The sequence below is a fragment of the Gopherus flavomarginatus genome, chromosome 17 (genome assembly GCF_025201925.1).
Source record: "Gopherus flavomarginatus isolate rGopFla2 chromosome 17, rGopFla2.mat.asm, whole genome shotgun sequence".
NCBI classification, from domain to species: Eukaryota; Metazoa; Chordata; order Testudines; family Testudinidae; genus Gopherus; species Gopherus flavomarginatus.
This window is the reverse complement of record NC_066633.1, coordinates 23,112,074-23,173,021: the sequence shown is the minus strand read 5'-3', so window position 1 is coordinate 23,173,021 and position 60,948 is coordinate 23,112,074. Positions and strand designations below refer to the sequence as shown.

The 60,948-nt window shown below is 54.6% G+C and overlaps 3 protein-coding genes across 4 annotated transcripts; all 3 read left to right on the top strand.

Annotated features, from left to right (window-relative positions):
* Positions 1-3,861: 3,861 nt before the first annotated feature.
* C8G (complement C8 gamma chain) lies at positions 3,862-22,402 on the top strand. Its single transcript, XM_050927101.1, has 8 exons — positions 3,862-3,999; positions 6,440-6,579; positions 10,864-10,934; positions 12,865-12,966; positions 16,319-16,420; positions 17,351-17,389; positions 21,871-21,965; positions 22,292-22,402. Exons 1-8 carry the CDS (start codon positions 3,862-3,864, stop codon positions 22,400-22,402), a joined length of 798 nt encoding a protein of 265 aa, XP_050783058.1.
* A 7,107-nt stretch (positions 22,403-29,509) lies between these two features.
* Positions 29,510-37,608, top strand: PTGDS (prostaglandin D2 synthase). Its single transcript, XM_050926445.1, has 7 exons — positions 29,510-29,708; positions 30,256-30,395; positions 32,207-32,283; positions 33,586-33,699; positions 34,144-34,245; positions 36,632-36,657; positions 37,424-37,608. Exons 1-6 carry the CDS (start codon positions 29,610-29,612, stop codon positions 36,655-36,657), a joined length of 558 nt encoding a protein of 185 aa, XP_050782402.1. The 5' UTR covers positions 29,510-29,609; the 3' UTR covers positions 37,424-37,608.
* A 10,618-nt stretch (positions 37,609-48,226) lies between these two features.
* Positions 48,227-59,500, top strand: LCN15 (lipocalin 15). Of its 2 annotated transcripts, none has more exons than XM_050926443.1 (7): positions 48,227-48,441; positions 52,126-52,265; positions 53,892-53,962; positions 55,263-55,377; positions 56,629-56,726; positions 56,940-56,961; positions 59,291-59,500. In XM_050926443.1, the coding sequence occupies exons 1-7, from the start codon at positions 48,316-48,318 to the stop codon at positions 59,295-59,297; spliced, it is 579 nt and encodes a 192-aa protein (XP_050782400.1). In that variant the 5' UTR covers positions 48,227-48,315; the 3' UTR covers positions 59,298-59,500. The 2 variants fall into 2 exon arrangements, with proteins under 2 accessions (XP_050782400.1, XP_050782399.1); XM_050926442.1 differs by having other exon boundaries at positions 48,236-48,441; positions 59,294-59,500.
* Positions 59,501-60,948: the final 1,448 nt, after the last annotated feature.

Genomic DNA, 60,948 nt, shown 5'->3' with positions numbered 1-60,948 from the left:
CACATAACAAAATTAATTGCACACGTGGACATAACAAATGAGAGGGAACACTGCTCTGCAGTTAAGAGGCCCCTTCTTTGAATATCTTCTGAAGGATGATGCTCTTTGCTGGCTGAATTATACCTCTCTTTTTCTGACAACCAAAGGACAAACTCTGATACTAATTAGAGCACAAAAGTAGCTGATCTCTGTAAACTACGGTCACCTGGCTTTTGATAATATTCTGAGGCTTTTGTTTTGGCTATTTCAGTCTGAAGGATTGGAGATGCATTATACAAAACCACCCGTTCATTTGAAAGCTCTTCATCAGGCTCACTTCCCAGAAGAAAATCCACAAAACATTTGGATGACTTAAATTCCTGCTTCAGATTACCAGCAGTTTGGATAGCATCTGTTAATGTTATTATGCTGCATAGACCAACTGCAGACTTGCCTTGTCCATGCTGTGCATGGAATGAAATTGCAGAACCATAGTGTTTTTCTACTCGTGCCTGTAATTTGCTACTGGAAAGGTTTGCAGTGTCTACATTGGAGGGAATATGGCTTTATACCTTTGTGCAGGTTGAACAGGAGAAGAGCCTTCTTGTTGTACATAAGATCATTGTCTGCCTCTTCAACCAGGTGATAAAATGCAGTGTCTTAAGGTGACTGTAGTGTTGCTGTGCAGATAGCTGGTTTTACTTTAAGATTCGTTTTACTCCAGTAGGAAGAAAGGCAGGTGAGTGATACACTGCATCCTTAGCAATCAAGTGTCATCATCTCTGCTTTGATGTGCTGCCTCCCTGAGATCGGTTGCTTCCTCCAAGGTTTCTATGTCATGAATTACATGTTCACAGACTGAGTGCTAAACAAGATCTATACATTAGTTATCAAAATGGCCATTTTTGTTCTGTGAGCACTTCGATTGAAGCCCAGGATGAAGCTGTGTGTTGTCATCTCTAACACTGATACTGACCTGTGCATAAGTGTCGCTGAATTAAAAAGCTAGTTTCTAGAATAGTTCAACAGCTAGAACTGCAAGCATAGGCCGTTACAAATTAAAACCTTCTACCAGGCAGAATAGATGCTACATTGTACCTACAAAAGCTTAGAAATGGAGAAACGTTTCATTAGGATTTCACGTACATTTATATCTCCCCATTATGCAGCACAGAGAATGGGCATGTGATCTGCTGCCTGGTGCCCAGCCTTCATTGTGAGATTGATCTGGTCAGTAAATGTAAATGTTTACTGAAAAAGTCAAAACCTGTTATAATCAGTTGTGAGATACTTTGCCAATTCAGAATACGTAACATGAAAACGTTTCATGGTAGCATAGTGTAAAATGTTGATAGTTGCTGTTTTTGCTGCCTTCTAAACAGATTGATCATTTCTGAAAAAAAAAACCCACATCCCTGCCCACGCAAAGCAATACAAATCTTTTAATACATTTTTGTCTGGTAGCTTTGACCAAAACTCACCACATTAAGGTGCAGAAATTACCTTAAGCAGTAAAAGCTGTAATCAAAGTCCTGTTGCAGCATTTCTGGAACTGCGCAAAACAATGACGCTTTCTCATTCGGACGTTGTTTCAACTCACTTACAGGCTTATGCCAGACTTGGCAATACCACATCGTGCTTCACCTCAACGTCCATAAAATGAGCTTTCTAATGATGTCTGGTGTGGTTGTGGGCAGGGTGGGTACATTAAACTCAAAAAATATGACCCTTTGTGGAGAATTGCCACACTTTTTATAAGATTAAAAAAACAGACCGTAAATGCTTTTTGTGCCCGAGATGATCAGTCAAAGCCCTAGCGAGAGAGAGCCTGAGCCCACAGATTGTTTATATATTCAGCCACATTTTTCTTCTTTCTCCACCGCGCGACAACTCTCTGTGTGGACAAGACTTTTAAGCAGGGGAGCTTTGCAGAGGCCAAAGAAAACAGAGCCTAAACAAAGGCTTGGGAGGTCATTTCTCATCAAGCAGACCAGGCCTGTTTGGCACTAGTGTTCTGCTCTACCCTGCCCCAAGAGATCTGGGGTCAATCTGTAGCTCAACCCAGCTCCCACTTCCTGGACCCACAAGAGCAGGAGATGCCATGTGGCCACTTCCTTCTTGTTAACTTCTAGGACTCACTCCAACAGGATATACTTATAGGTGCTGCAACTAGGGGTGTGTGGGTTGCAGCAGCACCCTCCTGGCTCGAAGTGGTTTTCATCATATCATAGAATCATAGAAGTGGAAGGGACCTTGAGAGGGACCCTTGCACTCAAGGCAGGACTAAGTATTATCTAAACCATCCCTGACAGGTGTTTGTCCAACCTGCTCTTAAAAATCTCCAATGATGGAGATTCCACAACCTCCCTAGGCAATTTATTCCAGTGTTTAACCACCCTGACAGTTAGGAAGTTTTTCCTAATGTCCAACCTAAACCACCCTTGCTGCAATTTAATCTAGTTTGGTTCAGTGGCTCTCAGCATGCGCACACACTCTCTCTCTCTCTCTCTGTTCCAGCGCCCCAGATATGCTTGAGCAAATAGCTGAAGCTGAAAATGTTTTAAAAAACAAGTTTGACCTTGTTGGAGAAAAACAGAGTTTTTACTTTTAGGTTGGGTGAAGCAAGTTAGATACTCTTTATTTTTAGCAATTGACTGGAGGGAGAGAGCTAAACAGGTTTTTTTACAGGTAAACAATCACAGCAGCATTTATACCTTGTTACATACAGTAATGAGCAACAGCTGCATTTTGTTCATACATAGGTTATTTTGATATATATATTTTTTTCCTTTATTTAGACTATAGTTTACATTTTATACTTATTTAACTCAAGGTTGCAACAACTTTTTACACAGTTCTTTTCTACTTGCCTTACACAATTTTTGCTTTTACAAATTTTGCGTTATTAGGGTTACGGCGAGCCTGACTTTTGCTTACTGTTTGCACTGACATTTTAAAAGTTTCGGTTAGTTTTTGCTTTACTTTTACAACCTGAAGAGGAACAAATTCTCACTCACACTGGTGCCTGCACTGAAGCCCATGGAGTTATGCTGAATTTATACGGGTATGTTGAAGAGCAGAATTTAAACTGTAATGTGAAAAAAATCTAACAGTGGTACATTTCAGGGTTAGCAGTCCTCATGCTTCCTGGCATAAAGCTGATCAGACATCAGGAAGTAATATAGGAAAATACCAGGAAGGTGGAGCAAAATTTGCTTTACTGAAGTCAAGGCTAGAAGGATCCCAGTCAGCAAAGTCCCATTAACTTCAGTGCTTAAGTTAAGCACGTGCTTAAGTGCTGACTCGGGTTGGATTGAGGCATGTGCTGAAGTGCTTTGCTGAGCCTGGGCCTTAGGCTCACTGGAATTAAGCCCAGTTTGTGGCTTGGCCAGGTGAGCCCCTTTCCGTCACTTGTCGTTTGCAGGAGGTCAGTGCCAGCTCTTCCTGGCCGTCTTGCAGGGGGCAGCAGGAATTTGTCGCTCCACACGCAGCGTGGCTCTCCCTGCCCAGCTCACCCTCAGCGCATGAGTTAATTCAGGTTCTGGCTATTGCACAGGGTGGTGCACTACGGGATGTTACCTTTGGCATGCTGGGCTGGGGAGAGAGAGCCCTGAGACACGTGACCAAGGGCTGGGAGGGCTGCCTGGATGTTCAGGGACTCCTGGACTGCACAGCTGTTCCCCTGTGGGAGGCATAGTGTGGCGGGGAGCTTTGGTAACACAGCCCCCTCTATGTAAACAGCCTAGAGATTTGCTTCTGGTCACTTCCAATAAGAGAAGCAGAGTGGCTTAATAAGCAACCAGCCCAGCCCTCCCCTCCCCCAGGGCCCCACCAACCACAGCCAGGTTCACCAAGGGGCTTAGATGGTCCTGGGGAAAGACCATGGCGCCTGCCGCACCCACCCTGCTCCTCGTGCTCCTTCTTGCTTCACTTGCTCCTGGGCAGAGACAAAGGAGGCCCCCAGCCCTGGAGAGTCTCTTTGAGAAGATCAAGATACAGGAGAACTTTGACCTCCAGCAGGTGAGGGAGGGACTGGGGAACGCTGGGCATCCTGGGCGCTGGCACAGCTCCCCAGGGGGTCCTCTGTGCTAGAGCTGCTGACCTGCTCCATAACTTTCCAGGCAGGCATCTAGGTTTGCCCAGCCCCAAGAGCCGGCTTGGGTGATGGCTGCTACCTCAGCCAATATCCCAGGATTGAACCAGGGACCTCCAGAGTGAAAAGCACGAGCTGCTACTGCACATGTTAAAGATGCCGGGCTGCTTAGAGGGGCTGAAATCTCCCCTGTGGCTGTGGCCTGCCGGGGCTACCTCAGCAGGGTGTCAGCGAAGGGTCCCAAGGCTCCTGGGAGCTGAGTGTTGCTGAACACTCAGTGGTCTGGAGTCTCACTCCAGTTTCCCCCAGTAGCCTCAGCAAAGATGCTAAGTACTCGGGGTACCATGGGGCGGCGCTGGGGGGGGGCTGAGGTTGGTTAGGAGGGGAGCTCACTCTGCTGCTGCTTGTGGTATGCCCATGCCCCGAGAACCCCAGCCGGGTGCCCAGGCTCCAGCACGGCATTTCTCAGTCTGGCAGCTGAGTGCACGGACCCCTGAGGCCAGACAGAGAAAGGATTGCTGGTGGTGTCTCTGCAGCTTGAGGTCTTCAAACCATTTTTGAGGATTTCAATAACTCGGTCCTGGGATAGGGGTTGTTATAAAATTGGATGGGTGGGGTTCTGTGGCCTGCCTTGTGCAGGAGGTCAGACTAGATGATCAGATTGGTCCCTTCTGACCTATGAGTCTATGGGTCTATGAGTCTATGAGGATGTGAGCAGCTCTTTCCCCTGCCTCAGCTTCTGGCTCTCAGCAGGTAACCTGAGGCAGTCCCTGGGGAGCTCCTGTGTGATTGCTGAGGTGCCTAGAAAGCTACTGCTGGGAGATGCTATAGAAACACGGGGCCAGATCCCACCTCCCTGCACAAAGCCCCAGGGAAAGGGCTTTGTGCTGCAGAGCTGGGGTGGCAAAAGGGAATCCAAGTCCTCACAAGCTGCCCTGTGGCCACTGTGATGCCCTTATGCCCGGGGCTGGCCCACCAGCCCAAGCAGTAGGCGCCAATCCTCTGGCCACACTATGTGCCTACTTCTGGGGGCATCCTGTGCCAACAAATTCAAAATTCTGCACACAATATTTTAAAATTCTGCACATTTTATTTGTCAAGATAACACTACATAATCACGCCAGTTTAAATTATTTTGGAAATTTATTTCAACATACCTGTCAGCAAGTATGTCTGTAAAGTGTTACAGACACACACAAAAATTCCCCAGGAGTAGAGTTAAAGAAACGCTTATGACAACCCAGTTCCTGTTTCTCTGCCCCTCCCCCGCAGAGCCCAGCCATGTCCCCCCTCCCCCGGCCAATACACCCGAACTCCTTTTCCCCCAGAGCCCAGCTGCGGGGCACCCACGAGCCAAATACCCATGCCCTCTGCACAATGGAGCCTTGTCTCAGGGAGGGTATCAGGTGCTACTGTTATGTATGTGTCACAATATCAGATCTGTGCATTTAATTTCTATTTTGAGAAATAGGAAAGATGTAGCTGAAATCTCACAAAATGTTACTTTTCTGCTCAGAATCTGGTCAGTGCTGTAATTTAAAAAATCAAACAAAAACTGCAGCATTTCAAAGAACAGGCTTAGAAATTACAGTTCAGTGTCTGGCGGCATGGCTATGTGTTTTGATGCCAGAAGTGTCACTCCATGAGCACATTGGGGAGTGGGAGGTCAAAAACCAAAATTTGGGGGCCTGTGAAGTAGCCAGGAACAAAACTATAAATACTGTTTGCAAATGTCACCAGAAGAATGCTGCATTTTTGCTTAGCTGTAACCAGCACCTAATCCAGTGCTCCTTGTGTAATTCATTTGGCAGTCAGGGAAGCAGGCACTTGTTAAGCCCATGGGGACAGCACATGCGCCAAAACCATGGTGCCCTAAAACTGCTCCTTGCAGGGCGAGCTCCAGGGGTTTTGCCGCCCCAAGCAGCCAAAAAAAATAATAAAACGCTGTGATCCCGATCTGCGGCAATTCAGCGGGAGGTCCTTTGCTCCAAGTAGGAGTGAGGGACCCTCCGCCGAATTGCCGCTGAATACCTGGACATGCTGCCCCTCTCCAGAGTGGCTGCCCCAAGCACCTGCTTGCCAAGCTGGTACCTGGAGCCAGCCCTGGCTCCTTGTGTCTGTGTGTGGAGCCGAGCGGTGAGCCTGTATCTCAGGGTCTTGCCCCCAGTGGATAGTCACCGATAAGCCCTTTTGCCACTATCAGCCATGGGAAGGAGGGATTCCACCAGCTCAGATGCTGCAGCTTCTGCCTTTGGCTCCTCAGAGGCTTCGCTTCGAGACCCAGCAGCAGCACCCAGAGTTTTGTCCTTGCTGTGGGAGGGATGGGGCGAAGGTGACTGCATTGTGCCACCCCCGCTCCTTTTGTAGTTCTCAGGGAAGTGGTTCCTGGTTGGTGTGGCCTCCAAATGTGACTACCTAAGAGAATATAATCACCAGTTGGAAGCAACAGCCATGGCGGTGTCTGCCTCGGAAGGGAAGTCGCTGGCCATCAGTACCTTCCGGAAACTGTAAGTGGCCCACTAAGGAGCCCGGGTGTTGGGCCAGGAGCTCGGGTGTTGGGATCAGATTCCCTGGCCTCCCATGCTGTGTGTTTGCTGAGTCCGGGCAACAGCTCTGAGCCCAGCCTGTAGGACTTGCTTTATGACCCCTTGGGGCTCAACTCCTGCAGCCCTTTCTCTTATGCTCACCCCAGCGGAGCAGGCCTGACTCCCCGTGTGAGAGCACCAACAGCTCAATGGTGCTGATGCCTGTCTGTGTGAGGTGCCCTGCTACCCCAGTGCTCCAGTCTGGGGGCCCCAAGGCAGGTCCTGCAAACAGCTTCTGCCTGGCTCTGCCCAGAAGATATTCCAGCCCAACGCGTAGGGTTTGGCCAGCCCTTGCAGTTCCCCAGCACGCAGCTCCTCATTCAAGGAAAAGAGGAACAACCTGGAAGGAAGGGCGGTGTGGTTGGGAAGTGTGGCCCTGATTCAGCACAGCAGTTAAGCACATGCTTGGCTTTAAGCACAAGGACTCAGCCCGGTTTTACAAAGCACATGCTTGAGTTCCGTGGGCTCAGGCACACATAGCTAAGCACTGGGCTGGTTCGGGGCCCGCAGCGGCAAAGCCCTCCATTAAGGCTCATGGCAAGACGTGGGGTCACTGCTGAGCTGGTAATGCAGAGAGTGCGTTGCAGCTCGGGAGCGCTGGTCCAATGTGTTACCTGCTGCCTACCCTACTAAAGAAAGATTCCCCCACACCGCACTCCCCAGGCTGCTTTGGGGTGATTAGAAATGGAGAGGAGAATCTCAGTCACTTCCCAGCCCCTTTGCCTGCAGAGAGAACCTGGAATATGGAGCGAGAAAAAAACTATCCCTGGTAAAGAGGGGACATTGCAGCTTGGAGGCCTAACGAAGCTGCCCATGTGCACACACACACACACACACGCATTCACACTAACACACACGTGTGCACAGGCACACACATTGAAAAGCTCAGGCTCAAAGGAATTACCTCACTACCCTTCTCCTAAAGCCTCAGTCTGTTCCCATGTGTAGTGTGGTGATGCTGCAGGCAAGTATCTATCCCCTTCAGGCATATACCTGAAGTACAGTCCCACTGTGACGGCATTCCCGGGTGCAGCCTGGGACTGTGGGTCCTCTGCACCCCCTGAGCTCTCTCCAGCCTGGGCTGTCTCTCACAATGCCTTGCTAGTGACCAGCAGCAAACCCCTCCAGGCACTGTGATCACTCAGCACAACTGCAGGTGGAGCCCCACACCCACCTAGATTGCACGAATGTTCCCCGAGCCACTTACAAATCACACAGAGAAAGACACCAGCCAAATCCCCCCAGCTCCCAGCACTGTACCCCAGCAATGTACCACCTTGCACTGCTCGAGATGAGCAGTGCAGATTTATTAATTGGTTCCCCACTTCATCAATGGAAAGTGGATATACACCAGGCTTTGTAAAATTGAGCTGATTTGCCACATACTTCGTACAAACTCACTGGTGAAGATTAACAGTTAAACAAATGTATTGACTATAAAAGATAGATTTTAAGTGATACTAAGCGATAGGCAAAAAGTCAGAGTTAGTTACCCAAAGAAATAAATTACAACCAAGCAGCCTAAACTCTCAACCCTATTAGGCTGGGCAGTAACTCGATTAAGCAGTTTTCTCACCCCACTGGATACTGCAGTCCTTAGTATGCAGATTTGTCCCTTAAATCTGGGCCAGTTTCCTCTGTTGCAGTCTTCAGTCTTCTTCTCAGTGTCTTTGTTGCATGCAGCATAGGTGGGGGCAGGAGAAAGGCCAATCCTGGGCCCCCTGTGTCTGTTTTATACACTCAGACCATGCGCTTGGAGAACACAAGTCCAGGCATGTCTGGGAGGCATTGCTGAGTCTCCAGGCAAGGTTGAGCAATTCCCTGGTGGGGCCTCATGCAGGTGAGTCATTGAATTGTAGCTCCCTTGCTGGACAATGGCTGGTGATGGTTGTTTCACACCCCGTCCGGGTGTTAGTTACTTTCCTTGCTGTTGCCTCTGGGGAGCTAATATCTGGCTGATTCCCCAACTTACAGCATGTTTTAGTGACAACCACACAACACAATTCTCATAACTTCACATGCATTAATGATACACATCTGTGATAGAGAAATGACTTTCAGCAGATCATAACCCTTCCCCTGATCCCTTACAAGGCCTGCTTTATATGTAAGATCACGATTATCTCTAGATGAGGAATACGGCGGGTGACAGGGTGCTCCCCCAAGGTACAGAATGTCATCCCCACCCACAGGCCTGGCAGGTTCTCTCGTCTGCAGGGGGAGGGGGAGGATTGCTCACTATTTCCTGTCCACGTTCCCGTTCATAGTGTCCCCAAACGGGCGTTTCTCTGACCTTTCCCTTTTCTTTGCATGAGCGCACAGAGTGCTGCCTCTGGGCACTTTCTGGCTCACCTTCGCTTCGGAGCTGGCGAGTCAGCCAGAGGTCAGGCAGCTGCCTGGCTTTGCATTTGATCACTTCTAGCCCTGCCATGTTTGAAGTAATGTGATAAAAACAATTGCTAAAATCCTGGGCCCACTGATGTCAATGAGAAAACTCTGCCCAAAAGCCGATGATCCCTAGTGACCCTGGCCTCAGTGGGAGTTTAGCTTGGAACTCACTGCCATGTAGCTGTGGGATATTAATTCAGAGCCAGCTAGTGTATGACTCACTAGGCCCTGAAACAGGATTGATTCCCTTCTCCTAAACTGTCACCAGACACCTAGCCCAGCCCCCTTCCCCACCCCATAAGGCAAGGGCGGGCAAAGTTTTTGGACTGAGGGCCCCATCGGGTTTTGGAAATTGTATGGAAGGCCGGTTGGGGAGGGGGGCGTGGCCCGGCCCCACCCCCTATCTGCCCCCCCCTTCTCACCCCCTGAAGGCCCACCCCCAGGACTCCTGTGCCATCCAACTCCCACCCCCTGTTCCCTGATGGCCCCGTGGGACCTCTGCCCCATCCACTACCTCCCCCACTCCCTGTCCTCTGACTGCCCCTGGAACCCCCGCCCCTGACTGCCCCCCGTCACCCCATCCAATCCCCGCCTCCTTCCTGACTGCCCCTTTGGGCCCCTGCTCCCCACTTTCAATCCGCCTGCTCCCCACCCTCTGACAACCCCAACCCCTATCCACACTCCTGCCCCCTGACCACCACCCCAAACTTCCCTGCCCTCTATCCAACCCTCCCCAATCCCTGACCCTTTACTGCGCTGCCTGGAGCACCAGTGGCTGGTGGTGCTACAGCCGTGCTGCCGTGCAGCACAAGGCACCAGGTCAGGCCAGGCTCTGCAGCTGCATTGCCCCAGGAGCTTGCATCCCCGCTGCCCAGAGCATTGCGCCGGTGGCGGGGCGAGCTGAGGTTGCAGGGAAGGGGCCTGGGCGAGCCTCCAGGGCCAGGAGCTCAGGCTCTGGATGTGGCCTGCGGGCCATAGTTTGCCCACCTCTGCCATAAGAAGCGTCCGATGGCTGCTTCAGAAACCCACATTTCTTGGAATGTTCAGTTTAAACGAAGGCGGCCCGCAGCGTGTGGGTGACACTGACAGGTAACGCCACCTCCCTGCTATCTAGCACTTGTTATCCATGGAGCTCAAAGCACTTTCAAGAAGATCGGTTCATTATCCCCATTGTACAGACGGGGAAGCTGAGGCACAGAGCAGGGATGTGAGTTGCCCGGAGTCACGCAACAGGCCAGCAGCAGACCCCAGCCCAGTGCTCTACCCACTCTACACTGCTGCCTCCATAGCCTTGGAGGCCCTTTCCCAAGGTGGGGGAGGCTGATCAGCCTCTGTGTACGGATCAGGCAGGTGCTCACTTCGGGTGAGTTTCAGGTCTCTGATATTCGATACCTGGGATTGGGGGAACTAACTTAGAGGCCAGTGTGGCCAGATTTCAGAAGAACTCAGGGCCAGAGTTTTCAAGTGCTCAGCCCCTAGCAGCTCCCAGTGTGACACAGAGAGCTCGGCACTCAGGTGAACCTGGCCCTGTGTAACTGACCCAAACTCCCACAGCGCTGAGTATTAGAAGACAAACTGTGTCCCCTGCATTGATCTCTCTCTGTAACACGTTCTGAATGTGTAAAAATAACACTTGCAAATGAGTAATACATAAACCAAGGTAATAAAGAGCACAGCAGCATGGTGCAGCCGCGACAGCGGAACGCATCACATCTGACACCTTTCCCCTTTGATAGGTCCTCACCAAGCGGTGGCTTTTCTCTGGCTAGCTCAGAGGAACCTAACACATATGCTGTCTTTCTCCCTTCACGTGCACAGGGATGGAGTATGCTGGGAGATTAAGCAGCAGTACCACTCCACCAAAGCCCAGGGGCGATTCCTCCTGAAAAGTGAGTGAGGGGCTGGGGTTGGAAAAGGTTAATGTTGGGTGGGTTTGGCGTGTTCCTAGGCAGGACTTTGAAACAACCAAGCTAGCGACAAGGCATGTGCTGGCCAGGGCCGGGTCTAGGTTTTTTGCCACCCCAAGCAAAAAAAATTTTGGCTGCGCCCCACCCTAGCCCTGGGCTCAACACACCTCCCCCCACCAGTGCCTTCCCCCACCCACACCCCCTGCCACCCCAGCCCTGGGCTCCTCCCTCGCCTCCAGCCAGTCTGGCGCTAGCAGGGTTGGGGTAAGCAGCAGGGCTCCCGGGCTGCGCCTCACCCCATGGTCCCTCCAGCCAGGGCTCCTGCCTCAAGGACTGGCTGGGACCCGGGAGGGCAGAGCCAGGGGACTGCCCCGGCAGGGGGCTGAGGAGCCAGGGCAGGGTAGCTCCAGAGGGAGAGGAGCCCCAGAGAGCGGGAGCAGGCCCCACACGGCAGTGCCCCACCCTCTATGGCCCCACTGCTGCTGCTGCTTCTGGCCGCCCTGCCGCAGTCCCTGGGCAGCTCAGTCCGCTTCACCCAGCCCCGCCTGCGGGGCTGGGGGGGCAGCCGCCCTGCAGCACCTGCAGGTGGCTCCGTGTGCCTGCGGGGTGGCCCCCAGTCGAGTGTCCCCCTCTCAGAGCCTGCCCGGCCCAGCCACAAGGTGCAGGCGCTGCTCCCTTGTGGCGCGAACCGCAGCGGCCCCAGGGCACCCCCTGCGCATGACGCGCTGCTGCTGCCAGGGCTGGCTCTAGGCTTTTGCCACTGAGAGAAAAAAAAAGATGGCCAGAGAGCCGCCCCTGGAAATGTGCCGCCCCTGGTAATGTGCCGCCCCTGGAAATGTGCCGCCTCAAGCACGCGCTTGGTTTGCTGGTGCTGAGAGCCGGCCCTGGTGCTGGCTGAGCTCCCAGATCTGCCCATTATTAGTGTGGCAGGAAATATAGAGGCTGGCCAGCATGGTGCAATTCTGCTTCGCCAAGCTGCTGTTTGTCCTTCTATTGATGTTTGCTCCTGTAGGGACTCCAGATGGAGATCAGGGCATGGCTTGTGGATGGAGAGGCCAAGTCATTCTGTTTCCTATGTTAATTCTCTGGCCCCCAACAGGATAGTATGTGAACATCTCACAATCTGTAATGGAAGAGACAAGGAGGTCGCTTGTATTAGAACCTAAGAATGGCCACACTGGGTCAGACCAGGGGTCCATCTATCCCATCTTTGGACAATGGCCAATTCCAGGAGCTTCAGAGGAAATGAACAGAACCATCATGGAGTGATCCATCCCCTGTCATCCACTCCCAGTTTCTGGCAGTCAGAGGCTTAGGGACAGCCACAGCATGGAGTTGACTAATAGCCACTGATGGCCATGTCCTCCATCCACTGATGGGCCTATCCAGAGAAGCTTTAGAGCTCCACAGCACTCTTCTTGTGAAGCTCGCAAGCTTGTCCCTTCCACCACCAGATGTTTGTTCAATAAATCACCTCCCCGACCTTATCTCTCTCATACACTGGGACCAACACGGCTACAACAACTCTGCAACATTCCTTCATGTATTTCTCCTCAAACACTCCTGGGAGGCAGGGCAGGGCTATTACTCCATTGTACAGATGGGGAACTGAGGCACAGACAGGCTAAGGACCAGAGTTTTAAAGTACTTGGGCCCCTAACTCGTATTGCACAAGGGCACTCAGAAAGCACAGGGTGGAGCGCGGACCCAACACCCGGTCTCCTGAGTCCTAGGCACATGCCCTAACCACTGAACCACCTCTTCTCTCCTTGGCCAGCCTTCATTGTCTAGCTACTGTCACTGCAGTTAGTACAGAGCCTAGCACAATGGGGCCCTGGCTCCTGATCCCTGCCCGGGGTCCCTACACATGAGACCAGTCCATAATTTGCTCTCCCGTGACTTTGGCTCCTAGGCCGTGGCAGCAACGTGGATGTGGTGGTGGGGGAGACAGATTACAGCAGCTACGCCATCCTGTACTACCAGAAGCTCCGGAAGATCTCCATCAAGCTCTTTGGTGGGTGTGCAGGCTCCTGGCCGCTACCCTGGGGAATTGCCTCCCCATGGCTAGGCACTGAGGCACAGTGGGGCAGGCCGTCAGACTGGGGGGAATGTTTGGACCCAGGAGGCACTAGTGGCCCTCATGGGGTTGGGCCCAGACAAGCGCCCCAAGTTTTGTTTGCTTACAGGTTAGATTGTGGTAACTTTGCTCAGCGCCCCAGCTTGTGTCCTAGGGCATTTCCTCCAGGCTGCTCCCTCCCAGCTCACGTCTATAGCCAGGGGGTCCAGAACCAGCACTGTTTGTGCTCCGGCTGCTTCCCACACATAGGGGTGGCACTGTGCCGGAGGGGTAGGGCTCTGCTCTGGGTAGGTGAGGGCAGTGGGGCTTTGGGGCTGACTCTATTTCACATGGCAGCAACACTTCCTGGAGGCTGCAAATGTCTTGGTTTAAGGCGAGGCTCAAGTGTGTGGTAGGAATCACACTTGCTCATGGGAAGGCTGAATTTGGTCTGGTGGCTCCAGACACTGGATGGACAATCACCAGACTCGGACTAGAGCTGGGCTTGAAATGCTTTTCCTGCCCCACAAACATGTCTGAAATGTTGGAAAATGGCCCCATCCAGCACAGAGAGAAAAAAAATCGAAACCTCGAAAATTTTCACAAACTAAACATCAGAAAAAAGTGTCGACTGGGTCAATCAACATGTTGAGTATTGGCCTGCTAAGCCCAGGGTTGTGAGTTCAAGCCTTGAGGGGGCCAGTTAGGGATCTGGAGCAAAAATCTGCCTGGGGATTGGTCCTGCTTTGAGCAGGGGGTTGGACAAGATGACCTCCTGAGGTCCCTTCCAACCCTGATATTCTATGATTTAAATTTTAACTATTTAAAATTGGGGAGGGGGGTAGTATAATTAGCTTACGTCTCTAAATGTAGAGTCACTTTGAAACAGAGAAACTGGAAGGTTTTCTTTAGAAAATAGCAAAATGAAACATTTCAACAATTTAAAAACTTTTCTTTTGGAGAGGAAAATTTTGTTAAAACTGCCCCTTTCCCTGGGAACGTTTTGGTTTCAACAAATAGGCATTTCTGACAACAGGGGCAGCTCTAGGTATTTTGCCGCCCCTGTCATAAACAGATAGCTAAGGGTTAATGTCTCTTTCACCTAAAGCACCTGACCAGAGGACCAATCAGGAAACCGATTTTTTTTTCAACTCTGGGTGGAGGGAAGTTTGTGTCTGAGTCTTTTGTCTGTCTGCCTGCTTTCTCTGAGCTCTGGAGAAGTAGTTTCTGCTTTCTACTCTTCTGTTTCTAAGTGTAAGGACAAAGAGATCAAATAGTAAGTTATATGGTTTCTTTTCTTTGGTATTTGCATGAATATAAGTGCTGAAGTGCTTTGATTTGTATTCTTTTTAAATAAGGCTGTTTATTCAATATTCTTTTAAGCAGTTGACCCTGTATTTTGTTACCTTAATACAGAGAGACCATTTGTATGTATTTTTTCTTTTTTTTTTTGTTGTTTTTCCATGTCTCGGTGGTGGGCCGCCTCTTCTTCTTCTAGTTTTCTTTTGTGTGCTGCCTCTTTGGCTGCCTGTTCTCTTTGGTAGGCTGCCAGTTTGATGCTTTCTTCCTTTTCTTTCAGCTCCATCTCTTTTTGTTTTATTTCTAGTTCCTGTTTGTGTTTTTCCATCTCTCGCCTGTGTTCAGCTTCTTTGATTTGTTCTTCGGCCTCAATTTTTGCCTTAGAAGTCATGGTTCCTGTTTTCTTGTGTTGGGGTGCCCTCCGGTGTTTATTTTCAGAACTGCAGGTTCTCTGTTGCCTCTTGAAGTCTGCCTAGCAACAGTGCCTTTAGCTAATCTTCAATGTTAAGTAAACCTGAAAAACCACTTTATTTGCATGTATATAGTGCTGGTAATGACTCTCAATGGGAGAGCTATTGCATGACAAAAGACCTGTAACAGCTCCTTAATGGCTTCTTGCTTAATATGCAAGCCACAAACTGCCAGAGAGAGCAGAAAAAAAAATTCTCTCTGGTTTCTTTTTAAAAACAAACTCTCTCTGCTAAAAAGTCCCTAGCAGAGAAAAGAAAAATATAATATTCCTACTGGCTTCTGGATTCTATCTCACCACTGCACACCATGTCAAACCTTAGTCCCAGATTTGGACCTTAGCGTCCAAAATATGGGGGTTAGCATTGAAAACCTCCAAGCTTAGTTACCAGCTTGGACCTGGTACTTGCTGCCACCACTCAAAAAATTAGAGTGTTTTGGGGCACTCTGGTCCCCCTGAAAAACCTTCCCTGGGGACCCCAAGACCCAAATCCCTTGAGTCTCACAACAAAGGGAAATAATCCTTTTTCCCTTCCCCTCCCTCCAGGTGCTCCTGGAGAGATACACAGACACAAGCTCTGTGAATCCAAACAGAGTGACTCCCCCTCTCCGTTCCCAGTCCTGGAAACAAAAGCACTTTCCTCTTCACCCAGAGGGAATGCAAAATCAGGCTAGCAAATCCAACACACACACATCTCCCCCTGATTTCTTCCTCCCACCAATTCCCTGGTGAGTACAGACTCAATTTCCCTGAAATTTCCCAGAAAAGAAAACTCCAACAGGTCTTAAAAGAAAGCTTTATATAAAAAAGAAAGAAAAAATACATACAAATGGTCTCTCTGTATTAAGGTGACAAAATACAGGGTCAATTGCTTAAAAGAATATTGAATAAACAGCCTTATTTAAAAAGAATACAAATCAAAGAACTTCAGCACTTATATTCATGCAAATACCAAAGAAAAGAAACCATATAACTTACTATTTGATCTCTTTGTCCTTACACTTAGAAACAGAAAAGTAGAAAGCAGAAACTACTTCTCCAGAGCTCAGAGAAAGCAGGCAGACAGACAAAAGACTCAGACACAAACTTCCCTCCACCCAGAGTTAAAAAAAAAATCGGTTTCCTGATTGGTCCTCTGGTCAGGTGCTTTAGGTAAAAGAAACATTAACCCTTAGCTATCTGTTTATGACAGCCCCAAGCACGGCAGGCAGGCTGCCTTCGGTGGCTTGCCTGCGGGAGGTCCCCTGTCCTGCGGATTCAGTGACAGCCTGCAGGAGGTCTGCCAAAGCCGCGGGACCAGTGAACCCTCTGCAGGCAAGCCGCCGAAGGCAGCCTGCCTGCCACCCTCGCGACGACTGGCAGAGTGCCCCCCATCGCTTGCTGCCCCAAGCACGCGGTTGGCGTGCTGGTGCCTGGAGCTGCCCCTGTCTGACAAGAAATATTCCATGGAATGGGTCCTGACCAACTCTCCACAGTCACTGGTGTCCTGGGGCCGAACACAGTGCCTGCCATTGGATTCTCTTTATTTCACCCCTCCCAAAGGACGCAGTGTCAGGGTCAGTGATGCCATCGTGGGTAAATTCGAGCAGCGCATCACAGAGATGAACATGAGCGAGGACTTCACCTACTACTTCCCCACGTATGGTGAGTCCTGGCTGTCCCGCTGCTCAGTGCAAAGGGGGGGGTGGGTTATCTTCCTCTGCACCCTGGGACACAGGCAATGCTCCCTCTAATTTTTATATCCATGTGTGGAATTAATTTTGTGATGTGCACTGTTATGGAGGTGATGTGTGGCAGGGGTGGGGCCCAGGGGTTCGGAGTGTGGGAGGGGGCTCAGGGATGGGGAGAGGGTTGGGGTGTGGGGGGCGGGTTGAGGACTCTGGCTGGGGGTATGGGCTCTGGGGTGGGGCCAGGGATGAGGGGTTTGAGCTGTGGGATGCCCTGGGACTGCAACGGGGAGAGAAGGTAGAGTGTCTCTCCCTGCCACGGCAGATCGAGGGACATGATCATTCCTCTCTATTCGGCATTGGTGAGGCCACATCTGGAGTATTGCGCACAGTTTTGGGCCCCACACTATAGAAAGGATGTGGACAAACTGGAGAGAGTCCAGCAGAGGGCAACAAAAATGATTAGGGGGCTGGAGCACATGACTTATGAGGAGAGGCTGAGGGAACTAGTATTGTTTAGTCTGCAGAAAAGAAGAATGAGGGGGGATTTGATAGCTGCTTTCAACTACCTGAAAGGGGGTTCCAAAGAGGATGGCTCTAGACTGTTCTCAGTGGTAGCAGATGACAGAACAAGGAGTAATGGTCTCAAGTTGCAGTGGGGGAAGTTTAGGTTGGATATTCGGAAAAACGTTTTCACTAGGAGGGTGGTAAAACATTGGAATGGGTTACCTAGTGAGGTGGTGGAATCTCCTTTCTTAGAGGTTTTTAAAGTCAGGCTTGACAAAGCCCTGGCTGGGATGATTTAGTTGGGGATTGGTCCTGCTTTGAGCCGAGGGTTGGACTAGATGGCCTCCTGAGGTCCCTTCCAACCCTGATCTTCTATGATTCTATGTGCCCTTTGTTGCAGGGTTCTGTGAGTCCGCAGATCAATTTCATCTGCTCGATGGTGAGTTGCAGCCCCCAAGGCCCATTGCTGCTCTACTCGCCCCAGCCAGCAGGGCAAGTGCCCCCCATGCTCCCCATCAGCCTGCAAAGCCTAGTGGGTGGGATGGTATTGTGCAGCCCCAGCTCAGCAGGGAGAGAGGGTGGGGAGAGGGAAGGAAATGGAAAAGTCTCCTTTTCATCATCTAATGCCAGCCTCAGGCAGCTCCCCCATGGACCACAAACTGCTGTCTGAGTGGACTCCCTGGGGTGAGAGGATGGGGTCAGATATGGGGGCTCTCAAGGGATGTGGGAACAGGGGCAGTTGTGATAGAGGCTCCCTGAGGCCTAGAGGGCAGGGTCAGATTGGAATGGGCTCCCTGGGGTGGGGGGATGGGAATAGATGAGGGGCTGTCAGGGGTATGGGGGGCAGGGTCAGATGGGGGTGTGATGGGATCTCTAGGGTGTAGCCTGGGACTGTGAGACTGCTTTGCCCCCTTAACTTTCTCCGGCCCAGGCTGTCTCTCACAATGCTTTGCTAGTGACAAGCAGCAAACCCCTCCAGGCGCTGTTATCACTCAACACAACTGCATGTGTCGCCACACACCCAGCTCTATTGCATGAATGCTCCCACAGCCACTCATGAATCACACAGAGAAAGGCACCAGAGCCAAATACCCGCAGCTCCCAGCCTTGTGCCTTGAGAATGTACTGTCTTGCACTGGTCAAGACAAACAGTGCAATTTTATTAATTGGTTCACCATTTCATCAATGGTAAGTGGCTATACACAGCCTTTGTAAACCTGAGCAAACACGCTTACCAAATACTTCAGGCAAACTCACTGGTAAAGATAAACAGTTAAACAAATTTATTGACTACAAAAGATAGATTTTAAGTGATTATAAGTGATAGGCAAAAAGTCAGAGTTAGTTACCAAAGTAAAATAAAATATAAGCACACAGTCTAAACTCTCAACCCTGTTAGACTGGGCAACATCTAGATTAAGCAGTTTTTCTCACTCCACTGGATATTGCTGTCCTTAATGTACAGGTTTGTCCTTTAAACCTGGGCCAGTCTCCTCTGTTGGAGTCTACAGTCTTTGGAGTGTCCTTGTTGCTTGCAGCATAAGTTGGGGGCAGGAGAAAGACCCAGCAGTGGGCCCCTGTGTTCTGTTTTCTACCCTTAGTCCATGTGTTTGGAGAACACAAGTCCAGGCATGTCTGGTGGGCATTGCTGAGTCACAAGGTGAAGCAATATACCTGTGAGTGAGTCATTGAATTGAGTCTGCTGGACAATGGTGATGTCTTTTTAGCACCCACCCAGGCGTTGGTTACCTCTTCCCTTGTCATTGTCTCTGCAGATCTAGTATCTGGGAGCTTTTCAACCCCAAAGCAAGTTTTAGTGAAAACCATACAACACAATTCATATCATTTCATATGCATTGATTATATACATATTTAAATAGAACAATGGCTTTCAGCTGCTATCTTACATGGCCTGCTTTATATGCAAGATCACAATTATATAGAAATGAGGAATACGGGGGTTACAGGACTCTCCCCCAAGCAGGGCCATCCTTAGGTATACGCAGCATACACGGCTACATAGGGCATCTGAAAATCTGGGGCACCGTTCCCCTCGCTGGCTGCCACTGGAATCCTCTTGTCTCCAGCCCTCCCCCGCGCTGGGCTGGCGGGTTTCTCCCCACCCCCAACCCCACCCCTCCCTCCCTCTCTCCTCAGCCAGCTCTGGTGCTCCATCCCCAGGGAGCCCAGAGCAGCCCAGCTGGTCACTGGCAGCTCCCTGGCCCGGCCCACCTCCACCCAGAGCAGAGTCCCTCCCTGGACCCTGCCTGCCTGAGCTGCTGGGTCTCCAGCGGGGCCCGGGCCAGGGCCAGGACAGGAGGAGTCAGCGGGGGAGCTGGGCCGAGCGGGGTGTGTGTGTGTGTGTGACAAAGTGACAGTGCGCTCACTGTCTCTCACACTTCCCTAACACACCCACACACGCACGCACACACTGTCTCTCTCACACACAGGCTGGCTCTCATCCCACCCACATTCATTCTGCCTCTCACGAGTCACAGTTCCCCAGGACAGATTGTCACACAGACACGCAAACTCACACTCCCCAACACACACACTGTCACATACACACACTCTGTCACGTACGCACATGTGCACACACACTTGTATTATTGTTGTTGTTATTACTGCTTGGTACTTCCTGTCACAATGCTCGTGGTGAGCCAGGAGTGGCGAGGGGCTGCAGGAAGGCCATGGGCTCTGGCAAGATGCAGCCCCCATGTGACAGCGCAAAGCCGGTCTTGGGCCACTGCTGCCTCCATGTGTGTCAGCAGTGGGAGGGTTCTGGGGGTCTGCGGGCAGGGGTGGTGGCTGTGGCCCCTCGACACATTGGGGTCAGCGGTGCCGGCTGGGGACTGCCTTCAGTGGAGCACTAGTTTAACAATACTGGATAGGGCCCCATAAATCCTAAGGGTGGCTCTACCCCCAAGGTATAGAATGTCATGGGGGGCTCTCTGGGGCATAAGGGACAGGGTCAGATGGGGTGGGGCTCCTTGGGGTGTGAGGGATGGGATCAGATGAGGGGACTCCCTGGGGCATGGGGGACAGGGTCAGATGGGGTGGGGCTCCTTGGGGTATGGGGTCAGATGGACTGGGGGCTCTCTGGAGCATAGGGGACAGGGTCAGAAGGGGTGGGGCTCCTTGGGGTATGGGGTCAGATGGGCTGGGGGCTCTCTGGGGCATGGGGGACAGGGTCACATGGGCTGGGGGCTCCCTGGGGGGGGAAAACAGGGTCTGTTCCAGGGAAGTGGCCCAATACCTCTCTCGTTAATGTTTCGGGATAAGGAGGTGTCCCTCCAGTCCCAATCATTGGCTCTGAAGGACGTCCCTTATCTCATCAGAGGAAAGCTGACTGACTGGCAGCGGGTGGCGGCTGCGGCCCTTGGCAGGGCCCAGGTGGTGCCCCTCCCCTCAGCCCCTCTCTATCTGCTTTTCAGAAACGAAGATTTAGGTGAAGAGGGAAATGCCAGAGACCCCGGGAGCCAACCAGCCACATCTGCAGCCATGCTGGGTGCAGGAGCCTGGCCACCGGCGCTGCCAGTGAACTCTGTGGCCCAGTTATTCAGCCAGGGCTGGGGAGCTCCAGGTGGATACTGGGCCAAGGGAGTGATGAAAGGGTGGGACTAGGGTCTCCTCTGTAGCCCTAACCCTAGCGTTTGTTCATCCCCAGCCCTTGCTCCCCCTCACTCCCCAGGCTCATGTCACTTCCACATGATATCACCACACAAAGGTGGATTTGGGTTTTGTGGGGCCCTGCACCAGAGCAGTGGGGCCTGCTCCCCCCCTCTCCTCCTGCAGTCCCCCCCAATCCTCTCCGTGCTTCTGCCAGGGAGCGGGATTGGGGAGCAGGGGCTTCCTCTGCCTGCCTGGTGCTCCTGCCAGGAAGTGGGCTTGGGGAGCAGGGGCTTTCTCCCACTTCCCGGCAGGAGCGCCGAGTGGGCAGAGTGGATCAGGGCACGGAGGCTAATCCATCACTGCCACCGTGCCCTCCTGCGGGATTCTCAGCCCAGCTGCCCCTCACTGCTACTGCCCTGCTCCCCTGACCTGATTCGGCGCTCGACCCCATGAGGAAGCCCTGCTCTCCTGACACTGACGTGCAGCACGGCCGTGCAACCGTTCACTTCCGCCTCCTGTGCGCTGCCCCTTTCAATTGCTCAGGGCCTGGTTGTGCCAGGCTCAGTGCTGACTGGCATGGAGCAGATGCCCAGCTCACTCTGTCTCTCTGGAATCCACAATAAACGCTGGCCAGGCTGGAGAGGCCCCTGTGCTCCTTGCAGATGGGAAAAGGATACAAGTGTGCCAGGAGGGTTGGAGATGGGATTCCCCCCTAGGGCCCCATACGGTTCCAGCAGGAGCGTTGCGCCAGTCAGTGCTATGGGACAGGAGGCATGAGCAAGTCTGCAGTCCTTCAACAACCTGGTTTGCTGGAGATGCCTCCATTGCCCCCTGCCTCATTGGCTATGTGGGTCTGAGCCCCAGCCCTGACCCCTTATCACGGCTTCAGTCCCTGGTCCCTGAACATGGTTGATCTGTGGCAGCCTGCACTTCCCCTGCAATGCCTTGAACAGCTCATCTGGGGAGGAGCGGGAATTCGGGGACACACGTCCATTCAGCCAGAGTCCCACGTGGGGTTAAATGCCAAGGGGCTGAAGCTGAAAGAAGAAACCCCATCAGGGCCCCACCCAGCCACTCAGTTGGGCCCCTGCACAGACCCCTCTACCACTCTGACCCCTGCTGCCACTTAGACCAGAGCATCTGCAGAGACCCCAGACATGTAACCGGTACCCTGTACCCACGGCTGCAGTGCTGGCCCCCTGCACCGTGCTGCCAGCCAGGTGCAGCCCCTTGCACTGGGGGTGCTAGCCATGTGCAGGCCCCTCCTCATGGTGCTGGCCACATGCAGTCCCCTCTCCCTGTGTGCAGACCCCACCGTGGTGCTGGCCATGTGCAGCCCCCTCCCCTGCAGTATCACAGTCCCCTTCTCCATGGCTCCAGCCATAGGCAGCCCTTCCGCCACTGTACTGGATCCACAGAGGTGCCAGTCCCATAGGGGATCTCCTGGAGACATGCAGCCAGTTGTTCTGTGCACCTCACCCTCCACAGAGACACCAGCCACCTGCAGGCCAAGCCGAGAAAACCCAGCATTGTGCGTGGAGGCACAGCCCTAGTCAGCATGACGGTGCCACTCTCATCCTGTCCCCCATGCACACAACCTGGCACCATCCCAGTGTCCCTTGTCGCCAGCCGTATGTTACAGCTCACCCAGTGCTGGATTCCAGCCCCAGATGCTCGCCCACATACCTGCACACTGTGCCCTTCCAGCCCAGCCCTTTCTCCTCCCCAGAGAGACAGCAGGATCATGCGACTGTGCTACTTTGACTCCAAGTCCCAGAATTCCAGTGGCTTTCCGAAGGTATCCCACAATACGCCACGAGAAGAATCCCAGAGTGCATAGCGCCCATCATTGGAACAATGCACCCTGCGACACCTGCCCAGAATGCTGTGCGCCGATGCAGGGGGAGATGGGTCAAGGCTGGCTGCATTGGATTAGTTATTCTGCAAAAGTCCATATGATGACCTACAAAACCTCCCCACATGGACAAGCCACAGCTCAGTAAGCCCGGGAGCACGCACTGAACAGAACCCAAACCTCCCACGCACTGGTCCCATTTACTGTGTCACGGGACCCAGCTATGACATGGCAGCACAGCAACATGGCGACACATGCTCCAGTCCTGCAGGGGAGACGCGACCAAAGCACGTTGGAACCGTGTTCCCCAATTGAGCTATTCTTATTTACTGATTTGTACTAGCACCCCTATGTGCCAGGGGCTTCCCAAACACCTGAGGCTGGCCATGCGCTGCAATCTAATGACCATCTGCGGGGGACGGGGGAGAGTGAGAGGACACACCAGTATGCGTCACTCCCTACAGAGCTGGGTCTGTAAGAGGGACTGAAAGGTGGACAGAGATAGAGAACTTGGGCTTGAGGAATATGGTTAAAAACCTGCTTAGCAAGGCTAAGCCATGTTCGATGTGTGCAGTGTTGGGAGCTTACCCCGTGCAGCCTGGGCTGGGATGTGTCCAGGCCATGCAGAGCGGGGACTGGCAGGAATGTTCAGGGGGAAGAGAAGCCCCTGCATGAGCCTCGTGCTTTTGCTGAGTGGACACAGGGATTGAAAGGACCCTGCTGGGAGGCTGGGGTTTTGCAATCTTGTCTGAAATTCCTAACACATGTTGTTTATCAGGGGAGCTTACGTAAGGCAACCCCACTAACCCTTCCACTGTGTTCGCTGCTCATTGTTCCTGCTGCCCATGTGCCATGCAGTCATAATTCAGCTGGCAGCTGGCAGTATCTCCTGGGCATCCCACTGCTCCAGCCCTGGCAGAGCAAAATGCCTGGGACCAGTGTCCTGCTGGGAGCCACTGTCCCGCAGCAGCAGAAAGATCACTGCCAGGCAGAGGTACCTATGTCTTGTCGACACCCTTTGGAGAGTCAAGGTGCTAGCCCTGGTGTCCTGTCCCATACCCCACAAATCTGCCCCCCCTGCAGTTTCAGATAGTTACAGCTTGCTTCGCTTTCTGTCCTAAATGTACATCATGTTTCTGTGCCCTGTTAAACAGCTGCCATGCTCCTCCCCAGAGGTGGCTGTAGTTCAGTGATTCTAGTACAGGTACTTTGGACTCCTTCGTGATGAAAGGTGCTGTAGAAATGAATGTCAGTCTCATTATTTAACACCCCGCCTCACCTGAAGCCAGGCCCTTGTTCCCAGGTGACCTACCTAGTTCACTCACCTAGACTCTGGATAGTCAACATCTGATGCCAAACCAACAAGCCTTCAACAACTGGACTGAAACCTCCTGAGAGCTCTGAGGGGCTCAGCCTACTGGGGACTCACATGCTGGGACAGCCCCGTGGGGAGCTCAGCCTCGAACCTCATTTCTCCTGCCCCTCGCCCACAGACCCCTGCTGCTTAAACTAATAGAAATCCTCTTTTATTAGCAGCACTAATTTCAGGTCCCTTAGCCTACCTGTCAGCCCGGCCAGTGAAAAGCAACAGTACATCTGAGCCACACGCACATGAAGCCAATACACGGTGCTGCAACGGAGCAGAGATTTCAGTCCAGTTGCTGATTTCACATCTTCTGAAGCCAATGACATTTCACAGGGGTAAATGACACCAGAAACTGGCCTGCAAGCGCAAGGTCTGGAGTAGGTGAGACAGTTTCCAGACACCATCTGTACTCAGAGTCAGCACTGCTGGGATCCTGTCCTGGGTCTGCCCCAGACCTCTTGGGTGACCTGGGGCAAGTCCTATCCCCTCTCTGCATCTCCAGTCCCCACCAGTGAGCTGGGGATAACAATCCCGCCCTTTGTCTTGTCTGTTTAGTCAGTAAATGTTTCAGGGCAGGGCCTGTCTCTCACTCTGTTCACGTACAGCCCCGATTCCAGGGGGGCCTCTGACACAGCGGCAATGGGTGCGAATGGGGCTTTGAGGGTGAAGTCAGGAATGTGTATGGGCCAGACACTATGGGGAGGGAGGCCACGGGAATAGATGGGGCTGGCTTGTGACCCCATCTCTATGGACAGGGGCTTTTACAGTCCAGTGGTATACTGGGTGGGGAAAGGCTGCGACCCTAGCCCTGCTCTGCCCCCACCCCCAAGGACTCTCCCGCCCTGCCTGGCTTCAGTGCTGTTTTAATAAAGGGTAATGCCTCCCCCGCACAGCAGCTCTTTCTGCAGGAGAAACCAGCTGCAGCTGGACATGGGGAATGTGTGCAGGGAGCCTGGGGCAGAAAAAGCAGCTGTTATGAAAGCAGACACCTTACGTAAAATTCCCCTGGCAGGGAAGGAGCTGTGGGGAGAGGCTGGGCTTGGGAGCTGGGAGCATGTTGGTGAGGGAGCCCCAGCCAGGACAAAGCAGGACTCTACAAGGGTCCCTTTGTCCTGGCTGATGCACTAATATTCAGGAAAATCTCTGTGTTAAAAACATGTTGCACATTCACAGCCCTTCCCCTGCAAGGATCTCAAAGCACTTCACAAATACAAATGTATTAACCCCTACATTTCCCTGGCAGGACCTGTGTGCTACAGATGGGGAAACTGAGGCACCACCCTTGCTGAAGGTCACAGAGTCAGCTAGCAGCAAAACTGGGATTAGAATCCAGGAGCCCTGACTCCCAGCACTGTGCGTTAGCCTCAGGGCTGCTCCACAGCACCTCTTACCCTAGCAAAAGGCCAGGGGCTTTATTATCCACATGTGCAAAGGTGAAAGCTGGCCATAGAGAGGTGGCTTGACTAAGTGAGGGGCACCTCGCCAACCCAGGAACAGAAGCCAGGCCTCAGGACTGCTGGGCTGAAGCCCTGCTCACTGGAGCACACTGCCCCTCCATTTGGGCTCATCATCTCTCTCCAGTTTAACAATGAGGTGGGCAAACCCAGACACCCTCCCTCCTGCAGGGAGCAGGCCTGGGGGTGGGGATTCTCTTTGGGAGGCTTCCACTCACTGCCCTGATCTTCCCGGGTTTCTGTCCCTTTCCCTCCAGGCCTCATGTTGTGGCTGTCTTCACTCAGCACTCCCCCGAGTGACACTGTACCAAACCCAGCTGGTGCCCAGAGCAGGACTGTACTGGGAATGGGAGGAGTGAGCCTAGAGAGGCTGGGCAGGGTTTCCAGATCTTACAGATAAATAATCCCAATGTAGAAGTGATTAGCGTGTGGCTGGTTTACAGGGTGACCTCCAGAGATAAGGGCAGGCAATGGGCTGCGAGCTATAAGGTGTGTCATTCTACAGTGCTGCCCTTGAGATGGAAATATTTGACTGCGGCAGCGTTCCTTATGCAAACATCCAGAAACTTCCTGGATGTATACAGCTCTGGGGATACAAGCCAAGACCACGCCCCTTCTCTAGCGGCTGCACAATAGACTGATGATAACTCATTGCCTGAATTAGTGCTTTTGTTTCTAGGGATACAATTTAGTGAAGACAGGGAATTTGCACCAAAGCCCAGATCCTTTTCCTCTGCCATGCAAGCTCAGACTGGCCAGAGCCTGTGTAAAGAGCAGGGCAGCTCAGCTGATAAACAGGACAAAGAAGTTTATAGATGAGGAGACACTGACAACCCTGGGATTGTTAGAATTCAGTGCAGACAACTGAGAATTGTCCTCACTCAAATCCTTTAACTAGCAAAGGGTTCTTCAGTTATGGCACCTCGTCTGTTGGAGGTCACTGGACAGGAGGCCAGAGTTAGGGGGATATACATTAATCATTAAATCTTCCCATGCAGGAGGCATTGTTTGACAGAGATTGGTGACTAGGTGGAGCACAGTTCTGCCAAAATCATGAGTCAGGCCCCCAAAATCATGAGAGTGGCTTAATCATGAGATTTTTAAAATCTATCACCACTGGGTTCTCTTCTTTCCTCTTCTGCTTCCTGAGCCTTTTGGCAGTGGTGGGTGGGGGTAGGTGTCACATTTTCAAGCTTTTCTCCACAACCACAAGAGCAAGAAACTGCCATGTTGGTTTTTTTTAACTGAAAGCTGAGATTCTCACCGAGTCCCAGAACTCCAGAAGCTGGGGCTTTAGGAAAATCCCAAATAGCACAAGAGCTCAGGCTGGACTGACAGAGCCAAGCATTGCTGCTTTTAGTGAACATGAGAGGTTTCTGTAGAAATGAACAAGTTTAGGTTGAAATTCACCCCAGTGCACAATGCTACATGTCCCCTGAAAGCCCCGTGTGAAGGCAATTAGGAGGTAGAGGGGCAGGCTTGGTTTAGGCGCTCTGTACCAGGGACTTTGGGCAGTTTCCTTTGGGCTTTGGCTTTGTTGCCACTAGTCACAAGGGGAGGGCACACTGTGCGAATCATGCGTTTCTCTCGTGGCTTGGTTGTGTGTGTTTGTACAACGGGGCCAGTTCATCGCCCTGCAGCACACAGCAAGGTTAGAAGGCCAGAGGAAAAAAAAAAAGATGCCAACACACTGAACCATGCTGTAGGACTTGAGGTACAAATAGTTCAGAAGGTAACAGCAAAGGCCTTTGGCCAACGAAGCATATAGGGAAAGGCACAGAAAAGAGTGCTAAGAAACATAAAAAACTTAGCTGTAAAGGTACCTCCCAGATAATTCATGGAAAGGGAAATACCCTTGGGCTCCATGTCTGGAAGAGGAAATGGCTCGGGTCTGTTGTAGGAGGCATGAGAAGCTTCCTGCATTCGGTAGGTTTGTGGGAGTGGGAATAAGACCTGTAGGGCTCTGGCTCCACTGAAGTTAATGTGAGTTTGGCCAGGATTTCACCTCTAGAATTTATTCTGCTGTTCCTGCAAAAGACACGGACACAGAAAACTCTTTGTCCCCAAGAACCGCGGTGAGATGTACGATACAAAATCTGCCCTCTTTACCCCACAAAACAGCTGAGAGAGATGGCTAAGCAAGCCTCGGAGGCTCTGTCACTGCAGTTAAAAACGTGCCAGCTGACTCGGGCTCACGGGGCTGTTCATTGTGATGTAGACTTTGGGCTCCGGCTGGAGCCCAGGCTCTAGAACGCTGTGAGGTGGGAGGGTCCCAGAACTCAGGCAGGACCCACATTGCAATGAAACAGCCCAGCAGCCCAAGTCAGCTGGCCCAGGCCAGCCCTGGGTTTTTAATTGCAGTGCAGACTCACCCTTTGGAAGTATCTCAGAAATGCGTGCAGAAACCAGGCTCGTTACTGCATTTCAGTGGGGGCCCCTAAGAGCTCTGTGGATGAGCCAGAGATGGTGCATGTTAGAGTTACAGGCAGGATGGAGAGCTGGTCCTCACTTTGCTGATAGTCGGCTTGGGATCTAGGGCAGCCCATGGAATCATGCAGACGGGGAATAAGAACAGCTTTAGGAGCTGGTTGGGATCAAGGCTGAAGAGCTCAAATCAAACCTGGCTGGGCCAGATTTCAATGGAGCTGCAACGAGTATGGGTTGTGCAGGTCATGCTTAGATATGACACTCCTCACAGTATTGCTGTGCATCACATCAGTGGTGGCCACAAACTTGCTCTTCTGGATTGTGGGAAGGATCTTTGACAGCAGAAACACCAACCCCCCATTTATTTCAAGAGACACTTTCAAGTGTTGCTAATTAACTTAATCCTGCAAAAGTCTGAGCACGTGAGCCACTCCAATGACTTCAGGGGGCTGGCCAAATGCTGTACTGCTTTGCTGGGCCAGCAAGCCCTAGCAGGCTATTCCTGCCGGGGGGCCAGATACAGAACACATCTACGAATATGGTCAGAGGGAGCACTCAACTGAGAGAACAGGTGGCCTAGATCATGGGAAGGGAATGCCAGGCCTAGCTTTCTGCCATGAATTTGTGCTGTACGTTGCTCTGGGACTGCCATGAGTTTGTTTTCTCTGCTTCTTGAAATGCACCAGAGTCTACCTGACTGCCAGCTTTTAGTGACATGGCTATGTCACTACAGCCGTGCCGCTAAAAGTCGTGCAGTGTAGCCGCTGCTTATCGGCTATCCTGCCGACAAAAACCGTCCACCCCCAAAGAGTGGTGTTTGCACTGTTGGCAGGAGAGCGCGTCTGCCGACAATGCGCGGTTCACACTGGCACTTGCCATGGCAAAACTATTGACTTTCAGGGGAGGGGGCTAACGCCTCTGAAAGACAAAAGTTTTGTTGTTCAGTTGCCATTGTAGACATAGCCTGAGTTGCAACCCTGTGGCTGGTAGACAGGAGACTGTCACACAGAATTTAGAAGACTTTTGTGGGGCTTGGATTCATCGCATGATTCAGCTTTAAAGAGCCCTTGGACCTGAGACATGCAGCATGTCAGTGGAGAGGCACACACTCTGTGCTCTCTCTCTACTGGGCGCTTTGTTTTTCTCCTGTCTTGCTTTTCTTCATGTGCCAGTATATTTATGTTTGTATCTGTAATTTTCACTCCATGCATCTGAAGAAGTGGGGTTTTTACCCATGAAAGCTTATGCCCAATAAATCCGTTAGTCTTTAACGTGCCACCAGACTCCTCGTTGTTTTTGTGGATACAGACTAACATGGCCACCCCTCTGATACTTGTCTTGCTTTTGTTGTTTTCCTGAGTCTATGGCCAAACCATTCAGAAGGTGAGTAGACAGGTTGCTCTGTGCATGTGGGGAAAGGTGGAAAACCCTTTGCCTGGGTCAGGCTGGAACCATCTGCTCCCTCAGCCCCACTCTCCCTAAGATAGATTTGGCTGTGGTGTTCTTGCTCATCTGTTGGTTGCAGTTTACATCTTTTCATTCTCCGCCAGCGAAAGCCAAACTCTCTGCTGTTCCTGGGGGGCTGGGAGGGTTGCAAAACTGGCTGGGAGCCACTGTTTCTGCTGTGAGAGTTTTTGGCACTGGGAGGCAAATAGCTAAAGTCAACAGCAGGGAGCAGTTTGTGGGTGCCCAGCCCCCAGCCTGCCCTTTGCATTTCAGAGCCTGCTGCTCACTGGCTCACTCCCTCTTGCATAACCCAGTTCAGCAGGGGAATGATGAGGGCTGGCATTTGCTAGTGTCATGTTATCCCACCCTGGGATATCAGCTGCTTCCCAATAAATAGGGGCTCTGCTGGGGCTCCTGCTCACACACAGCCTGCCTCTCTCCCTCCGCTCCACAGAGAGCTCAGCTCCAAAGGGCCACAGGGACGGGAAGAGATAGAAGCATGCAGGCCACGCTGCTCAGCCTCCTGGGGCTGGCCTTGTTTAGTGTTCTCCATGGGCAGGAGGAAGTCACCGTACAACCCGACTTTCAGCAGGAGAAGGTAACCTGGCCCGTCCTGTGTGTGCCCATGCCCAGAGGACTGGCTCCCTTCCTTCTCTTTTCAGAGGCAGGGATGGATCTGGATCCTGATTCCAACCGGTCCCGAGAGCAGGGCAATTCAGAGCAGAGGGTGGTTCAGGCCCCTATGAAGGTGGCTGGCACCCAGCTGAGATTTGGGCTCCCATGCTGGATTTGGGTGCTGAACTCCCCTCCCCCCAGTTGAGAGTGTGTTTGGATCTGAGGTTCTGGTTCAGCCCAGTGTAGGAGAGCGGGAAAATTTGGATCCAGGTTCAGATGCTGAGCCTCCAGTGTGTGGGGCTGTGCAGAGCCGAGCAGCTTGGTCATCTCTAGATGGGTGGGTGGCATTTGTCCGGGCACAGAGGGGGCTGAGCAGAGCCGGGTGGGCAGGTTATTCCCAATAATCAGACAATAGGGAGGTTTTACACCTTCCTCTGAAGCAGGTCTAGCCCGAGGCAGGACCCTGGGCTCGCTGCACCCAGGTCGGGTCTGCCCTGGCCGTGCCTGTGGTGACTGGGGGCTGTGTGCAGTTCACAGGGAAGTGGTATAGCATCGGCCTGGCCTCCAGTTCCAGGTGGTTCATGGAGAAGAAGCAGGTGCTGAAGATGTGCACCACGGTCATCACACCCACAGCAGATGGGAACCTGAATGTCACCTCCACCTACCCCAAGTAAGGCTGCGGCGCCGCTGGAGCCACTGCCCGGCCTGAGAGGGAAGGGCATCGTTCCAACCTCACAAAGGCTCATCCCACCCCCTTCCCAGGGCCCAGCTGGCGCTGGGGGTCCCTCAGGCAAGAGATGCTCTTGCCAGTCCCAGGGAGACCCCAGGTCCTGTCTCCATCTTGACATGGATAGTGGGTGTCTGGTGCCCCTTGTCTGCGGGTCTGGGAGTGGGGGGCCAAGCAGCCTTCTCCTCCCTGTTATGCCCTGGAGCGAGGGCAGTGCTCAGTCCCAGGGCCTGGGCTCGGGGAGTGCAGCGATCGTTCCCTCCTAGCACCTCTGGGTGCAAACTGCCCTGTGCAGCAGAAGCCCAGCCCCCTAGCTGACCAGACTCTTGGAGGGGGGGATCTGGCTGCCTGTGGCTCAGCCCCTCCTGGAGCCTCCAGGGTGTCAGTCACAGCCTGGCTCTGTCCAAGCAGCAGGCCCCAGCCAGGAGCTCTTGGAGACTGCTGCTACCCCCTTCCTGGGGGGAGGCTGCCAGGCGCAGCATCCTGTCCCTGCCATGGGAGGGAGGGGCTGGGTTTCCCTGGAATACTCTGCACCCAACATTCTGTATTGCCCCAGCCCTGGGATTCCCCCTGGGTCTCCACACCACTGCTCCTCTCAGTTATGATTCCCAGCTTAGCCCGGCAGGCTGTTTCAACTACTGTGGGGGGGCTGCTGCCCACATGGGTTGTGGTGGGTCAGACAGAAAGCTCTCCTGTTGGCGTCCAAACAGCACTTTGCCCTCCCATCCGAGGATGTCAAAGCACTCTGGAGCCATTAATTAGCTCCCACGACCATTAAGTCAGTCAGGGTCACCCATTTCACAGATGGGGAAACTGAGGCACAGAGAGGGGAAGGGACAAGATCATACAGCGAGTCAGTGTCAGAGCTGGGAATAGATCCCAGTAGACCTGATTCCTTGATTCCCTGTTCCTGCCATGTGATGTGGATACCAGGTGATGAGATGGCTGCCTGGCTTTCTAGATGCGCTGTAGGAGCTGGTAACGGGGGGCAGTAAGGGCTGGCGTAACTCTGCCGGCTTGGGGGGCGATATCTGACACGGAGCCTCGCTCCAGATCACGCTCTGCCAGCATAGAGAGTCCTGGTATCCAGCAGCAAGGCCAGGAACCCAGAGTCCTTGCCAAGCAGGCTCAGCACATCCAAAGCGGAGCCGATCTCTGTGAAGCTGCTGTCTGAGCAGATTTCCTTGGCCAATGCTGGAGGATCCCAGCTTGGGCTCTTGTGCCCCCTAGAGGGGGTTTGGGATTCTCTCAGCAGTATGGGAAAGGCAGCAGCATGGGGGTCGCACCTCTCAGCTTGCTGTGCACCCAAGGGTGGGGTCTGGCTGGTGGAGTTTGGGGAATTTCAGTTCTCCCAGCAGTGGCCATAGGGGATCCACCCACACTGGTTCCTGCAAGGTACTGACTGGCCCTTGCTTCCACTGAAGCCAGTGGGAGCTGAAGGCTCAGATGCCAGAGTGCAGGAGACACATGTGTCTCTCCCAAGCCCAGGGGCTCCTGGTTTTAAAGACCTCAGGATCTGAATCTCCTCCACCTTGTGCCAGTGGCAGTGTGGAAGCCAGTGGACTGCAGGGGTATGAGATGAGACCCAGGTACACGTGTAAGGAAGAGGAAGAGAGCCCAGCCAGGTGTCAAGCATTGCCCACCACCAGCTGGACGCTGGATCTCCCTCCATTGCTGGTGGGGGCAATGGGAAAATCGCATTCCCTCAGCCTGCTAACATGCTTGTTCTCTGCCTTTCCCATGTGCTGCCCCAGGTTTGATCGGTGCGAGAAGAGGAACAGCCTTTACATCAAGACAGAGCAGCCAGGCCGATTCAGCTACACCAGCCCACGTGAGTACATGTGCTTGCAGTGCTGGCTCCATTACAGCATCTCGCTGTGCCCTGGCACGCTGTGCTTCGGGCAGTGCCAGGCAGCTGAGAGCAAGACAGTCTGCCCTTTGTTGGGCAGGATGGGCTGGAGTCATTAGTTAAATAAACCCACAGTTTTCTCCTTAGAGGCACCTTCCAGCTCCCGACCAGTCCCGAATGGGAGCAGATTTAGCTCAAGGATTTAGCAGCGATTGAGGAGCTCAGCCTGAGAATGAGGCCAGCACAGGTGTCCAGTTGCCTCTGTAGAAAGCGTGCGTGCAATGGGCCAGGGCAGCGGGCACCAGAACGAGTGCCGTCGGGACTGGATTCCTGGATCCTGACCCACACTCTGCCACGGCCTGACTCAGGGGTGGGAGCGCTGTGGAGTTAGTGGGAGCAGGGGTGCAGGGCACCTTGGCTAACCAGAGCCCTGCATTTCAGTCATCTCGGCAGTTTTTGACATGGATCTGTCGAGTGACCATGCTGGGCTCTAGGGTCACCACTGTGGAGCCTCCCAGCCTGCGTCTGAGTCTCTGGCAGAGTGACAGGAGCATTTGGATTGGCAGAGCAGGAGGCACCTAACAAAATTGTGTCTCTAGAACCAAATGCTGCTTTGGGCGTTCCAAGTCCCGCTGCATGGGGCATCATGCGGAAGAGCGCACTGCCTGCTCCGGCCAGCGTGCCCTGGCATAGGGCTCTTCAAAATCCTGTAACCGGTCCAATATTTGGCAAAACCATGTGCGGTTTTGTCTCAGTACCAGATGGGGGACAAACCACCCAAAGAGAGGATTGTCGGGCTCAGAATTGGGGGTGTGGCCTCCCTACCAGCTGGCATGAATTGGCTCCGCTCCACTGGTGGCAATGCCTGTTTACACCAGCTGCGGGGCAGTGGCACCTACCACTCATTAGCTGGGGGTGTCAGGCCTGGGGGGGGGAGCCCTGCTCGTTAGCTGGGGGTGTCAAGCCTGGGGGGAGCCCTGCTCGTTAGCTGCGGGTGTCAAGACTGCGGGGGGAGCCCTGCTTGTTAGCTGGGGGTGTCAGGCCTGGGGGGGAGCCCCGCTCGTTAGCTGGGGGTGTCAGGCCTGGGGGGGAGCCCTGCTCGTTAGCTGGGGGTGTCAAGCCTGGGGGGAGCCCTGCTCGTTAGCTCTGGGTGTCAAGACTAGGGGGGGAGCCCCGCTCGTTAGCTGGGGGTGTCAGGCTGCGGGGGGGAGCCCTGCTCCATATATGCACTGGTATTTGTGCTTGCTCATCTCTGCCCTGCACCTCTGTCCATGCCCCCTGCAGGCTGGGGCAGCAAGCACGACATCCGTGTGGTGGAGACCAACTACGACGAGTACGCCCTGCTGCATGCCAAGAAGTTCAAGGGCACCGACACCTCCACCATGGTGACTCTGTACGGTATGTGGCCCCGGGGCGGCACCTCTGTCCTGTACATTGGGCAACTCTGCCAGCAGACACACAGAGCTCTACTCCAGCCCTCCAGCCACTCATCTGAGAGACACCCTCTTCCACTCCACATGGCTCTAGTTTGAATTTCTGCAGGCTCTGCCCTGAGGAGATGGGGGCTCATCCCCAGGAAGGAGCTGGCTGGGGTCCTGGGGCCCTGCAGAACCAGAGGATCTGCCTCAGAGCCCAGTGGTAGGGCAGTGGCTTTTGTGTCCCAAGCTGAGGCAAGGCTGGTTGTGATGCACAGAAAGGGGATTCGCTGGTGAGGCTGCCGGACACAGACCTTGGGTTGTGGGTCTCTGGTGCCTAGTGCTGACACATAGGCTGGCATGGATGGACTGATTGTAGCGGGAGGGGCTCACTCTCACCCCAAGCATCTTGCTTCCCTGGCTGCAGGCAGAACTACGGAGCTGAACCCCAAACTACAGGAGAAGTTCACCCAGTTCTCCTTGGCGCAGGGGCTCCCAGAAGATGCTATTCTCCTCCTGCCAAAAACTGGTAAGAACAAACCGTAGGTAAACAAGACAAGAGATAAGAGTGGGAGAAATGCCCCGTGGAGCTCAGGGGAGCCTAGGGGGCACTTGGCAAGCCTGGCTGCAATGCAGATTGCTTGTGTGCTGTGTTCCCAGCCATGTAGCTCTAGCCAATGTTCTCTCTAGTTTTTTACATCCATGTGCGGAGTGACATGTGCACCAATATGGAGGTGATATGTGATGGGGGTGGGGCTGAGGGGTTTGGAGTGTGGGAGGGGGCTCAGGGCTGGGGCAGAGGGATTGGGTGTGTGGGCAGGTAAGAGCTCTGGCTGGGGGTGTGCGTCTAGGGAGGGGCTGGGGAGAGGAGTTCGGGTTGCAGGCTTCCCCGAGACTGCGGTGTAGAGACAGAACTCCTCCCAGCCCTCTCTTGCCGTAGCAGCCTGGGGCCAGGGGAGAGGCACTTTCCCCCGGCCGTGGTAGCTCTGAGGCCAGAGTCAGGGGAGAGGTGCCTCTCCCCACCTGCGTGGCCCTTGATAGCCTGCAGGGCAGCCACGCAGCTTAGAGGGAACTTGGGCTCTAGCCCAGCCTTGTCCTATGTAGGTGCCTCAATCTGGCCATTTGTGTCCAAAGAGAGGCTCCTAAATTTGGCCCCTGCTGACTTGATTGGAAATGGAGGGTGCTCAGTGTCCCTGAAACTCACTGGCACTGTACACATTCCCCTAATTATCTAATAACTCCAGCTGTGCTGGATGCTGCCTCCATTGCTCTGAACCAGAGGGGAAATTGCTGATCCACTTGGCAGCATTGGCCAAGCACCATCACTTGAAAGAGCCTGTGACTCTTACACATACGGCCAGGAAATGCTCCCCGCTTCTCTGAGCAATGTAAAGCTCACTGCTCCTGGGCCCTAGGCTAGGATTGAATGTGGAGTGATGTCCTCAGCAGCTAGCCAGTCCACAAGCTCGATCAAAGAGCTGACCCACACTTTGGATTAGCTGCTGCTCTCTTTGACATTTGGTTTTGCGTCCAAGGGGATTGCAGTGTTCACCTCTTTGCAAACCCTCCGCTAAACGAGGACTCTTCCATGTCTGGAGTTTAACCTGCCTGGACTGGGAAGGATGCTGGACTGTGAGTGCCAGCCCCTCATGAACCTGGGCTGCGCTAGTGGAATCAGGGGCACAAAGCAGCAAAGGCCTATCCTCACTGCTGGCAGGTCCGTCAGCCCCCAGACCCCGTTCTGCAGGAGCTCAGCTCTCTGCACACATTGGAGGGCAGAGGAGACGGCCGACCGAGGGATTCACCCAGAACACCCAGCATCTGCACTCGCCCCACCACAGCAGACAAAAAAATCTTGCTGACTCTTGTTCGCAGGAGTGAGCACGAGCTGTGAGGTTCAGCCCTAGTGCAGCAGCCCAGCCGTCTCCTGAGGGCATGGGGATGTGGAACAGAGGCGACGTCTAGTCGCCAAATAAGTTTAAAGTCGCTAAACCCATTGGAAAGGAGGCAGGGCAGGTCCTGCTCCCTGACAGAGAGCCCAGCAATGTCTGGGACTAATGGGACCGGCCCAGGGCAGGCACAGTGTGGGCAAACTGCAAAGCTTCCTGAAGTAGCAAAGCACTGCAGTGCCCCTGCTAATCCCTCTGCCATTGCCCCTCCATCTGGACCCCCTGCCGGTCCCGCCCCGAATCCTGCACGGCTCGGCCCACACCCCTCCGTCCTGACCCCCTGCTGATCCCGCCCGGCTCGGCCCACGCCCCTCTGTCCGGACCCCCTGCCAGTCCCGCCCCGAACCCCACACGGCTCAGCCCATGCCCCTCCGCCCCGACCCCCTGCTGGTCCTGCCCTAAACCCTGCACGGCTCGGCCGACGCTCCTCAATCACGACCTGCAGCTCTCTGCTATTCCAATCCGGCATTGAGCAGGGACATTTAATTGTGCCTCAAACTGGGCATGTCTCTTTTTAATGGGAACAGAAGAGGCTCCACCCAATACGCCTTTAAACAAATGTCAGTTGCCTGCAGCACGTGCCAGTGACTATGACAGCTGGTCCTTGATGGCAGTGCTCCCTCGCGGGGAGTGCTGGTGGACCAGCTTTCTCTGCTCTCACAGCCCTTCCTTGGGGCGGGGGGAAAGGCTCTCTGCTTTCTGCTGCACAACTCACCTGAGGTGTGTGGGAAGCCAGGTAGCCCCTCACCGGCTCCCAAGGTTGGTGGAGCTGGATCTGCTATAACCAGCAGCAAATGAGCAAGAAGGAACTGCACCCGTCGCTGAGCTTTCCTGCACCTGGCTAACAGCCCAGGGAAGCACTAAGCAGAGGCTCACGCTGGGTTCCCTCCATGGGTTCTGTCCAGTGGGGCTCTCCAAAGGTGGGTGCCCATGGCAGCTGATCTCTATTTGTCCTTCTCTCCCCAGACAAATGCATGACGGAGGCTGCATAGGTGAGTAGGAGCCCTTCTCCAGGGGGATGTGTGGCTTCTCTTCCACTGCTCCAGACTGGAGAGCACGCCAGAGGTGTTTATACAGCGTGTGCCTTTTGAGAGGCTCTCTCTGAGCGAGTGCCATTCCCAGCCTGCTTGAGACATGGCCCACAGGCACTGTCCCTCTGAACATCAAAATGAACATAAAGTTCATCTCAACCTGCTTTGCAGCCTGGGCTGCTTCTCCAGTTCCTCCCTCAGGACTGTTCAGTCCTCACCCTAGATCCTCTCTCTAAAGAACCACACCCACCTCTCTTATTTCTGGAGGCGGGGGTAATGAATCACCCACCTCGGAGTTAGTACAATCCAGTTAACCCTTTCCCAGCAGGAGCAGCACCTGCCTCCAGCGTGGGATGTGTTGAACACTGCCGGCCTTTACACTACCATGCAGTCTCATGCAGGGATTGCCCAGTGACTTACAAGGAATATTTTTTGCTCTGGCCCAAATTGGAGCTCACCAAAAATATGTCTGTCCCCTCATTAAAGGGAGCGTGGGGCCCTGGTGGCAGAGACAGGACAGGGCTGTAATGACTAGAAAGGGATTCAGGGTTGTTGGACACTTACAGACCCCATGGGTCTTTCTGGTTCTGTGTCACCACCCAGGGTCTCCCTAAGTTCTAGCCTGGGCTAAGCAGCTATGGGAGGGGCTGCTGGCTATGCTACAAGTCCTGGCTAAGCATTTGGAAGGTCATTGATGTCTAAGCAGCATTTCCTTTCTCCCTTCCAGGCAGAGGTTGTGAGATATCGTTCCAGGTTTCCTTCAGGGAGAAAGAGACATGCTGACCTGCCGGCGCAGATCCTCCCCGCATAGATGTAGCCATCTCTGCTCTGCAGCCTTGTGTGCTACTGGGCTAGTGCTTCTGTGTATAACAGCCCCTCCTGCCCAGAGTAAAACTGAGACGTAAAACACCAGCCTGTCGCTTCTCACTTGCTTCCTCACAAAGGCTTTGGGCACATGGGCCATTGGGAGGGGGAGGGAACTGTCTGACTCAAGACAGTGGCAGTCTTAAGCGGTCAGATGATCCAGGGAGATTTCCACCCTATGGATTTGAAATCTCCTCACAACAGCTCAGTGGAGTTTGGGATCCTGGCATCCAAATCCCAGCCCTGACTCACCCTCACACCCCAGTTCCAAGGTCCAGCCAAGCCCAAGTCTAGTGAGGAGTAAGATGTGGGCAGTGCTCAGCAAAGGTGGGGCTAGGAGTACAGGCTGAGCCAGTCTTGTCTGGGCAAACTCTCGGCCCTTCTCTGTGTAAATATGGGGCTGATGATTGTGACACCTCTTGGGGTTACTGATTCCCTCAAGCCACATTATCCCTCATCTGCCTCTGTTGTGGATTCTGGTCTCTCCCCCGGGAAGGGGCAGCGCTGCAGATTCAGACGCACTGCTCCCACCTGCCAGTCCTGTTCTTAACCTTGCCCCTGTGCGAAATGGGTTCCTGGGCCAGAGCCATATCCCCCTCATCAGAACTCATGAGGCGCCAAGCCACACGCTGAGCTGAGCTGGCTGCTAAGTGGCAGAAGATGCAAAGCCCTTGCTTTGATCAGTGAGGTCTACAGAAGCCTCCGCAGTGCCTTGCTGGGGAAGAGTTTGGCTGTCTGTGTTCCTGTTGCTTCCACTCCTTCCTGTGGGTGACTGGTCAGCAGCCTGGCTGGGTCTCAGGCCAGTCGTAGTGAGGAGGTGTCCATCTCACAGATGATCCCAGCTGTGACCCATGTCCTGCTTACCCAGAGCTGTGAGCTTTGCCCATTGCCCGCCAAAGGAACTGGACAGCAATGCAAGGAGTTAACGATAATCTTTTCTCCACATGGCATGAGCTTAGCTTCCACATTGCAAGCTGATCAACAGCCCGTGTTCCTTACCCCTGCGCTGATACTAGACCCTGCAGCTTTGAAATCCTCTTCCTTCCTCCCTTCAGGGAGAAAGGATGGTCCAGTGCTTGGGGTGTCGGCCTGCAAGCATTGAGCCTGGGGTTTCAAGCCTCCTCCACCACAGACTCCTTGCTCTACATGCCTAGTCAGGAAGGGTCTTGAGGGACACCTCTCTTTAGAAAGCAACAGAGAGTCCTGGGGCACCTTATAGACTGACAGAAGTATTGGAGCATGAGCTTTCGTGGGTGAATACCCACTTCGTCGGACGCATGTGAGGTGGAGCCTGGCAGTTGCCACACTTCACCTCCCAGGAACAGGCTTGTATTGGCCCTGCTGTGCAAAGAGTGATTGGGACTAGGTCTCCCTTCTCTCAGGGACTAACTCAATACAGAGCTCTTCCCTGGGCGCGGGCGGGCGGGCGGGGGACTTGGCACTTACACCGCACGGTTCCATCCAAGGGGCTCAAAGCACCTTACCCAGTAGGGTAGGTGTCATCATCCTCATTTCATTAGATGTGAAACTGAGGCACGGAGAGGTGAAATGACTCACTCAAGGTCACCCATGGCATCTATGGTAGAGCTGGGAATAGAATCCAAGCCTCCCACCGCCTAGTCCTGTGCATGAGTCAGCAGGCCACCATTTATGAAACACCGTTCATCCAAAGAGGCCCTGGGTTTGGGAAAGGGGTTGAAAGCTGGTTGGCTAGCTGTTGGCCACACAGCCCAGAACCACAGCCACTGCTGGGGTAGCAGGCAGCAGCGTGCACCAGCTGAGCCAGAACGTTAACAATGCACCTTTCCCTTGACGCTCCATGGGGAGTTGGGCAAGTGATACAATCCCTTTGCTTGATTTCCTACACCAGCCAGAAGTGGTGACAGCCTCTGGAAGCTGGCACCTCCAGCAGCACAGTGGCCTCACCCTCTGCACTGGGATCAGTATGGACTTGGAGAGAAGAATTTTCTGATTGCAGCCTTGGTCGCCTTTGCCTGTCTCCCACTCACGTGCTGCCTGGGCCTGGCTTAGCTCTCGATCTCCCAGCCTTGGGGGTGCGGCTGTGGGTCGTAGAACATCGTCTATGTCATGGAGTGAATAGATGAGCTGGATTTAGCTCCCCGAAGCTGTGGCCTGGGGCAGAGAGCTGGCCTGAGGTGGTGGTTTAGATACAAGTCGGGATTAGTTTCCAGTCTAATCTAGCCTAACCCTTCTCTCTGAGGAATGGGGAGAGTTCTGGGTTTCGCAGCCCCCCCCCCCCCACACCCCAGTCTGTCCCATGGGCGTATGTGGCAGCCGCTGTGATCTTGTAACTCACTGGTGGACATTCGCAGGTCCCCTGGGAGCTGTTCCAACTCCTGCTATGGCCAGTTGGCTTCTTAGCTCAAGCTGTAGGCACTCAAGAAATCCCCAGTTCAGTCCTTGGTGTGGCAGCCAAGATGGCAAACACTAGCACAGCACCTGCCTCAGAAGCCCTGTTTCTGCGACGACACTGACCTGTTGATACCATTACCCTTGACGTGGCACTGAAAATGGTTTGAGTGCAGATGTATCCTGTACAACCCCCTTCTGTCGCCCAGCCAGCACAATCCAGTTCTCTAGCAGACGCCAGGAGAGACCGGGCAGCTGAGACAAAGCTGAACACGTGGCCCTGAGTGTGACAGGGAGACAGATGGTCAGATCAGCCCTAGGCCTGTCCTGTCCTCAGAGCTTCCTGTGTTCACAATGGAAGCTGAGTCCCACTGGTGAATGCCAGGGCGCTGGACACTTCTGCACTCTGGGGGCCCCTCACCATGGCATCGGGGTACCTCACAATCTCCTCCCCACACCCTGGGGAGGCAGGGCATGCTTTCCTCACTGCAGGAGCCTTTCCTCAGCAATCCCAGCACTGCCTTGGAAATATGGATGGGGGTTTTCCAGCTACTCTCAGCTTGGCCATGCCCCTTGTTTCCTTAACAGAATGAGCTGGTGACCTTGGCATCCCCTTGGCTTTCCTAAAGCCCGTGGGTGAGATCCTCACCCCTCTGCCAGCCCCTTACACCAGGTCAAAGAGCCAGCGCTGCCTCAAGGGGCCCTGTAGAAGTCCGCTCTTGGGAGAGGGGGTTCACCCCTCTCTGGGGCGGCTGGGAGCCAGGCCGCCTCACTACCTGGGGTGACAACAACAGTTCCGGACTCAGACCCTCAGGCAGGGGTGAGCAAGCAGTTCAGCCTGTACAAGGTAAGAGGCCCAAGCTTCTGGGCCTGAGCGTTGGGGCAAAGGGGGGAGACTGCCACCCGTGAGTGGGGTGGCAGGGGGGACACAGGCCGCCCACTCCTCTGCGTCCCAGTCCGGGGCCCTAACAGAGGAAGGCAGCCCGCTGTGTCAGTGGGGATCCAGGCCACAACACACTGGCATTGGCTCTGGTTCTGCTGCAGCCAGACTACGGTCGGCTGCCCCTGGGCTACTTCCAGACTCCCCCTCGGGGCTTACCTGGATCCTGGGGTCGTCCTCCGCAGGGTCCAGGTGCATGGGTTCATCCCGGCTGGGGCTGGACGGTAGGTCCGGCAGCTCCTCCAGAAAGTCTGTCCAGGGTCGCTCCGGCGACTCTTCTGGGTAGCAGGTGTGGTGGAGCTCCGGCAGCTCCTCTGGATAACGAGCACGGGGAAGCTCCGGCAGCTCCTCTGGATAACGAGCACGGGGAAGCTCCGGCAGCTCCTCTGGATAACGAGCACGGGGAAGCTCCGGCAGCTCCTCGGGGTAACGAGCACGGGGAAGCTCCGGCAGCTCCTCTGGATAACGAGCACGGGGAAGCTCCGGCAGCTCCTCGGGGTAGCGAGCACGGGGAAGCTCCGGCAGCTCCTCAGGGTAGCGAGCACGGGGAAGCTCCGGCAGCTCCTCGGGGTAACGAGCACGGGGGGGCTCCGGCAGCTCCTCGGGGTAACGAGCACGGGGGAGCTCCGGCAGCTCCTCGGGGTAACGAGCACGGGGGGGCTCCGGCAGCTCCTCGGGGTAATGAGCACGGGGAAGCTCCGGCAGCTCCTCGGGGTAGCGAGCACGGGGAAGCTCTGGCAGCTCCTCGGGGTAACGAGCACGGGGAAGCTCCGGCAGCTCCTCGGGGTAACGAGCATGGGGAAGCTCCAGCAGCTCCTCTGGATAACGAGCACGGGGAAGCTCCGGCAGCTCCTCGGGGTAACGAGCATGGGGAAGCTCCGGCAGCTCCTCTGGATAACGAGCACGGGGAAGCTCCGGCAGCTCCTCGGGGTAACGAGCACGGGGAAGCTCCGGCAGCTCCTCGGGGTAACGAGCACGGGGAAGCTCCAGCAGCTCCTCGGGGTAACGAGCACGGGGAAGCTCCGGCAGCTCCTCGAAGTAACGAGCACGGGGGAGCTCCGGCAGCTCCTCGGGGTAACGAGCACGGGGGGGCTCCGGCAGCTCCTCTGGATAACGAGCACGGGGAAGCTCCGGCAGCTCCTCAGGGTAACGAGCACGGGGAAGCTCCGGCAGCTCCTCGGGGTAGCGAGCACGGGGAAGCTCCGGCAGCTCCTCGGGGTAACGAGCACGGGGAAGCTCTGGCAGCTCCTCTGGATAACGAGCACAGGGAAGCTCCGGCAGCTCCTCTGGGTAACGAGCACGGGGAAGCTCCGGCAGCTCCTCGGGGTAAAGAGCACGGGGAAGCTCCGGCAGCTCCTCGGGGTAACGAGCATGGGGGGGGGCTCCGGCAGCTCCTCGGGGTAACGAGCACGGGGAAGCTCCGGCAGCTCCTCGGGGTAACGAGCACGGGGAAGCTCCGGCAGCTCCTCGGGGTAACGAGCACGGGGAAGCTCCGGCAGCTCCTCTGGATAACGAGCACGGGGAAGCTCCGGCAGCTCCTCGGGGTAACGAGCATGGGGAAGCTCCGGCAGCTCCTCTGGGTAACGAGCACGGGGAAGCTCCGGCAGCTCCTCGGGGTAACGAGCACGGGGAAGCTCCGGCAGCTCCTCGGGGTAACAAGCACGGGGAAGCTCCGGCAGCTCCTCGGGGTAACGAGCACGGGGAAGCTCCGGCAGCTCCTCGGGGTAGCGAGCACGGGGAAGCTCCAGCAGCTCCTCGGGGTAACGAGCACGGGGAAGCTCCGGCAGCTCCTCGGGGTAACGAGCACGGGGAAGCTCCGGCAGCTCCTCGGGGTAGCGAGCACGGGGAAGCTCCGGCAGCTCCTCGGGGTAACGAGCACGGGGAAGCTCCGGCAGCTCCTCGGGGTAGCGAGCACGGGGAAACTCCGGCAGCTCCTCGGGGTACCGAGCACAGGGAAGCTCCGGCAGCTCCTCGGGGTAACGAGCACGGGGAAGCTCCGGCAGCTCCTCGGGGTAACGAGCACGGGGAAGCTCCGGCAGCTCCTCTGGATAACGAGCACAGGGAAGCTCCGGCAGCTCCTCGGGGTAACGAGCACGGGGAAGCTCCGGCAGCTCCTCTGAGTAACGAGCACGGGGAAGCTCCGCAGCTCCTCTGGGTAACGAGCACGGGGAAGCTCCGGCAGCTCCTCGGGGTAACGAGCACGGGGAAGCTCCGGCAGCTCCTCGGGGTAACAAGCACGGGGAAGCTCCGGCAGCTCCTCGGGGTAACGAGCACGGGGAAGCTCTGGCAGCTCCTCGGGGTAGCGAGCACGGGGAAGCTCCAGCAGCTCCTCGGGGTAACGAGCATGGGGAAGCTCCGGCAGCTCCTCGGGGTAGCGAGCACGGGGAAGCTCCGGCAGCTCCTCTGGGTAATGAGCACGGGGAAGCTCCAGCAGCTCCTCGGGGTAACGAGCACGGGGAAGCTCCGGCAGCTCCTTGGGGTAACGAGCACGGGGGGGCTCCGGCAGCTCCTCTGGGTAACGAGCACGGGGAAGCTCCGGCAGCTCCTTGGGGTAACGAGCACGGGGGGGCTCCGGCAGCTCCTTGGGGTAACGAGCAGGGGGGGGCTCCGGCAGCTCCTCGGGGTAACGAGCACGGGGAAGCTCCGGCAGCTCCTTGGGGTAACGAGCACGGGGAAGCTCCGGCAGCTCCTCTGGGTAACGAGCACGGGGAAGCTCTGGCAGCTCCTCGGGGTAACGAGCACGGGGAAGCTCTGGCAGCTCCTCGGGGTAACGAGCACGGGGAAGCTCCGGCAGCTCCTCGGGGTACCGAGCACAGGGAAGCTCCGGCAGCTCCTCTGGGTAACGAGCACGGGGAAGCTCCGGCAGCTCCTCGGGGTAACAAGCACGGGGAAGCTCCGGCAGCTCCTCTGGGTAACGAGCACGGGGAAGCTCCGGCAGCTCCTCGGGGTAACGAGCACGGGGAAGCTCCGGCAGCTCCTCGGGGTAACGAGCACAGGGAAGCTCCGGCAGCTCCTCGGGGTAGCGAGCACGGGGAAGCTCCGGCAGCTCCTCGGGGTAACGAGCACGGGGAAGCTCTGGCAGCTCCTCGGGGTAGCGAGCACGGGGAAACTCCGGTAGCTCCTCTGGGTAACGAGCACGGGGAAGCTCCGGCAGCTCCTCGGGGTAACGAGCATGGGGAAGTTCGGGCCACTCCGGGCGGCTACCCTGGGTTGCTGGAGTCTCCCAGTCCCGAGCTCCTGGAGAGACGTCTGCTTGCTCCCGGCCGCTGGTGCCTCACTGAGTTTGGAGGGCCCACCTTTATACTTCCGGGTCGGCGCCTGACCCTTTGCGGGGTGGGCTCCGAGCTCTTTAGCTCTGCCCAGTCTGGCCTCCGGCTGGGCTCGTCATCCTCCGAGGCAGCTGGGAGCCAGGTCGCCTCATTACAGGCCCCAAGAGCCCCACTTTGTGTTGGGGAAAGAAGTCCTGTGGTGCAGGCGCTGAGGGCTACCTTGCATGCCTTGGTGTAGGGGGCACGCCAGGGGTGCCAGGGTGGCGGCACAGCCCACAGGAATGTGGCTATTTCAGGCAGCACTGTCCTCAGTGGGCTACCCAATGTTCTTGTGTTTCTCTGCAACTCCATCTGGTGATGAAATGGCGCTTTGGCTGGCACTGCCTCCTGAGGCACATAGATCTGTGCATGTGGGACCACTGCCCAGAGCAGTTTAAAGCTGAGCCAAGGGTTCATTGTGGGTAGGGGTGGGGGACAGGATTTTGTTTCAGTGACAGTGGAACAGAATGGGCCAAATTCAGCCTCAGCGTAGGTGGACTCAGCACCATTGCAGTCATTGGCAGTGACAAGCATTGAAAGGAGGCTGAAATTGGCCTGATCTACCATCAAAGGATAAAAACAGCAAAATCAGGACAATGTCAGAGAGAGGGTCGGGAAAGCACTGCCAGGCCCAGATGGACCTGCCTTCTAGGACAGCTCTGGGCTCTAGATGCTTAAAGCAAGACTCAACCTTTGCAGACAGGTACTAAGTGTGGCCCCAGCCAGCGCCAGCTCTTTGCTGTGGGGCTGTGTCACTGGATCGGAGCTCGGGTTAGTGGATGAGAGCACAGCTGGGAGACCTCAGGAAAGGCACTTATCCATTTGCAGCTCTGAAGTTACTGGCGTGCAGGGAATCAGAAGCCAGGTGCGAAAGCTCCTCTCATTGAAATGGCAGCTTCCCCACTTGCTGTGAAGTGTGTTTTCTCCCCTCCTGCCCCCTGAAATGAAGGGTGACCCCTCCCACTCCAGTGAAATAGAAACTCCTCTTTGGCCTGAGAGACCGTGGTCTCCAACCCTCCGTTCTCTGCAGAGGGCTTGTCAACGCGGCTCACGAGCGAGAACCAACCTGAGGGCAGGCTGCTGGGCACAAACCTACGCAGGGCAGGGCACAAACCCCAAACTGGTTGTGAGTTCTATACTTAGTTTTTTACCAACCATCTCTTAAGTGTAAACTCCTCAGGCACTACAACAGCCGTAGCATGGAGCCACAGACCATCCCCTCGGTTACTCCGATCTGTTGCACCACCCAGGGGAGCCTGCCTTTGTGATAGATGGGCCCTTACACTAAAACCAACAACAATATTCAGCTTACTTCCAGTCCCAAAGGACCAGCTACTTACCCCTGATCCCTTGCACCTTGGATCTCACATCAAAGACAACACTTATAGCAAGGCCTGTAAGAAATGATTTAAAAATGTATTAACTAGGACAAGGAAATGAAAGTTATTTACAAAGTTAAAGCGGGGAAACATACAGACACACACGAGTTACAATGTTAAGTTTCAAAAGATAATAGAAGCTTCTGTAATAAGCAAGCTTTATATGTCCCTTAGGGCTGATCCAGGCTAAACACTGGGAAGCTCTTACTTATGCCAGGAAAACCTTGCCCTCGAGAATCCAAGCAGCACAGAGATACGATTTCTCCTTGTCAGGGATTTTTATTCCCTTTCTCTCTTCTCTGAACTTCCAGCTCAGCTGTTGGGAGGAAGTCACTTCCACATCTTCTCTTCATGGGGAAAGCAACCAACAAAGTCTTTTATGCTCTGATGTTCCATAACAGTTCCTCTGGTATTGATGGGTCTTCTCTGCACCTTCTGTTGTAGGTCAGCGTTTCACACTAATTAATGTCTCTCCTGTCTGGTGCTTTCCACCACCACAGAGGCTTCTACCACAAATGCTCAAATATTACCTTACAGCACAGGACACAGATGTTAGAAATGAGATTAATGCCGACAGCAACTCATAAGCTCCCAATAAAGTCTAAACACACAGCTAGGTTTTTATATTGGTAATACCTATTTTAACAATATTAACACACAGGCAGGGCCGTCCTTACCCATACACAAAGTACACTGCAGCGTTGGCCACCAGGAAATTAGGGGCACCAAATTGCCCCAAATTTCCTGGTGCCCTATACAGCTGCATGCTGCTCCAGCAGCCAGCCCAATCCTCTGCCCCCCTCCACTCCTTCCCCAAAGCCCCTGCCCCTGATCCACTCTTACTGAGCAACATCCTGGGGGACTGCAGCAGGGGTTGAGCCCACCCTGCACTCATCGGGTGGCGGGAAGTGGAGTGACCCAGCTCCAGCCCCAGCCCGCTACACTATGCTGGCTCCCAGTCGTGCTGCTGGTGAGTGCTGGGGGCTGGTTTCCCCCCCCCATTCACCGAGCCTGCTCCTGCCCCCCCCCCCCCCCCACAGAGGCCTGAGCCAGCTGCGTAGGGCACCAAAATGTCTAAGGACGGCTCTGCACACAGATGAGCCTGACTCAGTCCAGCTAAGCATTTGTCAATTTCCACGTCAGGCATGGGGACCTTGGCATCAATTGGCACCTGGTTTGCCAGCAGCACAGGTTCCCTGCAGAGATTCCGCCTGCACTCCTGGGCACTGGCGCATTCCTTGCCTCCTCCGCTGTCATCACCCTGCCAGCTGCTGCCTCTTGGTTCCCCTTAAACATTGGGGAGAACAGCTAAGTCCACAACCAGGGCTAGAGCTGGGCTCATAATCAAGTGAGAGTTATTTGTTGGGCAGATCTCAGCCCGCTCTGAGTTTGCAAATTTTTACTGGGCAGGCCGGGAATGCCCAGGGCTGCCTGGGATGGGGCGCAAGTGGGGCAATTTGCCCCAGGCCCTGGGCCCCACAGGGGCCCCCACAAGAATATAGTATTCTATAGTATTGCAACTTTTTTTTATGGAAGGGGCCCCCGAAATTGCTTTGCTCCAGGCCCCCTGAATCCTCTGGGCAGGCCAGGAATGCCCTGCTAGTGCCTGCAGGCCTGATTTATGTTTGCTAGCTGGGCGCATAGCTGTGCATTGGGGAGCTCAGGCAGCATATTCTTCCCTTGCCAGCTCTGCTTATCTTATCAAGAGGTCTCATGATTTTTAGTGTCTTTTGTCAAGCCCCAAATCCTGGAATGACAGAATTACAGGAAACTCTCGCTCTCAGTAAAAAAAAACAGCACATTTTGAGCCCTCTGGCAGTGAAATGCTTGTAACTGTGATGCGAGTGCTCCCACAAAGGTCCCAAGCCTGGAAGGCAAAGGGAAAGACCCCAACTGCTTTCAAAACATCTTATGATTGTTAAGCCGCTTCCATGGTTCTGGGAGCCCTGAGCTGTGATTTCTGAAAGTCTGGGGCTGGCCACACAGATGGCACAGGGTGCCCAGTGCTAACACACACTGGCTCAGTGAACTCGAAGTCACCTCCCGTGACGCTCACTTCAAACAGATGGGGGTCCTGCCCATGGATGTGCTGGCTGGGCAGCCAGCTAGAAGCCCATGCCCTGGGGATGCAAATATAGCCTACTCAGAGTGTCCCCTCTAACGGCGATTGGGCCATGGAAGGTTGGCTATGGCTATGGCTAGAAGAGCAGAGTCTTTTAGCTCAGGCAGTACAGAGTGAAGCTTGTAAAGCCTAGAGGTCGGAGGTTCCATTCTCGCTGCTGAGGGTCCAGGCTAAACCCAGTGTTATCAAATGACCGAGTCTGACTGAGTGACCAGCTCTGTCTGCTCCGAGAAGGGGAACAACAGAGACTGATTTACACATACACACCTGGAGACAAAGGGTTCTGTGTTGCTTCGTATTTCAGTGGGGCTTAAGCCAACCCAGAATCCTAATGCTCTGTTGTCCAACCTGCTAGCTCAGGAGCTAAAGAGCCTTTTCTTTGTTGGGGCTCTCGGAGAACACGTTTTTCAGCCATGGCTCAGCAATTAGACAAACCAGCTAATGCTGTCACCTGATATCCTCAATTGTTATATCACGCTACTGTTGCACAACCTGTTACGTAAAGGGTAGGCTGGGTTGGGTAGTTAATTGTTGCTGGTGCCCTGGCTCCCCGTGAGCCCTTTGCAGAGGGATATAAAGTCCGGTGCCCCATGGAAGCTGGCACATACCTTCCAGTACTCCCCAGGTTCGCCATCCATGCAGAGAAGTGAGGGGACAGTCATGAAGATGATGACCATGCTGCTGAGCCTTACGCTGGCTCTGCTCAGTGCGTTCCAGGCCCGAGCTGAGGTCCCCGTGCAGCCAGACTTCGATGCTGCCAAGGTAACATCCAACAGTTCTTGGTGGCAGAGTGAATGTTCACTCTCACAATGTGAGGGGCTCCCTCTTCTGTTACTGGGATAGGCAAAGAGCCATGGAGCAGGCTTCCCCAGGCTGCTGGGCTGGCTTATGGTCTAGTCTGGGCTCACAGGCAGCTCCGCCAAGATACCTCAGTAATGGCCTGCAGCACCTCTGCTGTTGCAGCCTGGGACCTCAAGTCCCTCCTCCCATAGCCCCCAAGCCTGATCGGCAGCACCTCCCTGCTAGTCCAGGCAAGTTCCCCCGGGGGCTCTGAGCATGCAGCTCCATGCCACTCCAATCCTGGGTGCTCCTGCAGCTTTGCCCATGCTCTTCTGGCACCCTTGGGCCAAATCCTGAGCTCTTGACTCCAGGCAAACCCCTTTGATTGCAATCTCTTTCCCAGGCAAGCACTAAGTAAAAACTTAGTAAGGATCTCTGGATTTGGCCTCCTGTTATTCCTGTCCCACCCCCCAACTCTGCCAGGGCACATCAGGGCTGGACACCAGCAGAGCTAGTCCATTCGAAGACTGGCTCTCCAGGGGCACCATTAGGAGAACACATTGCCCCGGTATGATGCTGCCTTGACTCTCAGGAGCTGGGGGGAGGATAGAGAGATACCCAGGCAGTGTCCAGCCCCCCCCCTCCCAGGCAAAGTCTCCCCTTCCTCCTGTGCTAGCCCTGTAAAGGGTGAATTGATACACACTGAACCCCAACCCACCCCTGGTCGGAGGGAGCAGCTACTCCAGCTCTTGTGTCCTTGTGCTTCTTCTGAATCAAACATTAAAGCTTCTTTCTGAATCACTTAAGCAGGGGGCAAAATGTTTCAGGGAGAGGAGTGACGCAAGCCAAGGCCTGGCTGTAGCCCAGGAGGGTGTGAGGCCTTTCACCTCTAGGGCAGTGGTTCGAGTCTGCTCCAGCGTGGTTGTCCCTGGAAGTCTGACGACTGTGGAAAGTGGGTTGGTCCATCTCCCCAGTGGTCAGACCCAGCAGCTGCAGGGGGATACCCCTGGTGGGCCTCACCCATGGGGAGGCTTCACACTCCTTCCAGCTTCGCTTCCCAAATAAGGGGTGGATTTGAAAAAAAGAGCAGAGAATAGCTGAGGCTCTCCAGAGCTGTCGCCTTGCAGGTCAGCCCACTTGTGGGGAGTGGATGGCTCACCCCAAGCCAGCTGGTTTACTAGGGATGCTAGCTTGAGTCAGAGCACCTGGACCTGCTGAAGCCTCTGACTGTGCTTTGTAGAGTCCTTGGCCAGACCCGGCTCTCCGCTGGCACCTGCGTGAAGCGGGGTCAGTGTCACTCGGCTGATTCCTGTAGACAGGGCTTTTTGCAGCCCCAAGCAAAAAATTTTGGCTGCCCCCCATCCCAGCCCTGAGCTCTTACCCCCCCCCCACCCGCACCCCCTGCTGCCTCTGCCCTGGGCTCCCCCTCACCCCACCCCACCCACACCCCCTGCCTCCCCTGTCCTGGGCTCCCCCCCACCTAATCCCACCCACACCTCCTGCCACCCCAGCCCTGGGCTCCCCCCAACCTAATCCCACCCACACCTCCTGCTGCCCCAGCCCTGGGCTCCCTCCCACCCCACCCACATCCCCTGCTGCCCCTGCCCTGGGCTCCCCCCCACCCCACCCACACCCCCTGCTGCCCCAGCCCTGGGCTCCCCCCTCACCTCCAGCTGGTCCGGTGCTGGCAGGGTCAGGATAAGCAGCGGGACTCCCGGGCCACGCCTTACCCCAGGGTCCCTCCAGCCAGGGGTCCTGCCTCCAGGACTGGCTGGGACCCAGGAGGGCAGAGCCAGGGGACTACCCCAGCAGGGGGCTGAGGAGCCGGGGGAGGGTAGCCCCAGAGGGAGCGGAGCCCCAGAGAGCGGGAGCAGGCCCCGCACGGCAGTGCCGCACCCTCTATGGCCACGCTGCTGCTGCTACTTCTGGCCACCCTGCCGCAGTCCCTGGGCAGCTCAGTCCGCTTCGCCCAGCCCCGCCTGCCCCCAGCCCAAATGTCCCCTTCTCAGAGCCTGCCCGGCCCAGCCACAATGTGCAGGCACTGCTCCCCCGCGGCGCGAACCGCAGCGGCCCCAGGGCGCCCCCAGCGCACAACGCGCTGCTGCTTCCAAGGCTGGCTCTAGGCTTTTGCCGCTGGAATTAAAAAAAAATGGCCAGAAAGCCACCCCTGGAAATGTGTCACCCCTGGAAATGTGCCGCCCCAAGCACATGCCTTGGGGGAGCTGCTGCCCTGCACCCCTGTGCAAAGCGCCAGCACACAGCCAAGGCTCTAATTCACCTCTGGCCTCCCTCCCAAACAGCACTGCCAAGCCAGCTGGAGTGGCTCCTGCCCATGCCCATGGATGCCAGCCTACGGCAGACTGGTTAGAAGCAGGGCACAAACCTCAGCCTGGGTGTATGTGCTATAAATAGATTTCACCCGCCAAATATCAAGTGTGAACTGTTCAGGCACTATAACAGCTGCAGCGCGGAGTCAGACAGTCCCCTTGGGCACGCTTCCCTTTGTCAGATAGTCCCTTCCACCAAAACTCACAACAATAGGCAGGCTATGCCCAGTCCCAAAGGACCAGTCACTCACTCCAGGTCAATTGCACCACAGATCTCTAACCAAAGACCAGGCTTGTAACCGAGCATATAATAAACTAATAAATTCTAACATTCAAAAACCAGTAGGAGAACAATCTCCCTGAACACTCAGTTACAGACCTAAAAGTGGCAATTCTTCAACAAAAAAAACTTCAAAAACAGACTCCAATGAGAAACTGCAGAACTGAAATTAATTTGCAAACTGGACACCATCAAATTCGGCCTGAATAAAGACTAGGAGTGGCTGGATCACTACAAAAACTAATTTTCCCCCTGCTGATTCCCATATCTTCTTGTCAACTGTTTGAAATGGACCACCTTGGTTGCATTGGCCTCATTAGCACTACAAAAGTGATTTTCCCTCCCTTGGTATTCACCCCTTCTTGGCAACTGTTGAGAATAGGCCACTTCCACCTTAATTGAATTGGCTCATTAGCACTGACCCCCCACTTGTTAAGGCAACTCCCATCTTTTCATGTGCTCTGTATTTATACCTGCCTACTGTATTTTCCACTCCATGCATCTGATGAAGTGGGTTTTTACCCACTAAAGCTTATGCCCAAATAAATTAGTTAGTCTCTAAGGTGCCACAAGGACTCCTCGTTCTTTTTGCTGATAGAGATTAACACGACTACCCCTCTGAAACCTGTACTTTGTATCTGTTACCCAGGGGCAAACACATTTGAAATACAGGTGCTGGTGCATAGTCAATATTCATAACTTCAGATACAAAAATGATACATGCATGCAAATAAGATAATCATATTCAGTTAACCATAACTTTTCCATGGACACCTCCCATGACATGTTTTGTAGAAGATGCATCATAATTATATCATAATCTTATCACTGTGGTGGCTATAGGGTGCAGAGTGTCGCAGGGATACTGCTGCTGACCTGTGTAATGTGCTTTGGAAGATAAGAGCTGTCACAATGAGTAACAAACAGCAGTAAGGTTTTGGGTGCCGTTCCTGGGGGCAGGTTCCCGGCTGGTCCAGCACACTGAGCTGAGGGCTGCAGCTGGCAGGACAGGGGTGGCGATGCCTTTTCCAAGTTCTCATCCAGAACACTATACTGCAGTTCTCAGGGATGTGGCACATCATGGCAGCGGTGTCGAACTGCCCAATCTTCCAGAGCATGAAGGACTTGATGAAGACATCTGCAGCCATCATTACCGTCACGCCAGAGGACAATCTGCATTTCAAAATTGGCTACCCCCTGTAAGTGATCGTAACATGCTGGCCTGGCCTGGGCCTGCCTGTCTCCCCCTACTGGCCATGCCCAGTAACTACAGTGGTTGGCAGCATCTGCAGAGCATTTATCTAGCTCAGCAGTTCTCAGACTGTGGGTGGGGACCCCAAAGTCATGATTTCATTTTAATAGGGTCACCAGGGCCAGCATTAGACTTGCTGGGACCCAGGGCTGAAGTTGAAGCCTGAGCTCCACCCTCACCTGGGGCGACGGGGCTCAGTCTGTGGCCCCTTCTCTCCCCACCTGGGCCAACGGGGCTCAGGCTCTGCCTGCCCCGCGCCCTCCCCCCCCCAGGTCATGCAGTAACTTTGTTGTAAGAAGGAGGTTGCGGTGCAGTTTGAGAACCCTGCTTTCTAGCTCCATGGCAGAGGGCTGTGGTGCTGAAGTTACCATGTGCTCTCCTCACTGGGCACCGTGGGTCACTCCTTGTATACCACCAGTTCCCATGGGACATGGCCACAGCGGGATTCTTCTGCCAATGAACAGGAATCTGGACAGTAAAATTCCACAAATGAAAATATCCACTAAATTTCCCTGCACCCCTCTGGTCAGGACAGGCTCACTCACCCACCCCTGGCAATGCCACGTCCTCTCCCCCAGCTAGGTCAAGCTTACGTCCCCCCCACCAATGCCACATCCACTCCCCACATCCAGGATGGGATCTTACTCCCAACGATGCCATGTCCCCTCCCCCTGCTGGGACAGGCTCATGCCCACCCCCAGCACTGCCATGTCCCCTCCCCCCACTGGGACAGGCTCATGCCCACCCCCAGCACTGCCATGTCCCCTCCCCCTGCTGGGACAGGCTCATGCCCACCCCCAGCACTGCCATGTCCTCTCCCCCTGCTGGGACAGGCTCATGCCCACCCCCAGCACTGCCATGTCCCCTCCCCCTGCTGGGACAGGCTCATGCCCACCCCCAGCACTGCCATGTCCCCTCCCCCTGCTGGGACAGGCTCATGCCCACCCCCAGCACTTCCATGTCCCCTCCCCCCGCTGGGACAGCCTCATGCCCACCCCCAGCACTGCCATGTCCTCTCCCTCTGCTGGGACAGGCTCATGCCCACCCCCAGCACTGCCATGTCCCCTCCCCCTGCTGGGACAGGCTCATGCCCACCCCCAGCACTGCCATGTCCTCTCCCCCTGCTAGGACAGGCTCATGCCCACCCCCAGCACTGCCATGTCCTCTCCCTCTGCTGGGACAGGCTCATGCCCACCCCCAGCACTGCCATGTCCCCTGCCCCTGCTGGGACAGGCTCATGCCCACCCCCAGCACTGCCATGTCCTCCTCCCCTGCTGGGACAGACTCAGGCCCACCCCCAGCACTGCCATGTCCTCTCCCCCCACTGGGACAGGCTCATGCCCACTCCCAGCACTGCCATGTCCTCTCCCTCTGCTGGGACAGGCTCATGCCCACCCCCAGCACTGCCATGTCCTCTCCCCCAGCTGGGACAGGCTCAGGCCCACCCCCAGCACTGCCATGTCCCCTCCCCAGGTCAGGATGGGCTCACTCCTCACCCAGGTGATGTCAGGTGGTCTGGATGTCTCACATTCTGGCTTAACATGAGCTTGTTTTGTCATTTGTTGTTTTTCAGCCAAGACGGATGTAAGAAAATAGAGCTGGTCTTTGAGAAGACTGGGCAGCTGGGTCACTATACCAATTCGCGTACGTCCTGGGTGGCTGGTGCTCTCCACGCTGGCCAGCACAGGGAGCAGGGCACAGGGGCAGGGGGCTCGTGGCTCAGTCACATGCCTTTGCTGCTTATTATTCATATATTTTCAAAGAGCTCCTGGGTCAACTGCCAAGGGCCAAATGGTGCCCAGAGCGAGTGCCATGGTTTGGGTATGACACGCAGCTGCACTGCCTTAGAGGAAGCTATGGGGGAGCTATACTGTAGGGAGGAGCAATCCTGCCTGAGCTCCCCAGCATCCAGGGGAGCGCCCCTTGAAGAGGCCACAATGAGGACTCTATGGCTGCCCCTGAGAGAGAGGTGAGGAACAGGACTCCCTCCCACCTCCTTGCTCTGCCTCCCCCCCAGAGATGCCGGTGCTAGGGGTGGGGAGGTCAGTCCCAGCAATCCCTTTGCTTCCAGCTGGTGATTATTGCCTCAGTGTTGTTTATCCGAGCTGGCCCCATCACCTGATGAGAGGTGAAGTTCTCAGGATGATTCACGTTGTCATTACTGAGTGTGTAAAGAGTGTATGTGCAACTGCATGCTGAGCTTGCACGCCCAGTTACCACACCTGTGTGTGCAAATTAGAGCCGTGCTCAGGCAAATTACCAGAACCAGCCATTTGCAGAAGGTTCCCCGATCTGTGCCTTCAGTCCTAGCACCTGCACAGGCAAACTGCACACCTGGTCACATGCTTCTGTTCAAAGCCAGTCTAGCCGTTTGAAGGAGCAGGGCCAGAGGATCTTTTTGGATCAGGTTGGCCTGAGCCAATGGGAGAAGCAGCCATAAGACACAGCTGTGATCTCCTTGGTTTCAGCGCATGCCATCCAGCACAGGTGAGGTGGGAGAAACTGGCACTGGCAGGGCTGCCCGGTGAAACGTGACCCCTCTGGGCTCCCATGGGGTTCGAGGTTTATTAGGAGTATGTGGGGATACTCCCACGTAGCCATTGCCCAAACTCTGATCCAAAATACCACAGCAAAAAGCCATGTGCAAAGCACCAGCACCCACACTAAGAATATTTAGCCCTTATGTGGGTGTCTTCTGCAGTAGATCTGAGAGTGCTTTACAGAGGAGGTGGATATCATTATCCTTCTTTTACACATGGGGGAACTGAGGCACAAATGGACTTGCCCAAGCTCACCCAGCAGCAGACCCAGGTCTTCTGAGCCCCAGTCCAGTGCTCTCTCCCCTAGGCCACATTGCCCCTCTCGCAGCTGTTGGGTGGTAGTTGGGGAAGAAAGGGAGGATCTGACATTGCAGTATCTGGCCATCACCTGTTTCTGTCCACAGAGATGGGCAAGCAGGACATGCGTGTGGTGGCGACGGACTACACCAACTACGCCGTCGTGTACACCTTCAAGGACGATAACGGGAAGAGCAGCACCACCCTGCAGCTCTACAGTAGGTGATGGGAGAAGGGGACGTGGCCCATACACTGCAGGAGGAAACAACACTGAGATGAGGCAGGATTGGTGAAGCTCCCAGCAGCTGAGCTGTCCTCCCGACACTTGGCCGAGGCAGGATTCCTGGCCTCTCTGTCCAGCATCACAATTCAAGCATCTGCACTTAGGTGCCTGTCTGAGTAAAGCCCTGGCCCCTGCAGAGGCTTCCGTGTATTTTATCGTGTGAGCTCAGCTGGGAGACCTGGGTTTGCCCATCACTGGGGCCATTAGCCTGTTCCGCGGAGCTTGGGCAATGGCTGGACCAGACAGCAAACCCTGTCCCAAGGCCCACTCATGGGGCAAGCAAAAACCACTAGTTTAGAGCAGAGGTGACTGTTGAGCAGAGAGAAGCAAACTGACCAAACCCTTGGGACAGGGGTAGCTTTAGTTCTGGTCACAAGTGACCCATGAGCAGCTTATGAGTTTTTCAGCTGTATTTGCTGCTTGAAATTGGCTGATGAACCATTTCCATGGAGAGTCCTTGGTCTGTCTTTTGCATGAGCCGTGTGTTGTGTTCAGTATACAGAAAGGTACCCAGCACCTATGGTGACTTCAGCTCCTCAAGTGATGGGGCTAGCTAGATGGGGGAGTATGGAGATAGAGAATTGAGCCCTGTTGGCTAGCTTCTACTGGATTCCAGCCACACTGATTTATTTCTATTCTGGGCTGAAGGGAACTTGGAAATGTTCCCGTGACTATTTTCTAATAGTTGCTGTTTTGTAAACATTGGTGCCAGCAAACTCTTTCCCTAGACTATTCCTGAGAGCCAGTCTTGAGGGCACAGTGGCATTGCCACATCCCAAGGGCATGCTGACACAACCCAAGCAAAGGGAAGCGTTTTTACCAACAGCCATGTTTCAGTGGTGCCTGCTCTCGCTAACTGCTGGGTGAATACTGGAAACCACAGAGATCCTGTAACAGGTCTGTTTGTTGGCAGCATGGCCCATCATGCACGGTTTCACTGTTCAATACATCAGAGCTTAGGACTATTCAAGGGTCCACAACACTTTCCTCTCTTCAACCATCTAGCTGATCCTATATTCACACAACTGCCTCTCCGTCCGTCTCATTCTCTCACTCTCCTGGCATATGGTCTGTCATCATTTGATCAGTCCTCGGTTTGTCCATCCAGCTGCAAAGGAACCATGTCACGTGCTTTCACAAGGGTTGAGCTGGAGAGATTTGCTTTAATTCTGATTTCTGGATGCAGGTAGAATTCAGGAGGTGAATCCCGAGGCCATGAAGACATTCAAGGAGCTCTATCCAGCCATGGGCCTCACCGATAACATGCTGGTCATCTTCCCAAAGTCAGGTAAATGCCACTGGGCACCGGATTCATTTATACCTGCACTGTCAGGCTTGGACTCTATTCAACTGCACTGCTCACAAAACAGTGACCTGCTGGGGCTCAGGTCCTTCTGCCTATGGAGTTCTGGTAGTTCCAATAATTTTCTTAGCTGACGAGAGGCTCAGGAAGCTGCAAGGTGATTCTGCAACACTCACACCTCTCTCTTTCTTTTGACAGATGAATGTGTCAAGGCCCTCAGGTGAGTTGATTGCTTACTCTGCCAGGGTTCCTGCGGTGGGTTCTGGCTGGTCTCTGCACTGAACAAGGTCTGCTTCACATGCAGAACTCCATGCGTGTTACTGAGAAGCACACGGGCTGGTCATCTGCCCATCAGTGAGACATCACTTTACATCAGCTCTCTGGGTGCCAGAGGCACCCAGGAGAGCTGGGTGGAAAAGGAGCCAGGGGTAGGGAGAGAGATGTTTTGCGGAAAATTTCACATTTTTGGCTAAACATTCTGACAGACCACTGCGGTGTCTCATGGGAGTTGTAGTTTGGGTGTCTCATGACCCCACTGTATTCTACAGCCTGGGCTCCCCGGTTGGTCTGCATCTCCCATGATGCACCACAGTCTTTCCTCTCAGTCAAGAGAGGCTGTGCATCATGGGAGATGAAGACCAGCAAGGGCGATGGGTGAGAGAGGCCCAGAGGGTCATATGACCCTCCTCAAACACTGGGGAGGGGCCAGCAACCAAGGGGGCCCGAGCTGGAAGGGAAGAGGCAGGGCCAGAGCGTCTCCTCTTCTGGCCATGCTGCCGGGCTGCTGAACTCTCCCATGCTGCCTGGCAGGGACGCTGCCCAGCACAGCGCAGGGGGACAGAGCCCCTCCTGCCAGGTAACGTGGGATGGGGAAAGAATGGAATGGGGAGAGCATGGGGGCCCCAGGATGGGGGTGGGGTGGGGAGGAGTCACGTAGGGGTGTCACATGGTGAGGCCATGTGCCCCCCCTTTGGCTGGTACCCCCTATGTATCCCTTCCCACTAGTCACCACCACCTGGTGTACCCAGCTCAAAGTGGAGAATAGGTACAGGAGGCACCTGGACTACAACTCCCATGAGGCACAGCGTCAGCATTTCTGAATTGAAAGTTATTATTTTTATGCAAAAAGGGGAAATTTCCACACAAAAGCAGTTTTTTTGGGGGGGAGGGAATTTTGTTTAATCAAAAGCTGAATTTTACATCAGAAACAGTTCTGATGAATACTTTTGGAAGCCCCTAGTGCCCAAACTTCCTAGCCACCCTCCTCCCAGGCCCATAGATAGGGCCTACCAAAAAATGGGTCACAGACCATGAAATCTGGTCCTCGCCCCCCATGAAATCGAGTCTGTTGTGTGCTTTTACCCTGTTCTATACAGATTTCATGCGGGGGAGACTAGCGTTTCTCAAATTGGAGGTCCTGACCCAAAAGGGAGTTTCAGGGGGGGCACAAGGTTATTTTAGGAGGAGTTGCGGTATTGCCACCCTGATTTCTGCGCTGCCTTCAGAGTGGGATGGCCAGGGAGTGGTGGCTGCTGACTGAGGGCCCAGCTCTGCAGGCAGCACCACAGAAGTAAGAGTGGCAATAGCACACCAGGCCATGCTGACTTCTGCGCTGCTGCTGGCCATGGCTCTGCCTTCAGCTCCAGCTGCCCAGCTCTGAAGGCAGCACTGCTGCCAGCAGCAGCGCAGAAGTAAGGGTAGCAGAACCGCAACCTTCGCTGCTATATTCTTGCAACCACTCACAACTCCTTTTTGGGTCAGGAGCCCTGCAATTACAACACTGTGAAATTTCAGATTTAAATAGCTGAAATCATGAAATTTATTATTTTTCAAATCCTGTGACCATGAAATTGACCAAAATGGACTGTGAATTTGGTAGGGCCCTACACATAGCCCAACCCGGGAAACTCTCTCAGCATCCCTGGGCTTGGATCAGGTGAAGAACAGGGTTGTCTCTGGTCTCATTATTCCAAGCCCTGCTCTGGATACAGAATGGGACGCAAGAAGCAAAGGGCAACCCCAGTTCTGTAGACTTCACTGGAGTAACCACCAGCATGGGACTTTCACCAGCATGGGATCTGGCCAGAGCCTCAGCATTGGTCATTCAGTGCTTGGCACAGGTTGGAGGAGAAAGGAGGCTCTAACTCCCTGGACACGGGATGAGGATATGCCCAGAACGAGATCTACAGATAAACAGCACTAGGCATTAGAATGATGATGGGAATGGGGTGGGGAGGAGGTTCTTTACACCCTTCCAATCACAGAAATCCAGGACTGGATCCCATTGCAGCCTTGCTGGGTGGGTTTGGGGCCTGGGGTGGGGGCTATGCTCCACAGGCAGAGGGGTGTAATTGGGATCCATTGACCCCCGAGCCAAAATACCTGTGCTGGTCATTGGTGACTGCAGATTGGCACCACTGCACCTGTGATGTAAGTGTCTCAGCTGACCAGCACCTGGGGATTTCTCAGCTGGGCTAATGAACCCTGGTGCCAGCTCTGCGCCTGCCTGTCCATCTCATAACCAGTCTTCATCTGTTACTGTCTTACAGCAGTTAAGAAGGACCCATCAGCTGCAGCTCCTCCAGCTCCAACTGATGGCAGAAGCGTCAATGTTCCAGAAATCCAGGCTGTTGCTTTGTCCCTCACCCTTCTCTCCTCCTCTGCGGTGATTTGCTCTGTCTTGCTGCACTTGCAGTTTGGGCTCTGCTGGACTCGCTGCTTCACGAGGGGTTTTCTCTTCTCCCTGCTAAATAAAGATTCAGAAGCTGCCCCCAGAACTTGGAGTGTTTGTCTGGGGACCTCGTGGGAATCCCTGGAGTCTGCACTGGGTTCTAGACCCCAAGGATAATTCTCCATACTGGGGCACTGGAGTGACCTTTAAAGGGGCCTCTTCCCCCTCCACAAGGCAGCCTTTGGACACATCCCCTGGGCCAGTCGGTAAGTCTGAGTCACAGACACATTAGAGCATGGAGTGAATAATGGGGAGCAGGCTCCCCCTTCCAGTCCAATTTACTGCAGTGAATCCCAACCCAGGCTTCTGATCTGCCAGAAGAAGCAGTGCCAGGTGGGGCTGGCTTGGGAGCCAGGTGGGGCTGGTGTGAGATGCACCTGAGACTTGGGGTGGAGTGGTCAAGGCCCAGATGCAGGAGGGGAGGGAGGGGGCTGGATGGGAGCAGGTGAGGGCTGGAGCTGGGCAGGGGAAGGTAGGGGCAGAGCTGGCCCACATGTTGCTGAGCTCACCCTGCCAGGCTGTGGCCTGCGGAGGAGGAGGAGCTCCACACAAGGCAGGACTCTGGCTGGCCAGCAGGCACCTTCCCCAGCCTGCCAGCAGCAGGAGAGGCAGCTGAGCCCAACACCTGCCCCATGAGCGCAATGCCCTGCTCTCCAGTCCCGGGCCACCCATGGCTCCCCAGGGTAAGTGTGCTCTGTTAATGCTCGAGCAACCATGCTGGCCAAAGGCTCCCGGCTGAGCAGCACCTGGTTCATTGCGCAGACCCATCGCATGACCAGCAGCAAAGCCCCTGCATCCCCCGTACCCACCTTCCCCAGCATCCAGAATGTCAGGCACCCCCCATCCCCACATCCCATCACCCTGATCCCTGAGAGTTCGTGGCCCCTTCCCTGCAGTCCTGTCTGCAGCCCCTGCCCAGGTCCTGCTCCATATTTGCACCTTGCTCCTTGACCACTGACACCCCCTCCTCCAGCTGAGGAGAGAGAGTGAGGCACTTTGGAAGCTGCAAGGGTTAACATGCTGCTATTGACCATGGAGCCAGGAAGGGGATCCCAAAGCCACCTTCAGCTCTTGAGGTGATGGGAAAGGCAGAGCCAGTGGCGAGAGCCAGCACAGGGGGAAAACAAGCCTCCCCTTCCCCTGCCCTCCCTGCCAGCCGGCTGCAGTCCTTGGCATCACTGAGGCCAAGTAGAGATTTGCCACTGGTTTCAATGGGAGCAGGATGGGGCCTGAGGTTTGCCACCTGAAGACTTTAAAGATAAAGGGAAATTCCAAGCCAGGTGAGGAGGAGCCGCCCTGCTCCTGTTCACACCCCACCCGGAGAGCCCTGCAGGGCCAGAAACGGAGCCACCACAGCAAATTCTATTCATCCCCCCACCATGCCCTCAACCCTCATCATCCTGGCTGAGCTCCCCTCCCCCATCCCCTTCTGTGTGGAAATCCCTCATTTCAAACCTATCTATGGGCCTTGTATAG

Bases quoted from the DNA above. Each gene is read 5' to 3' on its own strand.
- LCN15 (XM_050926443.1), top strand. From the start codon at position 48,316: ATGCAGAGAAGTGAGGGGACAGTCATGAAGATGATGACCATGCTGCTG. The intron at 52,266-53,891 runs GTAAGTGATCGT...GTTGTTTTTCAG, and splicing joins TTCAAAATTGGCTACCCCCT to CCAAGACGGATGTAAGAAAA. The intron at 55,378-56,628 runs GTGATGGGAGAA...GGATGCAGGTAG, and splicing joins ACCCTGCAGCTCTACAGTAG to AATTCAGGAGGTGAATCCCG.
- PTGDS (XM_050926445.1), top strand. From the start codon at position 29,610: ATGCAGGCCACGCTGCTCAGCCTCCTGGGGCTGGCCTTGTTTAGTGTT. The intron at 29,709-30,255 runs GTAACCTGGCCC...GGCTGTGTGCAG, and splicing joins CCGACTTTCAGCAGGAGAAG to TTCACAGGGAAGTGGTATAG. The intron at 34,246-36,631 runs GTAAGAACAAAC...TTCTCTCCCCAG, and splicing joins TCTCCTCCTGCCAAAAACTG to ACAAATGCATGACGGAGGCT.
- C8G (XM_050927101.1), top strand. From the start codon at position 3,862: ATGGCGCCTGCCGCACCCACCCTGCTCCTCGTGCTCCTTCTTGCTTCA. The intron at 10,935-12,864 runs GTGAGTGAGGGG...TTTGGCTCCTAG, and splicing joins GGGGCGATTCCTCCTGAAAA to GCCGTGGCAGCAACGTGGAT. The intron at 17,390-21,870 runs GTGAGTTGCAGC...CCCTGTGTGCAG, and splicing joins TCAATTTCATCTGCTCGATG to ACCCCACCGTGGTGCTGGCC.